Genomic DNA, 72,089 nt, shown 5'->3' with positions numbered 1-72,089 from the left:
ACCTTTCAAGAAATTTTAGTGTTTTTCTTAGAGCTAAAAATAGATATCGTTACCATTTCAAGTCTGTGAGAGTCAACATGGTAGCACTTCACAATTCATCTCCCCCTCAGACTTTCTTCTAATTTTCACTTCACACTCCAACCTCACACTTTTCACATTTATTTCCTACCTCACAAATATAATATTCCAATATAGCATAAGTCAGCTTTACCTACTCACCACCTTGGTGCTATTTTTGTTGAACTTTTGCATCTGCCTGTGTCCGAAGCTCTTCAATGTCATTTTTTCTTCAAATATTCTGTTATCTGGTGAGGAAACTATGTTAAGAAAAAAGTCATTTTAATATACAATTACTTACTTATTTGCCATTTAGATTGTTCTTCTTTCCTTCCTGTTGTGCTCCCATCATTTCCCTTTTGCCTGAAGAACCTTCTCTTCCATCTCCTGTGCTGTAAGTGCTTCTCCCAGGTCTTCTGACATTTTGTGTTTGACAGGACAAATCTGGAGTCCATCTTGATTTCTTTTTTTTTTTTCTTTTTCATCTTCACTATTTCAGGTAACTTTTGTTTTAGAGAGATGTTCAACTTTTACAGAATTTTTTTTTTAATTTCACTGTCATCTTTATTTATTCAATTGCTAATTTATTTTTGTAGTGCTGTAGGTGGAACCCAGGGCCTGTGCATGTTAAGCAAGCACTCTATCACTGAGCTATACTCCAGCCCCCACTCTACCTTTTGAAGAGTATTTTTCTGCATAAAGGAATAAATAGTAGCTGCACAATATTTGTGTAAAGGAAGAAAGCAAATGAGTTATTTCTGTGACCTATCTGCAAGTCACTTTAGAACACTGCAGAATGCAATAAATTTGAAAATGTATTAGTGTTTTAATAGATCTTTAATCTTTGAACAGTTTTAGAGTCACAAAAAAATGGATAGTTCAAAGTTCCCATGTGTTCCATACTCAATGTTGTCTGTTACACTGACATGATATATTTAATGAGCTAATTAATTGTAATGATACAATTAATGAACCAATATTGATTGATTATTATCAAAGTGTAGAATTTATTCAAACTTCCTTAGCTTTTACATAAGGTCATTTCTTCTGTCCCAGGACCTCACCCAGTATGCCACATTACATTTTGACATTGTATCATCGTGGGCTCCTCTTGGCTATAACAGTTTCTCAAACTTTTCATATTTTTCATGGTCTTGATCATTTTACATACTGATCCAGGAGTTCTAAAAAATGGACTTCTGTGGGGAATTTTCTGCTTTTATCATGATTATGCTGGGTTATGTGTTTGGGGAAGAAGCACAGAGAGATAAGGTGACATTTCATCCCATTGTATTGGCCTGACTCGTCACTACCAGTGCTGACTTGGACACTTGACTGAAGCGTCTGAAAGGTTTCTTACTATAAGTTTACTTCTTTCTCCTTTCCCATATCATACTTTTCAGAAGGAAGACATTGCGTACAGTTCACACTTAAGGAGCGGGGAGTTTTCTCCATCTTCCTGAGGGTATAGGAAATTGCTTGGAATTATTATGCATGCGGGATTTGTCTATTCAAGGATTAATCAGTATGGATTCGTGGACATTCATACTTCGTTACTCAAATTCTCCTAGTTTTGGCCATCAGAAGCTTTGACAGTTGGCTTCGATGTACCTTTAACATACCTCCATTGTGGAAGGTGCCAGATGCTTCAGAATCATCCAGTATATTTCATGCTCCAGTCCTAGAATCAGCCCTTTCACTAAGGAGCCCTGGTTCCTTCTACTGAGAATGGCATTAGAAACCAAAATGTGGGTGTTGGGTGTGCTCACTGTTACTAGGCTCTTTCAACTGATAGAACAAGGAAAGAGAGGTACATAAAAACATAAAACCTGTGTTATAAATACACGTTGCTATCTGTAACCATTTGTATATGATTAAAGCTAAGCATGATTTCAAATTGATATGTTAAACTCTAATGAATCACCTAAGCCTCATACCTTTATCTGTAACTTTCCACTACAAAGGTGAAAATCCTGGCTCCCACAATCCACTACTCATTTGTTCAGCTGCTCATCTCCAAAATACACGTATAGTAATATCAGAATTGTTAATCCTGTTAATCATGTCTTTTTAGCTTCCTTTTAAAAAGCTAAATTAATGTAATTAAAAACACAGGACCCAATTTTCCTTTTTGTAATACAGTATTCATTTCAATTGATTTTTATTGCACTCTTACCTTTTGAGCCACCCTGCCAGCCTTTTTGGCTTTGGTTTCTTTTAAGCTAGGGCTCACATTTATGCCTAGGCTGGCCTGGACCACACTTCTATTTACACTTCCCACCTGGCTCAGATGACAGGCATGAAGCGCCATGTCCAGCCATTTGCCTGAAGTGGCAATTCTCCCAATTTCTGACTTCTGAGTAGCTAGGATTACAGGTGTGAGCTACTGCCCCAGCCACCATGGTATTAAGTTTAGTAATTTACTATCTTTTCTTGATCCTAGTTGGTCTCATTTTTCTATAGGTAATACCACTTTTTTTCTTTAAGGTAGTAAATTTTAGATGGAACACTGGCCAGACTCCTCAGGACACTTGACTTGCATGAGGTACAGCAGCTCGTCCTCTGTTTGGGGCATCCGTGTGGAGAGGAGCTGTGTTGTCTGCTTATTCTCTCGGTGGATGTTTCTGGCCATGTACTGACATTTATATACCTGTTTGAGTTTGATTGCAATTTAACCCATAACGTACAGATGATTCCCATACATCTTGATCTCTTAATAGCATATATGTTTTTTCTAACACCCTCATGTAAATGTTTTCCTATTTTCATTGTTTTTGGAGATACCAGTGGGAATTCAAGATGGAGAAAAGGAGAAAATTACAAGGAGTAAAAGTCACACTTTGGAGTGAGTGTCTAGGAATGATTGATCTCTAACTTCTTGCCTGTAGCCCCAGCTCTTGAGATGGCAGCACACACAGCAGTTGGCCAGAGGTAATTCATGTTACAGAAATTTCTGCTGAGTTGGGAATATTTTTTGATACATTCCAGGTATTTACTGCAAAAAGCACTCTAGCTGACAGACAAATGAAACAAATGAAGAATTAATTTGTGAATGAGGACATGGCATCAGAAATGGTGAGAAATGGTGGATTCAGTAAAGCTTGAATTATGTCTAATGGCTACAATTTTTTTTATCAGTTTCCACAGTCTGTTCTGACACTGTTGTTAGGATTTCATAGACCTACTTCCTCCATCTTTCTCACTGTATCTTTCACTGTTTTTATCTCTTCAACCTTTTCTTATGAGTGTTGAATAACTTTCCAGAATTTTTCGTCTACTTGATTCAGTTTTCTACAAAATCCTGTCTTCTGTTTGTAGTGACCACAGTGATTTTTTGGTTCAGTAACCATGGCTTTTAGAATGTCTTGCTCAGAGATGACTTTCTTTTCAGAAATTCTTTATGAGGATTCATAAATTTCATAAACTGCTAAATCTACAGATTAGCAATTTCCTAAAGCCTTCTGTTATTTCTTTATAGCAAATTGATTTACAAAAAACACATTTTTCTCTTATTTTCAGTGGGGTGCCCTTGTTGGAATAGCAGTATTTTTTCTAAATTCTGAGACATTTCTCTTTTAGGCTCATTCTTTTAGAAGGAATTCTTTGCTTGTTTAAACAATAAGAATGACAATATCTTTTGCCCAAAATTGGAGGGGTTCCTTGCCCAAATTCTGCATCTCCAGATGATAGGAAAACAGAAAGTTTATACTTTATTATGCATTTATTTTAGGGATTCAGTGGCTTAAGGGTATGAATGGGTGGTGAGAGATGGAGTTTAGACAATCACAACTAGGAAAGTCTACATTAGATTATTTTGGCTGAAACTAAAATATTGTCATGATGGATGGGGCCAGGGTGGGGTGGGGGCAGTGGCCAGCATTTTGGGGTTGAGATTCCTTACTCTACTGCCTGTCTTCCCCACTCTGAGTTAAGGGGAGCTAATGAAGTTTTGATGGGTTCTTCTCTACTTCAAAGGGCATTTTACTTTTTGATGGTGAGTTATGAATCCAAAAAAAAAAAAAAGCATTTCCTAAAATCAGATTCTTTGTTATACCAAATCTGGGAGCAATTTTTCCTAATTTTGTCCACTTTTCAATGAAGGTGTTTGCATGGGTCATTTCCAATATTGGAGTCACCTGGAGGCTAGATTTATTTGTTAGTGTTTTTTTCCCATTTTGCACAGGTGTACCAAAGCTCACATTAAAAAAAAATTTTTTTTTTAAAGAAAGTCCTTTTTCACACCACCTAGACTGGTTTGCAAGACTGTTTATGGGAGGTTAGAGACAATTGAAGGTATAAACTTCTCAGGGATAGAACTCTTGACAGACATAGTATATCTGGATATACTGTAGAAAGGCAGAAACCACAACTCTGACAACATTTTGATCTTATACTTGGTTGATTTGAACATAACTAAAACTGTAAAACAGTTTGTCGGACCATCTCTCTGAATTATAGATTTTGTGCACAATGTTAGATCAGCTATTACATTTCCATAGTCAGGAAACTCAAGTGAACTGATCAATTCTGTTGTCAATTAGCTTGCTAGAAATTTTGGCAGAACAAACCACTACAGCAGAACTTGCTTGATAAGACTTACCATTCATAGACTTACCATTTATGGACTTCAATTTCTTCATCTATAAAGAGAAGGAATAAATCTTTAAAAATCTAAGAATCTTACACACACATACGTACATGCATGTGCACATGCACACACACATTTTACATATAATCCTAAGAAAAATTTGAAGTAAAATTTTTTTTTTAGTACTGGAGTTTGAATTCAGAGCCTACCCTTGAGCTACTCTGTCAGCCCTTTTTTGTGGTTGGTTTTTTTTTAGATAGGGTCTTGTGGAACTATTTGCCTTGGCTGACTTCAAACCTCAATCCCCCTGATCTCTGCCTTCTGAGTAGTTAAGATTACAGGCTTGGGCTGCTGGCGCCCTGCTAAAATAAAATTCTTAAAGTAGTGGTTACATGATTGGAGCAACAGAAATGATATTCCTTTGGTTGTGTAAGTTCTGGTATATTTATTTAAAAAGTAATCACTTTATCTTGCATAATTAGCTACTTTCACATCTTTGGCACCTAGCATAGTTCATGGAACATTGTAAAAAAGTAAAAATGTACTTGATGAATAAATTAATGAATATATATAAAATAATTTATAATGTCACCTCCAGTATTGCCCTCAGAATTGGGCACAGGGGACTTTACCCTGATCCTGAGATGTCCCTTCTTTTGCAGAGACCCTCCTCAAGGAGGAGTCTCTCCTCAAGGAGAGTCCCTAGGGACTCTTCACCTAGAACACTTTCCCCGAGCTCTGCCTCAAGAAATTCCAGGTACCTGAGGTTGAGAACTTGCCTATCCAAGGGCTTGCATCTGTCTTGTTCCTGAATTTTCCTCACAAATGTGTGCTGTGCTCCAGGTGTGTCCACCCCTTAGCTGAAGAAATGGCCAAAAATGGGCAGCTCACAGGAGTGGAGGTGGAAAGAGTAGGGAGGCAAGGTCCAGGGGTCCACACCTCACTCTTGCTCCACGTCTGGTAAATATTAGCTGGGTTATTACGGCCATTTACTGTCCACATTCCCATGTTCTAACTACACTCACACATTTTTTTTTATTGTAGTTAGAAAGATTCAGTGCTCATTACAACACACACACACACACACACAACATCACAAGGGATAGTTTTACAATCATAAAGACACATGCAATGAAGACACAATGTCTTATTTTCTTAATTATTCTTATAAAAAGGTTTTAAAATGGATGATACAATAAACAACTAAAAATGCCACAAGTTCCCAGTCTTCCTCAGTTTAATCCTTCTATATTCCACCCCAACACTTTGTCTTTTCAGCCAACACCATGCAAAATTCTAAGACAACATGAATAAATAGAATATGCAGGGGAAAATATGCAGCTGCTACTGAGAATCTTCAAGTACATTGCTTCGTCCTGGATTGCTGTCCGAGGCAGAGGGCACGGTGCTTAAGTGCGAGTTGTGTGGGATCCAATACAGAGCTGTTCTGACAGTAGTGTGATAGCCTTGAGTTTTCTCCATCCACCTCTCCAAATCTCACTTAAAAAGAAGCTTTGTTTGCGAGGTTTCCCTGGTGTGGATTTAAAATATTTCCATTTTGCATGGATATGTTAACATTTGATCATCCATGTGATGTGCTCATTCGTATTTTGCCCTTCAAAGGTTGCATCACCACCCACCTTTAGAATTTCCCTCACAAAGCCCAAGGAAATCCCTCCGAAGGCACAGTGAACCTTCTATAGACTTCATAATTAGCTTCTGTGATAAAGCACTTAATCAGAATAGAAGCCCTTACTAATTACAGCCGGAAGCTGAGGCAGGCGGTTTAACCACAGCTGGGGTGAAGCCGAGGCAGAGGAGTCTGGGAACATGCACTTACAAGGATCCAGGCCTGCACAAGAGCCCCAGCAATTAAAAATGAAACAATCCTCCATTTTCTTATTATTCTCCCCCTCCCCGCCACATTATTCTGAATGATGATTTTGCCCTAGCAAAGACTGCTGGTTCTCCTGAGCTGCAAGACCCCAGTCACCCCTTTGCTTGCTAAATTTCAGGCACCCAGAATAATGGGAGATGGATTAGGGTTAATAGACTTATTTTTACAGGTCAACTCACAAAACACTTTGGGTTGTGGGCGCTCTTGCACAATATCGCAAGCTATAAATCAAATTGCTTAAAGGAAACACAGAGCTTTCTGTGTCTCAACTGTTGGTAACAATTGCCTTTCCTTCTCCCTGGCTACTGTCTACTTGACATTGCTCTGTTTGTTCTTGTACCCACAGGCTGGGTATCAGCCTGATAAGTGGGGATTGGGCTTGCGAATTTATTTACTCTACTATTTTTCAGAAACCTAGTGGTGAGGAGTGTCCCCGAATGGTCTCTTGGAACTTCTCCGTTTGTTTTCCTTCCATTTCTAAGATAACCAGAGCCTAACGGCAGCTGTAACAACTGTCAATCTCACTTAGACTTGACAGTCTAAATTAGTACAGCTGGATGAAGAGATATCAGGATTTTAAATGAAAGAAAACTGACCCCCAGAACAGATTGTGAGTATTTAGTGACTGGGATGTAGGGCAGGCTAGAGGTCACTGACTGCTTTTGGACTGTGGCTGACACATGGCTAAAACCATGTGAAGCAGAAGCCTTTCAGAGGTTGCTTGTTCAAGTTATTTCAGAAAGAATAGCTGAAAGGAAATGAACTGAGTGGAAGGAAATGTCAGAAATGCTGTCTTAGAAAACTTGAGAAAACAGGAAGTTATCTGGCTATGAAAGTTAAGAATATTTCAGAAATTTACACCTAGTCAACAGTGCTCCTTGCTTCATTTCTCTTGGTAAAGCATGACCTTAACCTCAGGATAATTTAATTCCATCTAATCAGAGGACAACAAAGCTGATTTGGAGATACAAATTGGTTTCTTCATCAATTTGGTTGGATCTCCAAAAATCAATTTCACAGAGTCACTGTAAATTAAGATGCTTTCTTAGTTGCTAAAATGTAATTGAGAAGAATCACTGAGGACTTGCCAAAAACACATTTGATGACATCAACCACTTTTCCTGAAGAGATGATTCCCATCTCCCTTTTTAGCCTGGTTTCTGCCTCCCCCCACCTTGCCTCCCTTCTAATTTGGAGCTACATCAAATCAGGAAATAGGCAAGTGTTCTTAGAGACTTAAAAGTGCTGCTGCTCCACTGAGCTTCTAAGAGATAACCTGGGGGTAGAGAGAATGAAATCAAGAGTGAGAAGGAAGGTAGGACGAGAGGAAAGAGGATAGGCTGGAAAGTGAACCTCGAGTCTGGTTGTTATCTTAGGTCAGTCAGCTAAGGCAGATTATCCTCCCTTTTTAGACAATGGGCAATGCTTAAAGGAAATCTACATATGGAGTTCAAGGAGGGAAGTAAATGGAAGCTCCGTTTATGCCAGAAATAATAAGAAGCCAAGTCACAGTACCCCACTTGCTCTCAGCAGCCTTTGGCATCTTTGCTGAAGGGTCAGGTCATCAGAGCTGGCACAGGCTATGAGCTAGGTCTAAGGCTTTATCGTCCCAATTGAGCTGGGAGAAAGAATGTGTGACTCTGGTTCTGTCTGGGTTGATAAGCTGTAACTGAGATCCCCTTTATACTGCTGGGCTCCTCAAAGGCCTTCCAAGTTTATGAAAATGAAAAGCTCCTTATCTTTGGTTGGAGTCAAAATGTCTATATTAGCTCTCAGGAGATTCTTAAGAATCAGAACATGTTCTTTGAGAAATTTCAGCATTGTCTGCATTAAGCGTGGCTATAAATTCTGAATTTATATGCATGGTATGATGATCTCAAATTGAGAAATGAGCAGAAAGTAGTCCAGAATTCATTGACTCCTGGAAGAGACACATAGAGCACTGTTCTGTAGGACCACCCCAGCTGTATAGAACATCTGCAGCAATCACAGCCCTACCACGGAATAACGCACAAGAAAGAATCACAATCCACACAAGGCAGCAGACAGGAAAACAAGCAGCCCCATGATAGAAATATAACAATAAAACCATTATAGAGTAAAATCTAATGTCACTGTATTGTTTAGAGAAAGCAAAGATGCTGACAAACTATGTTGGGTATCTTAGCTAAAAATATAAGGATAATCAAAGAATAACAGAAGACTACATAAATTGTAAACAAATTGAAGAAAGACAGGAAAATGTATACCATTTAACAGAAAGCAAGAAAGGAGGAAAATAAGTAGAAAATGGTAATTTTGAAACTAGTTCATATATACCAGTAGTTCCAATAAGTATAAATGTATTAAACACCCTTATTAAGAGACAGAGATTCTCAGACGGGAATAAAACAATCATATAAATAAGATTCATTTATAAGTTATTTCCAAGAGCTGCATCCAAAATAGAGTGTTGTAGAAAGCTTCAAAGCAGTGTTGTAGAAAAAGACATACAGCTGAAAAGAAGGCTGATATAGCTACTTGAACATCAGACAAAATTATTTCATTAGAGATAAAGAGAGTTTGTCTCTGTAGACAACCACAAGTCACTTGGAAGATCTAACAATTTTGACTCAAAGTATTAAATAAAAAAAATGTCTGACTACAAGAAGAATTTATCATTATATTGGAAGTTTAACACATCCTTATTGATTATTGAAAAACAGAGACCCAAATTTCCCAAGAATATAGATGTTTTAAATAATTATTTATAAATCTCAATTATAATGAATATATTTAGAATGTTAACCCTCCAAAAATAATCTACACCCAATTAAAAAGACTTCACTAAAGTGGATATTATACTATTGCAAACATTGTTCACTAGTCTAAGAAAATACTGAAGAAACACAGTAACCCAATCTATATCCTTCAGTGAATATGAAGATTATAAATTAATGACCAAAAGATAATTTAAACAATTATATTCGTTAAGAAACCAAAAATACTTCTAAATAATTGTGTCAAAAAAAGAAATCAAAATTATAATCATTAATTATTAACTAAAATATTCGCTGCCATGCAGTGGAAGTGTTACTTACAGGGCCATTTATAATGCTAAATGTCCAAAATTAATGAGTTCAACATTTGTTCCAAAAAGTGAGAAAAAAGTTAATAGCATATACCCTCTGAAAGGAAGAGAGAGACCGTAAAAAAAAAAAAGTAAAAATTAATCAACTAAAAAAGCCCATAGAGGTTAATAAAACAAAATAAATGGTATCAGTAAATGTGAAAATTTAGAGAAATGACCATATTCTTTATGAAATTACTATAATTCTCTAATAATAGTAGCAGTAATATAGTCCAATAACATGCTATGCTACTCTTAATATTATTTACAAGCTGTGCATATATGAACATATATGATATACACACTTATGTTCTCAAGCAAATAAAAGAAAGCCGGTAAAAAAAAGTATACTAATGCCATAGTCTATTAAAAATAGCAAACATCCAATGAAAACAAAGAGCCCAAAATAAGCAAGCCATCTTTAAAGAGTAATAAAGAAAAGTCTGTCTTGAAAGATAATAAGATACAGTTTAAATCTACAGTAGTAAAAGCTCTGTGTTTGTGTGTGTGTGTGTGTGTATGTGTGTGTGTGTGAGAGAGAGAGAGAGAGAGAGAAATACAAATACACAAATACTGGGAGAAGGAGAGACAGAGACAACCAGAGACTGATCCATGAAATAGAATCACAGACTCCTGAGTTGATGGAGGACACAGAAAACACCACAACTCACCAAAAGATGCTGGACCAGTTGACTTTGCTGGTGGAAAAAAGTAAAGATAAATTCTACCTGACAGCATCTTCCTGTTTTCAGGGCTTTCCTTTATATCTGTAAATGATGTATTTCTTTAAAACAGCACCTAAAATTGTATAAATAAATATGAGACAATGGTAATGTTTGTTAAATTTGTGTCAGTGTGCATTTGTTTCCTTTGTTCTTAACTGAGTGTGGGACTGCAGTCGCAGTTGCATTTGTATGTGAAGTATGCTCTGTAATAAATGCGTGTGTGGTGTAGTTTTTGATACCAGCAATGGTAAGTAGGAGGCAAACAATGGGGAGTCTTTCATGTCAGGCTGGGTTTGGATTTTACCCTGGGGGCAATGGGGAGGTAGAAGGGCTCTCAGACAGGAAAGAAACAGGACTGTGCTCTTCTCAGAAAGCTCACTCTGGCTTCAGTGAGGCAAATGGATTAGATGTGGCCAAGGCTGGAGTCGCAGCCACCATGAAGTGGCTATTTAAGCATCTCAGGACAGAGATCACTGTGGCTGGGACAGAAGGAAGGAGCGGTGATGATGGGAGAGGTGGATGGGACAGAGAGGGCTGGAGCAGGCAGGATTTCTAGCCTCTGCAACTTCTTGAACATGAACGTGTGTGGGGAGAGGTGGGGAAAAGTCTGGTGTGTTCCCTGGATTTGGGATTCAGCCAGCGAACACCACTCCCTGAGAGAAGCCATAGGAGCAGGAAGAGCTCAGTGAGGGCAGACTTTGGAAGTGACATCTGAACAGCAGATGCTGTAACAGTGACCTAGAGGCAGATGTAAGGTCTCTGGGAAGCAGTTTGTTTATGGACCACTGTTTGCTTGTTTGTTTTGTGACACTGGGGTTTGAACTCAGGGCTTCATGCTGGCTGGACAGGTGACCTACCATTTGAGCCATGCCCCCAGCCTATTTTGCTTTAGTTATTTTTCAGATTGGGTCTTGCATTTTTGCCCACCTGGCTTTGGACTGCCATTCTCCTACCTTCTCCTCCCGAGTAGCTAGGATTATAGGAATGACCACCACATGAAGCTTATATTTTGAGACAGGATCTCACTAACTTTTGTCTAGGCTGGCTTTGAACCACACAATCCACCAACCTCTCAAGTAGCTGGGATTACAACCACGAGCCACCATGTCTGGCCTGGACCAGCATTTTAATGACAACTGTTCTCAGAAGTTTAGAAATCAGCATGACTTGAGTTTTTATCAGTCATTTAGAAATTCTTTATTTGTAGTTTACTACTGCCAAGTAATAAACTCTCTTTTTTAATATTATATTATTATTGTACTGGGGGTACATTGTGACATTTACAAAAGTTCTTCTGATATATCATAGTTAAATTCACCCTCTCCATCATTCTCCTTTATCCCCTGTCCCCCCATCCTGGGATAGCTTCAACATGTTTCATTTTTTTCATTTTTTTACATGAGTACATAATATTTCTACTACATTCACTCTCTTTTTAACCAGCTTAGGTCTCTTTTTTTATACAGGATCTCTGTGTAGCCCAGGCTGGCCTCAAATTTGTATCCTCCTGCATAAGCCTCCAGAGTCATGGGAGCTTAGGCCTTTTGAAGAAATAGAAAAAATCAGAAATTAACTTTTGTTAATATATAGTACAGTTTTAGTATAACAGAAGGAGTGGATTTGACCAAAGTACATTGTACATATTTATGGAAATATCACAAGTAAAACCCTTTGTACATTTAATTAATGCTAATAAAAATATAGCCATAGGCATTCATTTAACATATTTCATGTCTCATCCATTCCTGTTGTCTCAGTCATTATTCTAGTGATGTTACATAAATCAAATGTTGTGTAAACATAAAAAATTTTTTCTAATAATATTATTATTAAAATTTTGACTCAATCAATGGTAAGTGCATGTTAATTCATTGGGTCATAGCAGGTTTCATGCTTCTAATATTAATATAATGATTGCTTAGGACAGCCAAGATTTTAATTTTTTTCTTAGTTGTTTCTCTGATGTTAAGGAAACAATACAATTTTAGACCAAGAGAAACTTTAAAGACATGTAATTCATCATTGCTCAAACTACTCTTGGTGGACATATTCAAGATATTCATAGATGTTTCATGAAAAAAAGAAAAGAAAAGGATTAAGAGATAAGTCTTATTCTCATCTCCCTGAAAAGCCTGTGTGTGAAGAGATGTCATAGCAATCTCTCTATCTATCCTGTAGCACTTCTTTTTTTTCATGGAGTATCAGAGTAATGTTTTGTGGAAGGCAGGGTCCTGGGATCCACAGCGTGAGAAGTGGTGGTGAAGTTCATCTCAGGATGTGGAAATGAGGGTTAAGGACCTACACTATATGATTTGCCCCAGGTCACACAGATCCTCGAAACTAAGCCAACACCAAGCTTGGGATCTCTTGGTCCCTGGATTCAAGAACCTTCCACTATAAAAACAGTAGCACCATTTATTTGGACAAAGAGCAGGAGTAGTGTTGAAATCTGTTCTTGTACATTTTCGCCTTTCTGTCATTAAGAGAAAGGGATGTGGACTCAGGTTCCAAAGTGGCCAAGGCTCCCTTGATGCCCAGTTCATCTTGCTTTTCCACACTCATGGCCCATTGGTGAGTCTCCTCTGATTTCCCTGCTTGGAAATATCAGGTAGGAGCCTCCTGCGCCAACAAGTTCTAGGCACTCCTGGATGAGCCTCCCAGATCAGGTGAGTCTCCTGAGGGCCAAGACCTGGAGTTGGAAGAGGGCCAGGTAAAACCTAGATCTGACATTGAGACAAAACCCAGAACTACTATGGAGATTATGCATTGCTTTACACTACTTAGGAAGGCATGCAATGAGGAACTTGAGCTGCTTGTTTCTGGAATCTTCTATTTAATATTTTTTGACTGCAGTTGATTGTTGGCTAGTGAAACTGCAGAAAATGAAAACATGAATAAGGGAGGGCTACTGTATGGAGTTTGTGGGGGGTTGAAATCTAAATGTTTCATTTTTCTTTATTTTTTCCAATATTTAAATAATTTCCATTTAACTGAGGCCATTGCCAGCAGAAGCAACTGTTGGGGGTTGCTGTGTCTTTTCTTTGCATAGATATCTATCAGAAACATGGGACATGTGCCTGCTCAGAGCAAGACTATCAGTTATCTTAACCAGTAGGACTTGCTGGTACTGCCTGTGATACAGGTAGGAAATTGGCTGCTCTTTCTTTGCCTAATAAAGAAGAGATTTGTTTGGTTTTAAAAGTCCCTCTTCTCTGGCTTCTACCCATGTCTCCTCACTGCCTAAACTGTAAGACAGTTGCATAGAACTAACCCAAGAAGGTGTACTTTTCTGTCTTTGGGACTAGGATGGTTGTCCTGGTCCAACCACTAGTTCATCCATATAAAGATGGCATTTAATAGACAAAGCACTCTTTGTGTTCATTGTCTTAGGATATATTGTTATAGTTTCCACATATATCACAATATGGATATATGCCAATTTTCTAATCACATATTAAACTAATCCCCATGTCAACATCCCTCCCACTTTCACTTACCAATGGACCTGTTATCCCCTCCCCTTGGACCCTGTCATCCTGAGGCAGGCTAAGATAGAGAAAGTTTCGGACTCTTAAAACATATATGACTTAATACTGTATTTCAGGTTGAACATTTTTCCCTCTTTCTCTGAGACTTCTTTTCAATTGCAAATTTGTGTAGATTATTCACACCTTAACCCAGGGACAACCCAAACCTTCACCACCCTGGCCCAGGGACCACACATGCCCCTCCCCACTCATCAGTTATTGGTGATCAAAAATCGCATGGGTTTTCCCCTCCCATGGTTAGCACAGGTTTTAATAGCACCTGGAAACAGGAAGAGCTTTCTCTCTCTCTGCTTCTGCCTCATACCTGCCCCCATCATGGCAGTTTGTAACTCCTTTCCATTATCTTTAAAAAACTCAATTATGTCCCTTTCTACACCATGTGTTCCTCCTGGATGCTTCCATGTGGGACCCAAAGAATTTGGGAATCTTCTGATCAGAGACTATATGAGCCTACAACAATCCTACCCACTGAGGTTACTCATTAGAACCAATAATATATGATAAACATATTTCAAAGTAAAGTTGCAAATCTTGCAAACTACCCAGGACTTTGTCAAGTCAATGGAGGACTGTTGACATCAAGCAAAGCGTTTGACAAATGAAGCTATCAAAGATTTAAACGAGTTAAGAATCAAAGAAATGAAAGTAAACAAGGAAGCAAACAGGGAAGGACTTCACAGGAATGATTTAAATATTGATAAATTGGAAGAGGCAGGCATTGAGAAAATTGATGAAGTGCTTGAAAATTTTTGCAAAAATATGGACCATCTTTTTTTATAGTCAAGTGCAAAAGTGAAGCATGGAGTGAGAAATCTTAGCGTGCTCTTTTTCAGGGGAAATGATCTCCCTCAAGCCTCCAAATTGGAACTTTATTCATTTTTTGTTCCAAGAATTAGACCACTGCTGCAATTTTTAAACTATATTGTTAAATATAGAATCCAATTAATTCTTTTATTTTTCTATTTACTATATTATTTTAGTCTCTGTTAAGTGATTCCTGCTTAGTAGTCTGCTTGTGGCTCCAAACCTCCAAATAATGAGGATGTCAAAATGTGCTGGGGGCTGGGTGTATTGTCTTATACCTGTTATCCCAGCTTCCTGGGAGGCAGAGACCAGAAAGATTACAGTTAGAGGCCTGTTAGTAAGACTTGTTTCAACCAACAAGCCAGGTATGGTGGTGGTCGCCTGTAATCCAAGCTATGTGAGAGGCATAAGCAGGGAGATCATGGTCCAAGGCTGCTGCTGGGCAAAAATCACAAAAACCCTATCCAAGAAATAACTAAAGCTACAGAGGGCTGAGAGCAAGGCTTAAGTGGTAGAATGCATGCCTAGAAAGTGGGAGACCCTGAGTTAAAATCCCAGTACTGTCAAAGGAAAAAGAAGGGGGTTGGGGGAGGAGGAGGAGGAGAAAAAAAGAGGGTGAGGAGGAGAAGGGTTGAATGATTATATAAGTCATTATCCATGTGGTAGGGATGATAAACAAATCAAGAGAGAATATGTCTTCATAATTAGATACTAACAAAGCCAGTCACCCTTCTGATATCTCTGCTGTTTTAGAAAATTCATGGAAATTTAATTCTTCCCCGGTGCTTTTCCTGGTAACTGGTGAGGTGGCGAACTCAGAAATGTGTAGATCAAATTGACACATGCCACCCAGTATTGATGGGACACAGGACTGGCACACAGCAGAGGCGCTATTGATATCCTTGAATTCACCACAGCAGCACAGACTTCAGAAAATGGTATCAGTTATTTTGTGGGGAAAGACAAGAGAACTTTTTTGAGGAAGCCAGAATCCTATTTTTCTAAATATAGAAGCCAATTAAAAACATATTTCATTATTAAATGTATTCCATTATCAAACTGATAATCAAAGATATCACACAAAGGGTGCATTGGAATTTTCCCTTTTTTCCTCTCTTCCTCCCTCCTTCACTCTTTTTTCTCTCCCTCCCTCTTCCTTCTCCTCCTTCTCCTCCTCCTTTTTCTTCCTCTTTCTCTCTAACTCCCCTTCTCTGGATCAAATGATGTAATTGCCACAAAATGTAGTTAAGTTTTCCAAGAGTTTACAAAGAAGTGTTTTGAGCTTGACTTAACATCTATTTCAAAATATTTACCAAAGAATTAATGAGGAGTGCATTCACAGAGAATAAATGGACTGATCTTTTTCTTCAATGAAGATAAGAGCACAAGAAAATGAGCACCAGGGACATAAAGTTGCTGAAAAATAAATGTCACAATGACTCAACCTTCTTTGAGGAAAAAAATGAGGAATTACTAGTACTCCCTCTTTTGAATTCACAAATTGCTTCCACATTCACTTTTGTTGGAAAGTTAGCCTGATCCCATGAGGCCAGATAGGCAGATATGCTCAGCCTATTTCACACACAGGGACTGGAGCTGCTTGTGTGGAGCTGTGTGCTGGAATCCTTTTCAGGTTGTTCTTTGTACAAACCCCTGTCCTCCCAGAGGATCAGGGTTGCCTGATGTCACTTACTGCTGCCCAGTGTGTGCACTTCTGGAGCAGGGCCTCACTATCCTACAGGTTATTCCAAAGCATAAATACCTGGAGGAGCAGAAGCATCTTATAGCTCCTTTTGCTGAGCAGGAGAGAGAGTGAGGACTTGTGGGTCATTGAAAAGTGTGGAAGGGATCACCTCAAGCCAAGAAAATGCTGGAGGAACTATGTCCTGTCTCTCTGTTTGGGGAAACAGAGAGACTAAACTAGTCAAGGTCAGTCAGAGATTGCCCCTCTATACCCTCTCCCAGCAAAAAGACTATGGGTTTATTTCAGATTCATAAGATCAGTCAGCCTAAGCATAGTCATATTTCCTGTGGCATTTAAAGAACTAGTGGTTCTTTACCAAAATGGATGAAATGCATAAATTTGAAGATTCAAAACTCTTAGTAAACATCCACCAACATAAATATACTTACAGCAATGGTGCATCTATAATGTACTATACACATTCCTGAGAAGAAGAAAGAAAGAAAAGAAACTTTGAAGAGAGGATTACTATTGGGATAGTTTATGAAACTTAGAGAATAATAAGTCTCTCCCTCTCTCTCTTTCTGCCCTTTTCCTGTCTCTCTGCTTTCAAGAGCGGACAAGTGCCAGCACATTTATTGTATAGGATGCAGTGGTTGACACTGTGTAAGCCTGCAGTTGACATTGTGTCATTGGAACCATGGAGTTCCCCCTTCAGTTAAAGACTGTTGCTGCAGCTGCTGGATGTGCCTCCAGCTGTTAGATCCTCCTGGATGGCCTCAGCTGTAGAAAAAACCCTCACACAAACATATGTCCCTCCAGGGGAATTCATCCTTGCTATCTTAGCCTAACTAGGACAGGGACAGAGTTGCTACAGAGTTCCCTGAGCATCAGCAGGGGGCTGTCATTTGGTCTTTATTATAGTTCACCTCTGCCCAATCCTGTTTCCTTCCTCTCTCCTCCACAGAGCTTGATAACAAGGGCATTCTTTAGAAGTAATCCTGTATCCTAAACTGTATCTCAGACTGCTTTCTCAAAAACCATACTACAATGGTTGTCCTTAAATAGATGTGAATAAAATAATTATGTTCCCCATACCCTTGTGGAGGAAGTGAGACATAAACGCACGTTAAGATGGTATTAGGTAAAAGGGTGCGAAGGAGGGGATTTGGGGGTTTGGATTGCTCTGTGTGGGATGACCAGTGTGTTAGAGACTGCAATCTTCTTTAGCAAGTCAGATCTTTCCGCAGTCCTGGAAGGAGTGGTCAGAGGTGTCCAAGTAGCTTATTCCTCAACTGACTGGTCAGGAGCGAGCAGCAGACCCTGGGGAAGTCAACACACTGGCTCAACTTGGCCAATCAGCTTCTCTTTCTTGGGAATTTAGAAATTGGAGCAATGTTAAGAATTACTGTTTTCACTGGACCTTGGGATGGGACAGATAAGCCATCAAGCATACAAAAAATTACAGAGAGCTGGTATGGAGCGAGCAAGAGTGAGGTAGAGAGAGGCTTTAGGACCCCAGAAATGAAGAACACAATTTCCAGTTCTGATCTCTGGTTCCTTTGACTCCAGTCTCACTTGAGACCTGGCTGCCTTTCAAACTTTCAGTTGGTGGGTCAGTCTTATATTTCTATCCAACAAAATCAGCTTTTTTGGCTAAAGGGGTCTGTTTCTTATAATAATATTGGACTAAGACAATCATAAGGGAGAGAACTCTGAATTGGGATTTGGAGGAAATATGAGATTTCAATAGGGGAAGATAAAGGGACTGTGGAACTGAAGGCAAGGAGAGCATCACACAGAGGTGCTGAAACATGTTTAGCTGGACATATTTGGAGAATGAGGAATAGGCCAGTCGGAGGAACAGAAAGCAAAATAACTGCATGAACATTTGCAAGACTGGTGAGGAAACTGATTAATTGAAGGAGTTGGCTAGGATTAAGGGGTTTATTCATTCCTCCCAGGGATTCCCAGAGGCCACAGAAAACGTGAAATAAGGGTAGAAAGCAGTAAAGGTTGGCTGTTGGAAAGAGCAAGAAGATAAAAGTAGGGCAATGGTGTCTTGCTTGTGACAGAGTAATAAGGAGAGATTAATGAAAATGAGCAATGAAATAAAATAGGGGCTGAGAGGGAATTTTGGTTTCTTGCTGAATGATAGGGAATGGATAAAGTAGTTTCTTAGACACAGCTACATGTAGGGCTGTACTGGCTGTATACAGCCCAATGCCAAGGACTTCCCTCTTCACAGATTTCAACGTCAATGGTGCCCCCAGGGCTGTGCAAAATGGTGGCATCGCTCATAAGGCATAGCTCTATGTATCAACTAAAGCTCATAAATGTATCAGTTTGACCTAATTTTAAAACAGAGATGTGATTGGCTCATTCAACTGAAGACAGAAGAGGTACACAGGTTGCAAGGGGTTGGTTCAGAAGTCCACACCGTCAGGGCTCTGTCTCCAGATCTCTCTGAACCTGTCTGAGTGACTCCTTTTTGTGAGTGAATTTTTTTTTCTTTTATTATTCATATGTGCATACAAGGCTTGGGTCATTTCTCCCCCTTGCCCCCACCCCCTCCCTTACCACCCACTCCGCCCCCTCCCTCTCCCCCCCACCCCCTCAATACCCAGCAGAAACTATTGAGTGAATTTTACCCTCTGGTTCAGTCCTTCTATGAGGTCCAAATGGATTCTGAGCAGAGCTCTCATTCCCTTATAACCCTCTACTCAAAGAGACTCTTCAATAGTTTCCTCCAAAATTGGGTTAAGTATCTCCTTGTGGCTCAAGGACCTAATTTAGATCCTGTTCATCCAGTAGTGTCCAGGCAAATGTTTAACAGCTCTCTTTCCTCTTCTTCCTCTTCTCTCTTTTTCTTAAAGGAGAAGAATAAAAGCAAGCAAGTCAGCCCTGATTGTGACATTTCGTTTGCAGGGCATAAATTCTCTTACCTTGACTGATTACTGATAGGACGTCATTGAACTCACAGTGGAGAACAGGTGCACACAGGTGACTCTCTGAAGCCTATGGGAGTCAGAGTCTAGTGCCCACTGTACCTATCCCCAAGCCAATCATTTGAGTAGGTCGATACGTTATGCAGATTGGTTTAGGACACAGCAGGGCAATCCGTGAGGCCACTGGGATCAATTCCCTTCTCCCACATCAGTGTAAGGATGTTGATAAGAAATAGCAGTAGGGCAACTGTCAAAGGTCTAGTGCTGCTGAAGTGAATGGAGGAAAAGGAGGAAGACTTTGCAAAGTCTTGAGCAAAGAAGGCACCTACAGAATGCGGTGTGGGGAAAGAATCATACAGTGAGTAGCTGGCATACTCCGGACCGTGGGGTATGAGACCATGAGACGTGGACCTCCAGGATACTCTATGAGACCATGAGGCATGTGGAAAAATATGAAGAACACTGACATAAGAAATCATGACAGATTTACCAAAGAATTCATCCTTAGACTAAAAGTTTTCTACAGTTGTCCCCACTTAGTTTTCTAAGACTATTACAGGAAAGTAGCGTACTGGTACATAGCACCATGATCTTGGGCAAGTTACAGAAGCTCTTCTGAACCTCACTCCATCTCAGAATTTTATAGGGGGACAGTGAAGATGAATTCAGCCTGCAAGAGGGTGTAGGGCATACTGACTAACAGTATAGTTCTGGTGGCTGGGCTATCTCGCTTGAATCTCAGTTCTGTCAGTTATTGTTGATGGAAATTTGGACAAGTTAAAAAAAATTGGGACCAATCTGTGTCCCAGTTTTCCATCTGTAAATTGAGGACAACAATAGTATTTATCTTGTAAAGTTCTTAAGAGCAGTAGATGTGTTACAATAGGTAAAGTGTCTCAAACCTTACAAACACTATAGCAGTGGTAGGTATAATTGTTATTTATTTAAGAGCGTGTCAGGCACAGAAGGACTACTAGATTAACATTAGCTCCATGTATATCTTGAGCATCTGGTACTGCCTTACACAGATTTGTTACTCCAGTCAGTGGTGGCATTTCTTACTGTTTGCTTGAGAAATGCTTTCAAGAATGAGCGAGAAACAGACTGCACTCACACAATGCTTCTGTCTGCAAACACCCAAACTCTGCCTTTGCTCATAGCTCCATGGACACTTACTCTTTCTGCTGTGTATTTTTGTTTTCTGTAGGCTTTCCTCACTTTCTTATATTCTTCAAGTGAAACAGGAGCTTGCATCTTTCTTGTCACCAGGTTCCTCAGTACAGTGTCTCAAATCCTGCAGGGAGTGGTGAAATCATATTGAATGGATAGTGTAGCCTAGTGTGACACACATTCATTTGGATAGTGAAGAACATGGTGATTTGGGAGGATGTTGGGCTTTGAGCTTGCAAGGCAGGCATTCTACCACTTGAGCCATGCCCCCAGCTTAAACACGATGATTTTAATGCATCAAACTCATCTTAACTTAATATAAGATATTTTGTCTGCACGACCTGGATTTGGGGTTGTTCTGTTGTTATAAAGGAGAAAAAAAATCAAATCAGGGACCTGCTATCTACAAAATCTGAGTGACAGAGTTTTCAGAGCTCAGCCTTTTAGACCTGGCACATGGGACAGAACAGGGAAGGGCGGTGAATGGATGAAGTGAATCTTAAAAGTGTGTTTTGTATAATCAATGTATCCACGGTAAGTCTTGCAGTATAATAACTATGATGCTGATAGTGACTTTCAGTCTATTACTTTTATACCAAGTTTTCAAATCTAGTGAGTATTTTACATTCCCAGTGCATCTCAGCTTAGACCAGTCACATAACAAGGGCTCAATAGCCATATGTGCCCAGTGGCTGTCACATTGGAGAGTATAGCTCTAATCTGTTATTAGTATCACCAAACTTAAAACTAATCAATAGAAAACCTAACTAACAAAAATTAATAATTACAGTTGGCAATGCAATAAAATGACGCTGGTGAGGAATACTTATATGAGAATGTTCCAGTGGTGTTTTCAGGAGGTCCAAACACACATTATGGGATGTAGAGAGAACAGATCTGATGAATGACTAAAAACCCCTTTTTTCTCTTTCTAAAAACAGACTTTCTCTTCATGAAACAGGACAAAAAGAACTAGCTACGATTTGTTAAGATAACTTGACATGAAGATTATCCACAGGCTTATCAACTTTGAGGACCTGAGGCAACTGCAATTGCTCCATGTTGTTCGGTTATGTGTAAAAATTAGTCAATGACAAAAAGAAGATGTATCAAAATTGGATGTCTATTGTAGTGCTCTGATGCAAACTCTTATTGAATATCTAAAGAATGTGTTCCTTAGCCATCACTGCTAAAGGTCACTCTTTGTTATTCAGGATTTTCCTGTAGGGTAATAAAGCTGGAGAACACACTTTTTGGAAAGCCAGGTGACTAAGACTGCTTTTTCTATAAGGCCAGATTTTGTTGTGTTCTTTCCTGGTTTTGGAAAACTTCCATCTTGTGATAATGAGGCTAATATTCTTGCAATTTAGGACCATTAATAGCCTGTTTTGGTTTTCCTCAAGAAGTGGTTTTGCACATAAAAATTTTAAGTCAATCTTTACTTTTTCCTAAACTTATTCTCAGCTAGAGAAATTTCTTCTGTTACCTCCAAGTGTCCCCCCTTTCTCTTAATGAAAAGACAGAAAACATGTACACCTCAATGTGTGTTCTCTAAGGTGAGTGTCTTGCTGATGCTGTGCTGTGTGTGTATAATATAAGCTTCCCTGATGGCTTTACATTTTGGAAAGTGTAATGAAGTGAATTCAATGCCTGTAATCCTAGCTACTTGGGAGGCTGAGATCTGGAGGATCATGGTTTGAGGCCAGCCAGGCAAAAATGTTTGTGAGACCCCCATCTCAATGGAAAAAGCTGGGGGTGGTGGAGCACCTGTCATCCCAGCTAAGACAGGAGGCCCTAAAATAGGAGGATCGTGGCTCACACCAGCCTGGGCACAAAGCAAGACCCCATCTTCAAAATAACCAGAGCAAAATGGGCTGGAGGCGTGGTTCAAGCAATAGAGAACCTGCCTAGCAAACACAAATCCCTGAGTTCAAATCCCAATATTGCTAGGAGGAGAAGGAGGAGAAGGAAATCAGATTGTCTACTGCAATTAGAAAGTGGATTGAGAGAACCAGTGAGAAACTGTTGCAACCTGTTGACTATATGATGTACCTCTAACAGGCAAACCCAAGCCTATGTTAGATTACATTTAAAAAAAATCAGAATGATGCAGCTTCAGTTCTCCTGACCTCAGCCAGTCCTCCCTTCTAAGATGTCTGAAGTACAGAGCACAACATCCATCCACTTCTGAATGAGCCAAGGAACCGGCAGCTTTCATGTTTTTTTTTTTTTTTTCTGCCTGTTCTTTAAAAAGGCCTAGCAGCCAGAAAGAGTCTTCCAGAAGCATGTGGGGCTCATGTGGACATTCTAGGCTTCCAGAACTACATCTGTGACTTGGTGTTACTGCAACATCCTTGCTCACTTTGTGAGTACTTGGTGCAGAGTTCTCAGAGGAAAGTCCTGGCTCCAGATGGATGACCTGGGTTTATTCAAAGGCCAAATACTTTCCAGAAATTATGTCTTACCCTTGGCAATAATTTCCTTGTGAGATAGACAGTCAACCCCCACCTTTCACATAGACTATTCAGAAATACCATTTGAAGGTCAGTTATTTGGAATTCATGATTTCTTTCCACAGAAATAATACTATAAATGGCAATTAAGGAACCCTGCTAGCCCAAAAATTCTTACTTTACCCAAATCTTGGTTGCAATAGTATATAGAGAACAGTAAAAAAATTAAGGAAATAAGAGGCACTAGTACCCTGTGTGTGTGTGTGTGTCTACGATAGTGCTGAAGAAGTCGTATCTCATGTGCTGCTGGGACAGAATGGGCTTGAATCTCATTACTGGGTACATAGCTAAAAGAACTGAAGTAAGTATGCCAAAGACATCTTCACGTGTTATTTACAGGATTATTCACTATTCATTGATTCATTATTCCTGCATTATTCATAATAGTAAGGTATGGAAGCAGCCATGTGTCCATCAATGGATGACAGGTAAAGGGAATGTGGTATACACCCAATGGAGTACTATTCAGCCACAAAAAGAACACAGTCTTGTCACTTGTGACAACATTGATGGACCTGGAACACATTATGTTAAATGAAATAAGACAACTACTACATAATCTCACTCATATATAGAATTCCGTAAACCCATCTCATGGAAGAAGAAAGCAGAATAATGGTTATTGGGGGGGCTGGGAGAGCAGGGGGACAGGGATGAGCATTGTACAAAGTTAAGGTTACACAGGAGGAATAAGTTCTGGCACTCTATCATACAGAAGGTGACCCTAAATAATGTATGCTTCAAAATAACTAGAAGAGAAGATTCTGAATGTTCCCACCACAAAGAAATGATACTGTGCTAATTACCCTGAGTTGTTCATTACATAATGTGTATATGTATCAAAACATCACAGAGTGGAAAAGTGTTTGCCTGGCAAGTGCAAGCCTGAGTTCAAATCCCACAATACCCTAGAAATGTGTACAATTACTTTTTTGTCAACTAAAACTTAAAAAACGAATACAGGCTTGTATACAAAATGAGTAAATCACTTGCTCTGTGAATACAGGCTTGTATACAAAATGAGTAAATCACTTCCTCTGTGATTTTGAGCAGGCCACTTGTTTCTTCACCCATAAAAGAGGGGAAGTATTAAGATATATTCTGTTCAACTGTCATGTGAGAATTTAAACACACACACACACACACACACACACACACACACATGAACAGTTCCTGGGTTCTGTAAATACCACACCATTGTCTGCTCTCATCATTGTGTCATTCTAGTAACTGGCAAGTTTCTGATTCTATTTCAATCACATTTCAATGAACAGAGAACACTACTGGGGCAATATTAACAACAAAACAAAACAGAAAAAAGTAGCTGGTGTAGATGTTTTCTCTACAGGATTGCTTTTGGGGTGAATGAGGTAAGTTAGAGAAAAGAGGAAACAGATGGGCACTGATGTTGGATTCCAAAAGCTGGCTTTTTAAAAAAAATAAAAGTTTACATATCATCAACAATTTGGAAAACATGAAGAAGTACAAAAGAGGGAAAAAAAGACTTTCAAATCTGACCCTCCTCCCAGATGTTTATTGTCCATTTGAATTACTTTCAACTTTTTCTTCACATTTTTTGACCATATTTTACGGCTGTTCATTGTTTCAATTTTCTTTTCTATTTTCCTTAAGGAAAACCATTTTTCCTTTGTATTATTACAATGCAAAAATGTACCTAGAAAATTAAGAACTTGCTCCATGTGCTTCGATGGGACACTGTTATTAAAAAGCGAGGCTCTGTTTGCCAGCTTGCCCATGCTATAACAAATTACATTTAAAGCAACTTACAAAGAGGAAAGGAAGATTTTGGCTCACAGTTTTACAGTTTTCTGTTCAAGGCAATTGGTCCCATTGATTTTGGGCCTGTATGAGGCACACAGAATTAGTGGTAGAGGAAGCTGCTCACTTCATTTTAGCTGGGAAGCAAAGAGAGATACAGGAAAGGGCCAGGGTCCCAATATCCCCTTCCAATAGGTCCCACTTCTTTAACGTCTCATCACCTGACAACAGTGCCATGGGCTGGAGAACCAATATTTACACATGAACCTTTGGGGGCCATTTCATTTCCAAATGATAGCAGTGGTGAAGCCCCATAGGGACTGTCACTGCAGTATCACAAGACTGAGGGGTGAAACTGAAGGAGGTGACTCAGGGCAAGGAGGAATCAGATGCAGAGTCCAGTGGATTGGGTGTGAATACACCCCAAGAGTGAGCAGTATCTGATACTTAGAAAGGTTTTAATTTTTAGAGGCATAAAAATAATTAGAACATTAAAATAAGAAAAGGGGGAATTAATGTGTTGAGGATTTTGAAAGTACTGGACAAGTTGGATCAAGCAATTCTGCTTTCTTTCTGGATATCAGTTAGGTTGCCTTGCTGATGAGGAAATAATAAAAAATGTAGCCCAAAGATGCCTCCCCTACTTAGCAATGGAGTTGAAGAGCAAGTTGCAAATGATAAATACATAATTATTCTGTCCTGTACTACTATGTTTGATTTGAGAATATCAGGGCAAGATCCCAAGTAAATTTTTAAATTTTCAAAAAATTTAAATTGCACCTACTTAAGACCAAACACTAGAGAGTAGAGGTCCACCTCTGCAAACAAAGTAGAATTATGAAAAGAATAATTTGGCAAGAGTAGCTGAGTGTTTTAAAAAAAAGTTAGAAAGTCCTTGGTGTGCTAGTACATGTCTGTAATCCCAGCATGTGGATGGTTAAGGCAAGAGGATTGCGAGTTCAAGACCAGCCTGGGCTACCTAGCAAAACCCTGCTTCAAAAAAAAAAAAAAAAGCCAGAAAGTTTAATAGCAGAACAAAAAGAAAGTTGTATGCAAAGAGATTGCATGAATAACACAATGCAAAATAGAAGTGGGAAGGTAGTGCTGTAAAAAGATCTTTAAAAGGTGGTGGGGTAAGGGTAGATAGGTAAAAACAATATGAATTACATGTTATTGGTAACATTCACTATAAAGTTTAGAAGAATTAGGAAAAGCGACCTTTGAGATCCACATGCATAATGGTATGAAAATCATATAGCCATGAAATTATACTAATAAAAGAATAGTGCATTTATTCAGTGCAAAGGGAGACAAGGAACTGGATGCTAGATTAAAAACACCCAAGGGGTTGCTAAGAGCGTCAATGGGATGGTAGAAATTCACAGAGCTCTAAAAGGGTAGGAGAATAGGATGAAGAGGGCAAGGCACTGACCAGGCAGGGGAACATTCCCTGCAGCCGCAGCTGTGATGAGGACCAAGATGAGCCCTGAGTGGAGTTGGTGGACGGTGGAGAGAGGCGCAATGGAAGGAAAGACACCTGGCATGAGCAGGCAGGGATCTGACAGCACGGTGGATATGACAGGAGTAGTAGGGCACAAACAGGTACCCAGGAGGGGGTCTGGCAGGTGGGGAGGATATGCAGGGTCCCAGAGGAAGGCAATCATTACAGGGTATTAGAGTTGGATAGGGAAGGCTGGTAGCAAGGTTCTGGATGCTGAACGTGAATTTACCAAAAGGACTCTTTTCCTGTGGGAGCCTGGCAAAAGCAGGGCAGAGCCTACCTTTGCAGGATGCAGTCTTGGGAAGAGCCTCACTGACAGAGGAGACAGGGAGTCATGGATCTGGTCAGCGGTCCCTAGGCTGCAAGCTGGGTCTTGGCTCTGGAGAAAGCACGGTAGGTGGACTCCTGGAAGGTGGAGCCCCTGCATTTTGAACTAAAGCGTCTTTGGATCAAAACAAAACAAAACAGAAAAGAATTTCCAGAGGACAGAATATGGCAGTGCTGAAGACAGAGCAAGCTGGGGACAAATAACCCAAAAAATAAAAAAGGGAGGAAACCAAATGACAGGGAGAGAAAATGAGAGAGAAAACAAGGGAAATCTATGTTTATTCAAGTGTTTGCATTTGGAATGGAAGCTAGCATCTGTGAGAGAAAATTTCAGTGTTGGATAAATATAAATTTGATATGGTAATAAATCCTCTAAAGGTACTTTATTTATCTGGAACTCAGCAGGCAGTTCTTAACAGCCAAACCCAGTCCTTTTAACTCCGAGCTTAAAAAAATTGGGTTTAACTATTTCTAAAATCTATTATTTCATCCCTAACTTAAACAAGGCTCTATTGAGCCTTTGGCAAAGATCTGAGGCCCGTATTACAAACACGGAGCACAGCACTATGGAATTATAAAATGTGTTTGTGCTTAAGCTCTTGGGTGTTGGGCTGTCACCTGTCATTTCTCATCAAAGTGTCTCATCATGTAGAGATGCTTCTTTCCATTTTCTCTTAAATTTATGTCTTTGCTACTCCATGAAAGGTTGGATCTAGTCAGGATTAAACTCATTTGAAAGAGGGAAGAAAAATTTAGTGGCACACATGAGCAAACCCACCGGAGAGGTGGGGACCACTGGAACAAGGGAGTTAGATGCGGTCAGGAAACCACCTCAACTCTCTGCTTCCCTCTGCCCATGGCCACATCCTCATAATGAAACACAGGCTCATGGTGGGTAATATGGCTCTGGCACATTCAGATACTATAACACTCCCATGTCTCTTCCAATTTAATTGTGAAAAAACATCCTAGGAAGTACTCTGATTTGCCAGGCTTGACTTACATTGTTTCCTGGAACTGTGGCAGGGGACCAAGGGTGAAATACTGTGAGTGATTCACCTTGATTCACCTGTGTATTTGTCTGTTTTCCATTGCTACAACAAAATGCCTGAGTCTGGGTAATGTGTAAAGAAAAGAAGTTTATTTAGCTCATGGTTTTAGAGATTAAAAATCTAAGCAACACGGTGCCAACCTCACTGCAGATGGCTTCACATGGGTGGGAGTGAGTGTAGGAGGAAGAGAAAACATGGAAAGACAGGAAATCACAGAGACTGAGGTCTCTGGAGAACTATGTTAATCTCTTACAAGGGCATGCCCCCCACAGGCCCCATAGGCCCTGCCTGCTAAAGGCCCCACCACACTGAGGTATGCATAGTTGGAAGCTGTCTGGTTTGAGTGTGCAGAAATGGAGATAGCTAAGCAGGTATAAAAGGAAGGGCACAGATGGCGTTGGTACAGAATACGAGGGACCATAGCTCTCTTTCTGGCTAACATAATCTATGTCCACAACCAACAGGAAATGCAGTGTAGTCACTGCCCTAAGGTCATAGCTCACCTTTGATGGCCTTTGCTTCCTTTGGATGCCAAATTTGACTCCTCTGACCCACTTGTCTTCAGACACTGAGTTTAAACTATGAGAGCTGGAATCTGGTTTCTTGGCTTCCTGGTGACGTAATCTTTCCCTGTTCTTCTGACGCTTGCCCCAGCTGCTGCTGGGAAGAGCTAACTAACCATACATGACTGGCCGACCCAAATGGTGGCATGACTGCCTGCTGCGCCCCGGGGAAACTCAGTCTTTCTAAAAGGATAAGCTCCCTTGAATGGCTGGGCTAACAGCTTTTCTAGCAAGTAAGAACACAGCCACATTCTCCTATTTTCTTTTAATTAGCAATCTACATAAGAAAAAAAAGAAAGGTGCTTCTCTAAGAGGTGGAGATCTGTTTTAGAAAAGTTTGAGGTTTTTTTCTGAAGTAACATGAGCTAGAAAAACCAGATTGCACTGGAGGAGTAGCTCAAGTGGTAGAGTGCCTGCCTAGCAAGCATGAGACTCTGAGTTCAAACACCAGTACTGCCAAAAAAAAAAAAAAGAAAGAAAAAGAAAAACAAGATTGCATTTAGAATATGTGCCTATATGTGTGCGTGTGTATGTGTGTGTATGTGTGTGTGTGTAACAAAGAGAGAGGTAACAAAAGGCCAATGGAAAGTCAACAAAGCTCCTGATTTTTATTTTGGCAGTTTTACAACCAAGGAAAAGAGGGTCAAAGAGAAAGACTGAAATGTTTCCCCATTCCTACTCTGATTGAAACTTTAATTCTACAATAGTCTTTGGCTCAAAAGATTGAACTGCACCATCTTTCCATATAAATGGGAAGCAAGACACATTTTTATGTGTTGTTTTATGAGTTTGCTTCGCACCTTTAGTGGTTAACCATTTTATAGTGCTTGGCTTTGCGGGGCCCTAGAAATAACCTCCTAAGCAACACTGTGCTTTTATTTCTAACACAGGAATAGTTAAGAAAGTGCTCACCAATGACAAATTATTGCAATCTTAACTAGAAATAAGGCAGTAAAGATTCTCAGAATAAAATCTCAAAAGAAGGTTGGAATCAGAGAGGGAGAGAAATCTTCCAAACCGAATAATAAAGTTTAATTGGTACAAAAAATATACTTGAAGATTCATTGCATTTTGCCAACCCTTATTGTTCTCTTTTCTTCCCATCAATTTAGTGGCCATGTTTCTTTCTTTCTCTTTTTTTTTTTTAAAAAACAAATCCCTTGATTCTGAGAGTTTAGAGAATACCTTTGAAAGCATACATTTGAAGAATTATAGTCTTATTGTATGAGATTTTAGCTATGGAGCTGTCTGTTTATTTGGTGTAAAGTCTATTATCAGTGAGATCTAATTATTTGCACATCAGGAAAATGCAATGTTTTCCATGTGTTTTTTGTGTTAACTGCATGTGTTGGTGTTATGAGAATTCATTTCCTTACAGTGTTGAAAGATGGATTATGTTGAAAGCATTTTGAAGTTTTGTGTAAGAAACCAATTTGTTTTTCTACTTTTTCAGTCTTATTCCAATAATGATAGAATGGTTGGAAGAGGTAGGCTTTGGTTCAGATGGACATTGGTAGAGGTCTCCGGCCATTACTAATTGTGTTACCTAAGATAATTACTTAGCTTCACTCAGACATTGGATTCCTCACCTGCAAAGGGCAATATTGACAATGCTTACTTCCTAAGTCCAATATTATTGTAAAGTGTTAACATAATATGCAGTTAAATCACTTAATAGGCATATGATATAATACAACAGAATATGATGTAATGCAATAAAGTTTTGGAACCTTAAAGCACTTAAAATGTTAGATAGTATCGCCAATAGCAATAGCATTTCCACTGAGGGATTTGGTCAGGAGTCCAATTAGATCTGGCATTACCATAGTGAAGAAGCAGGTGAGAGAAGTTGCAAGGAATAGCCTAGTCTTTGATTCTGGGCTTAGTATTTGAATACCATTTGCATATTTAGTGGCAGTTCTATAAGAAAAAGTGATTTCCACCAAGATGCTTTGGTTTCTTGTAAGGGCCTCTAGGCAAAGTACAGTTGTCTTGGCAAGAATATTATAACCCAAATACTTTAGCTGTAAGACAGTGAAAGAAAATGTTTATAACATTTCTACAAAAGTTAGAACTCAGTGTTTTAACATCCTCTCTTGGTTTTCCTTTTTCATTAGAATAACTTTCTTGTCCCAGTGAGGAGATGGAGGGGGGGAGGAGGAGGGGCACTCAAAAGCCTCTCTTCTTAGGTAATAGGTACAAAAGCATGTTTGGCTCAAACCTCACCTCTAGATCTTATGCATTCGTTAAGACTTGTTCCCCGTACGTGGTGGAAACTTGGGCCTTGGAATGTGGAATTTATGTGAGAAGAGACTAGACATTGTCTAATTTATTGTTTCCCAAAGCAATTGCCCAGATGTTTCCCAAGAGAAGGCCCCCCCACCTATGTTTTCTAAGAACAATTGCATTTCCAATGGTCAAATAAACCTCCTTTTTCTTGAAATTTCACCATGAGTATTAGTGTTCTAAGAATTTTGTGGAGTCCTCACAATAAAGAATCTGGTTTTATTCTTTTTTGTATTTAATTCAATGTTCCCCCAAACTTCTGCATCTCTGGCAATCTTTCTTTCCAGTGATGGGTAGGTAACATTTATAGAATGAATGTTCCACACAAACAATTTGGGGTTACCTTAGACCAATTCCTCATGCCTTCGACTGTCAATTCAAGTGGTAGGAGGCAAGATCTAGGCCTTCTCTGGTTTCATGTTCTTTATGTCTGTCCAGGCACCACTCAGCCAGGTCTGCTCCTGCAGCTCCAGAGAACTGGGGATGTAGTCTGCCATTTGCAAGTCACAGCTGTTGGATTTAGGCCACTGGTGTCCCAACACTTATACATGGGTGATGGCTGCACATAAACAAGAGTTGGTGGCTCTTTTCTGTCCAGGAGTTTCCATGTGACTAAGTTGAGCCTTCATAAGGAGGTGATGGTGGAGGAGCTCAGCAGATTTCACAACTTTGTTCTAGCTACTATCCTTTCTTCTCTTGAGGTTGAGAAAAATTAGAGGCTGTGATATTTCCAAAAAGATTGTCTACTCAGATATTTATTAAAGAGTTTGAGTTGGACGTTGTATCACACACCTGCAATCTCAGCACTCAGGAGACTGAGGCAGGAAGATTTCGTGTTGAAGGCCAGCCTGGGCTACATACTAGGACCCAGTCTCAAAAAAAAGTGAATCCTCTCTAACTATTCCACTTACTTCTCCAAGGACTGTTTTTGTGACAAATATTGCATATTGGAAATCTAAGAAAAACCCATTTATTCCAATAAGGGATACAGAATAGGAAGCCAAAGGAATTCTACAGTTGTCCCTTCAATTTGATTTTGGGGATGGGCTTGAAGGATAGCAATGGAATTGGCGATTTTTCTTCCCACAAGTCTCATGGGTTTTCTTCAGGACTGGAAACCATTTGTGATCACAGGAAGAAATGTTCTTGCTGACAAATGGGCGTTCCTTGCTGTGTGGGTCCCAGGCTATTTAATGTCAGCCATGTAAAATCCAAGTTCCTAATGAGCATTTGTGTGCCCTCAGGCGACTGACCGAGTAGCTACAAGCACCTGGAGGGGAATAGATGACATCTTGTTGCTCTTTCTGGCCAGGGATGAGTGATGTTTCTCTGTGTTTGGCCAGGAAGTAGGAAGGCTTTCTACATGGCTGTGAAGAAACATCCCTCCTTATCACATAGAACTAACAAGACCAAGGGAGTGGGGAGAGGAACTCTCTCTAGAGCTTCTCAAAAGTGTGCTCAAAGTGCTTCTCAAAGTGTGCTCCCTGGACTGGTAGCAGCATCACAGAGGAATTCAGCATCGCAGAATACCAGGGCTCCATTCATCCTACAGAACCAGACACTCTTGGGGGAGAAGCCCAGCAGTCTGTTTTAGCAAGCCTTGGATCTTCAGGTGATTCTGACACTACTAAAGTGGAGAACCACTATTGCCAAGGAACACCATCTGTCCAGGTAGGAAAGAGCCTCACCACAGGCTCCTCAGATACACGCATGTGCTACCTACCAGGGCACATGTTCTAAGAACTGCATCCTTAAGTGAGTTTGTTGTCTGAGCCCCATAGCATGTACTTATGCAAACCTGGGAAGTAAAACCTACATACATCTAGAGGGATCGCTGTGCTCCATTATTGACTGAAACATTGTTTTGTGGTTCATGACTATATTATTTTTGTACTTCCTCTGTGGTTTTGATCCCTTTGCCACTACCTCCAGCTTAGAAGGTGTGGTTCCTAACATTCCCTACCCAAAAATGGCTAAGAAAGCTGCCCTGAGCACATGTGAGTCTGATTGACCTAACACAGTCATTTCTCAATTTTTGGCTACAGGTTGGAGTCACCTGAGGGAGGCTTTTAAAAACTCAAATGCCTAAAGCTACATTCAAGATCAATTGAATTGCAATTGGGGGTAGGACTGTTGCTAGTGGTAAAGGCTGGAGAAGTCTCATGGTTGGTTAAGAGATCAGATTGAGACCTGTACCTAGTGTTTCTTGGTTCTTATCTCTGGACAAGAGAATTCTTTCAGAAAAAAGAATTCAGAGACAAGACAAAGTAAGGAAATGGGAGGAAGTTTTATGACAGAGTGAAAGTACACACTTGAGAGTAGGTATGGGCTTCTCAAGAGAGAATCATGTCCTCATCACCCCCCAGGATTTTGGATTGCTCATCTTAGGGGCAAACTTTAATGGTGGGGAGCATTATAGACAAGGTAAGGTGGGGAAAACAAAGAGAATTCCAGTAACGAGTGTGGATTCTCCTTGTAATAGAGTTTACTTCCCTTTTCTGTTCTTGTATGGGGTTTTCTAGTTGCATCACAGTGTCAGGTGTGTGATGGAAACAGCCAATTTTGAAGGGCTAATGATACAGAGATGCTGTTATAATGAAGAAAAGATGGCTAGTGGTTGTCTTGGTCAGCCATGTTGGTCTTGCTGGTTTTTGGATTGTCTTGGTTTTTAACTGTTTGGGTAGTTTCCTGATGTCCTGATGTCCTGCATCACACAGCTCTGCAGTTGTGTCAGTCCCTAGCCACCACGCAGTTTGCCTCTTTTTGTTTTCCCAGCCTACCTCAGGACAGAGGAGACGGAAGTACCAGTATTTTTAAACCTCTTCCTGGAATGATTCTAAAGAACCGAGATAACGAGGCACAAGAAAACAAAAGGCCACCAATGCTGATGCAGACAAGCTGTGTAAGAGCAGGATTCCAAGGCTAATGTTTTTAGGGCTTATCCTGATTCTGAAGCATCTCCTCGGGCACCTTTCCTCACCCCTTCTCATTCTGTTATTTTACAGACCACAGCTTCTGGGAGTCATTGGATTCCCTGGCCTTAAAGAGCCAGATATTGAATTTTATACAAGACGTTACTTGTACCCTTTCTTTTGCTCCAAGACTCCTAGATGCCAAGTTCACAGAGGAAACCTTGATAGACCAGTTTCTTGGTCCACTGATCTCATGTTAATCTATCCCTATTCCCGCCATATCACCTACCTCCCTCCTTGCCCCAACTCCCAGGAGCAGTTGCATACAGTGCCATAGAGCACACTGCAGGTTCTTTGGATCCTGAGGTCCTTTGGGATACATGCAGATTTTGATCTTTTCTCAGGTTAGCTATATGCAATATCATACTATCTGGAGATGCTGAGGGCATATGGCACAAGTGGTAGACTGCCTGCCTCACAAGTGCAAGGTCCTGAGTTTAAACTCCAGTCTCACCAAAAAATAAAATCTTTGAGATGCTCCCAAATGGTAGGTTATATTTCATGCATTTTTGACTGACAATACTTTCAACTTATGATGAGTTTATTAGTACATAGTCTAATTGTAAATTAAGGCATACCTCTTTCTCTCTCTCTCTCTCTCTCTCTCTCTCTCTCTCTCTCGTGTGTGTGTGTGTGTGTGTGTAAAGAGATTTATTGACTTACATGTAGGGTAAGAAGCCTTACACAAGCTGCCCTCTGTAAGCTGTAGACCTAACCTGAAAGCTGCAGGGCCAAAGGTTTAGATTTCCATCTGAGACTCAAGAGTGCAGAGGGCAGGGGAGGTGGACATCCCAGCCCAGTCCATCAAAGAGCCAGAGCAGTCTCTTCCTCCATCTTTTCCTTCTGTTCCATTATGTCTCTCATGACCTGGACTCGGCCACCCACATGGGGAGGGCAGTCAGCTCTTCTCAGTTTGCTGATTCACATACTAATCTCTCTAGGAGACACCCTCACAGACACACCCAGATATAATAAACCAGATAGCTGAGCATCCTAGGATCAGCCAAGTTGACACATGAAATAACTCTCCTAATCTTTCTGGACAAAGGAAGTCTGGAACAATGGGATACATCTTCAGAAATATTGCCTAAGTTAAAGTTTAGAAACCTAAGGAACGGACAGTCTTTGCTCTAGGTAACAGAGGCAGTGAAGGCCATAGAACATCCTGATTTGGGGAATCACCTTTAATTTAGAAAGGTACAGGTGTGTCCAGGTATGCTCAGAGGTGTGCTGGGAATGAACCCACAGAGCCTGGGGAAAACTGACAATGCTGATTGTAGACAGGAGGTTGCATGGAATCTATTCATGACCAGGTTAGATAGTGGGGAAAATACAATGGTAGCTCTTGGCTTCTTACATGTGTCGTGGAGAACAATGATTACCTACTTTGTTGATATGTATTGACTTATGTGTGGTGGTCCAAACGTTCAGAAAGGCTTTACTGAAGAACATGTGTGAGCTGGTTCACACCTGAAATTTTAGCTCCTTGGGAAACTGAAATTGGAAAGATGGTGATTCAAAGCCATCCCAATGAAATTTTTTTTTTCAAGACCCCATCTTCAAATTAACTGGGATAAAAATGGACTGGAGGTATGGCTCAAGCGGTAGAGCACCTGATTTGTGAGAACCTGCTCTGCAAGTGTGAAGCTCTGAGTTCAAATCCCGGTCCCACAAAAGAATTTTCTAAAAAAAGGAGCCTGTGTGAGCTGGGTAAACCAACAAAAGACGGCAGGAGGCAGGGATGGCTGGCAGCATTAACACCTGCAGGCACAAAGGGATACCATGAGGGAGCTCTCACAGGGGAAGAGGCTTCCCTATAGCTTCATGACGCTGGGTAGAGGCAAACAGCCAAACCACTGCCTGGTGGGAACGAATACTGCAACTTCAGACGTCTTGGCTGCATGTTTAGTTATCAGGCTCAACTCCACTGGGGGCTCACCAACAACTTATTCTGGGTTCTTAGTGAATTTTTCACTGCCACCAAGTTTTTGCTTACAGCTGCCAGAATTTCCAATGACTGACTTGGAAGAGGAAGAAGACATTTAGTACAAAATTGAATTAACCCTTTTTTCCCCTCCCCGAACCATATCTGCAAGGCTTACAAATCAATGCATTGTATTTATACAGCCATTTGGCTCCTGACCCCTGACTCTCAATTTCACCCCTATTCAGAGCTTAAAGTAGAACCATGGCAAATTTCATTATCTCTGATTTATAGGTAGAGAAAGGCCTATTCAGGGAGGTGAGACCACATTTATTGCTAGTTCACAGGCTTGGTTAGGCTTCCTGTGAGGACTTTAAGAAGAACTAAGGAATTAATTTTTGTTATTAAAACAAGACCAGTCTCTCTCTCTCTCTCTCTCTCTCTCTCTCTCTCTCTCTCTCTCTCTCTCTCTCTCTCTCTCTTTCTCTCTCTGGCTGTCTAATTACAAAGTATACAATGTTAGGCCATCTTCATTTCACAAATTACCTAGGAACAATTTCTGTTGGAGTAGTTCCTTTAGGCTTGAGACATTTAGCTGTCACTAATCCAAGAAAGACATGCTTCTAGGATTCTAAGGTTAGAGACTGAGACTTTGTAGGAGACTGCAGACAAACAAGGTGTCTTTTTTTCTGTGAACACAGAACCTGAGTGAGAAGCAGCCACAAAGTTTTTCTGGCTCTATTGCATTTGTCTTCAGAGGATTCTTGTCCCAGTTTTGCTCAAATATACATGAAGAGCTAGGCAGGTTTGGGGCTTAAGGCTAAAAAGGTTCTCAATGTAGACACAGCTTTTTTTTTTTTTTTGGCAGTACTGAGGTTTGAACGCAGGGCCTCATGCTTGCTAGGCAGGTGCTCTTACAGCTTGAGCCACTCCACCAGCCCTCGATATAGATACAGGATGGAGGAAACCCAGTCAGACATCTCCAAGTACTCTCAATTTGCTTTGTGATGCAGCCATTTCCATAGGGATCTCACTGGAAGCATCTTTGCTTTTCTCTTACGGACGCCAGAAATCAGGAATTAATCACAGATAAAAGGTATTTTTACTAAAACTCATGCAGTCAGTGTTTCTTTTTATATCTTCTGTACATGAACAAATGTAAAGTGAGCAGTATAATCAGGCAATTAAGTTTAAAGAAGAAATTATATTTATGAACTTAAAGATGGTAATAGGTTATAAGATCATCAGGTTCCTAGGAAGGTAGTGGAGTAGAAGAGCTGAGAATTGACCCTGATTCACCCACTGGGTTTATACATGAGAACATCCAAACCATTCAAAATATAAGTGATTAGCCAAGAATACCACTGGTAGTCCGAAAGCCAGGGCTCCATCCCCGCTTTCCCGACTTCTTTCTATGAGCCTATTATTTTTTCTGAGTTACCAGGACATTTTTGTCTGATGGAGACATGATAAAGTCTCCATTTTCTGTTCACAAATGATGGCTTTTGATTTAATCACATATAAATTAAATCAGGGTGAATTTTCTGGCATGGCCAGGAAGAGGAGTTCAAACAGCGCTTTGAGGACCATGGTGCTCTCTGTCTGTAGCCTTCAGTATCCTTGGTGTCGGCTTTCCCCTCACAGACCTCCGTCACATGGTACCAAAGATGGACACGGGTAAATTGAGCTTCCCTTCCTATTGGCTCAGCATCCCTGGAAGAAACAACACATCCTCTTCAATAACTGTGTAAGTATTCAAGGGCGATTTTGATTGGGCAATAGGTTATATGTCCAAGCTGGAAGTAGAGGTATAGTGTTACTCCCCCAGGATCTTATGGATGAAGAGTGGAGGAGAGATAGCTGATGGTTCAAAGACAGCCTAGGCAGACTGAATCACATGTGCACCATAGGATAGGATGCTTGCTCTAGTTTGGATCTGGAATGTCCCCCAAAGGTCCATGTGTTACAGTCTTGGTCCCCAAGTTGGTACTACTGGGAGGTGATTGAAACTTTAAGAACTGGGGCCCAGTGGGAACGTCTTTACATCATTGGGGATGTGCCCTCGAGGGTGACGGTGGGTCCCTGGTCTCTCCTCTCTGTCTTTTTCATTCCCTGGCAGTGTGGCTTTGCTGTGCCATGCACTTCTGCTACGATGTGCACCTTACCCCAGGCCCGAAGCAACAGGGCCAAGTAACCATGAGCTGAAGCCCCTGAAACCTCTGAAACTGGGCCAAAAGCAACCCTTTCTCTTAGGAAGTTAATTATTCCAGATATGTCATGGTGATTGAAAGCGGATTAACACAATCCTCTGTACTTTTATGTCCTTTCTCAAACTCCAAATCATACAGAAGGCAAGAGCAATGAAACCACACTTTTAAAGGAATTTCTTCTTTGTTGTTTGTAGAATTCTTAGTTTCCATAAAACTCTCAGACCTCAGACTTTGCACACCCGGATTCATGTCAGTTTTCTGAAATAAGCTTTCCAATCACGGGATGACAATGTTAAGCCTTAGCAATTTCCTTCAGGAGAACATTTGTGTTGATTTAACACCATGGCACAGAATTTCTCCGCCTGACATCTGCTCCCCTCTGCTCCAGGTAGCAGTGGAGCTTGGGCTAAAGGCCTCTTTTATAAACACCTGTTGGGAGCTGCACACCTGCTTTCTGATGACCTCATTTCTGGCCACACAGGCATCCAAGGATGACGCTTACAGTTCATAAATCCACCCCACTCACCATTCCTCAGCTCTCGTAGTGGATCAGAGGCTCCTTCCCCATTTCTTTCCACCCACAGTTTCTGGCAAGGGAAAACTTTGATGTTTTCTGAGACTTTGGAAAACCTGGATCACATGCTCTTAGTGGCAGCATTTTATAGTTGTAAAGGCCATGGAGGACTTATTTCTAAGAGCTGAGAAACATTTTGTCACCCAAATATTAAACAAGGGCTGCACAGAGATGCTGTGAATCGAAACATAAAGGGAGAACCATAGGATAACGTAATAGTTGAATACGTTACTTGTGGGAATTAGTTAAAGCCAAAGAGACGAAAAGACAAAGTCGTTGGCTCTTGCAGAATATATTAAATTCCTCCATACTTAAGGTCAGAAGCCTCTCATTGAAGGGCAAGACATGAATCGTAATGTCAGGGGTAAGTTGGTGGCAGGCTAGAGACAATCCTTTTGGAATTTGCACACAGTGGGCCACAGGGTGTGGACATACAGCCCACGCCTGGAGGTGTGCTACATTCCCTAGTGGGACTTTGTAAAAACTAAGAGTTTTGGGGCTTACCCCAGTATTATTGAACCAAATGTCCAGGGAAAGAGTTTTAAACATTCCCAGATTTTAAGCAAGGGTTGGGTTGCCTGATTCATGGAGGGAGCAAAGCATTACCATTAGCTACAAACAGAGCAGATTTCTCCCTGGGGCCAGTGACTTCCTGAGGCAGGGTGTCACTATGTAGCCTAGGCTGGCCTGGAACTCATGATCACTCTGCCTCAGCCTCCTGAGTGGAGGGCTAGGGTTACGGGTGTGTGCCACTGTGCCTGACTAGGGGCCAGTAACTTTCAACTAGAACATTCTTGAGACCCAGCGGGTCCCACACACTGCTGAACACTTGTTCCAGCCTCACATAGTGCATGGACTCGAATGTCAAGTTGCAGAGGGTCAGGATCAAGGGTTTCTGATGTTTCTCAGGACCTGCCTGCTCTTATCTCTTTGCTGTTGGACTCCATAAGGGCTTGTGACTTGTCTCCAGCATCCCGCCACCCTTCCCGTAGCCCCTCACCCTGGAGTGGTCTGAGTCATTTAAATACCTTAATTAATTTGGATTGCATCTCACTAAAATGACTATTTACTGCTTATCATGTGCCCATTGTGGTAACTCTCCAAGGTGCTCTGTCTCAAAATAATCACTACTGCAGGATGAAGGCTGGTTTTTGGCTAGGGATGCACAGACCAATTCCCTAGGCATAGCTCACCAGGAGGCCAGATGCGTCCCCTTGTGTGCTCTGGGGAACTCAACGCTACTTGCAAAAAATCATAACAGATATTACAAGGACAAAAACTTCATTTGTCAAAAACGCTGAGAGAGCTCAGGTTAAAATCAAAATCTGACAGTTTTCTCTACCGAAAGGCTTCTCAAAGTCCCTACCACATGAGTGTGAAAGGTGAATCCAAGAGGGAATAAAGACTGTGGCAGGTTTTCAAACACTTTTAACTGGATTGTCCTCAAACTTCCTTCCCTTACAGATGATCGTGTTATACTTGTGCTCTGTGGAAATTAAATTAACAAGCAAAAAATAATGTATGGGTGCTCAAATTAGTTTACATGTAATTTATCTTTGCCCAAATGTCTGTTTATTTCAATTGATAGAGAACTAGTAGTCACAGAAGGCCTGGTGCATGTGGCTATGTTTTGATGATTTGTCTCCAACTAAGAGCTTCCCTTGCATGAGGTACAACTGCCCTCATTGAATTTCTTGCCTTTGGAAATTAGCATTGTGAAATTGCCTGCTGTTGTTCTAGAACTCATCTACTACGGGTCTAGTCTAACCATCTTCCTTCCTTATGTGATTTGTATACAACATTAAGATAAATACAACTATGTATTTTAAAGTGCTATGTTGCTGGGTGCTTGTGGGTCACACCTGCAGTCCTAGCTACTTGGGAGGCTGAGATTGGGAAGATTGTGGTTTGAGGCCAGCCTGGGCAAATAGTTCTTGAGACCCCATCTCCAAAATGACCAGAGCAAAACAGATTGGGAGTATGGTTCAAGATAGAAGAGCGCCTGCTTTGCAAATGTGAAGTCTTGAGTTCAAACCCCAGTTCCCTCAAAATAAATGAATAAATAAATATATGTAATGAGTTCGTCACAGAGGCAAATTCAAATATAGTCATTGAATAAATGAGATGGGAGGTAGTCTAATGATTTTTCAGCACTAATTATAGAACCGATTATAGCTATTCTGGTCTTTCTGAAATTTCAAGAGTTCATGTTAAATTATCAGAATGAAAAGAACAAAAAGAGAAGCATACTAAAACAACTCTGTCTAGGGTGAGTGTTTTATTTCAAACTCCATGTAAGTACTTAATTAAGGAAACCATTGATGAGATAAAATTCACTTAGGAAGTTCCAGTGCAGTTGAATTTTTAGTTTTCTTCTTCTCATCTTCTTTGGGTTTTTATCTTTGGAATTCAGGAACAAAACATATGCCTTTTGGTTAATAAGACTTGCCTTTAGTAAATGATAAGACCAGGTGATTAATAACCACAGGCTCTGATTGTTTTCATTAGAACGATAACATATGGTCGTTGCTCGACCTCTTCACAAAGCCCTGAAATGGTACCATAAAAGGGGAGATGTGAAATTCTGGTTTAGATTAAAGCAAATGGCTGAGGAATTGGCTCTGATGAGCTACGATTTACTGTTGTAAAAGCTCACAGAGATGAGCCCTGTGCAGTTTTCTTCTCTTGTGTTTGAGATTAGTTGGAAGGGATCATAATCTTTCTGTTTTTAGCAGTCCTGATTCCAGTGACGTAAGTTATAAATGAGATGGGCGTGTGGGTGGGCCTCTACCAAATTCCCAACAAGCACTTAACCGTAGCTTCAAATCCAATGCACATTTGTCATTATTAAACCCCACTGGAGTGGCAGAAGCATAAAGAGATGTGGGGGAGAGGGGAGTGAGGAAGGCAGGGGGAGGCGTGGGTGTACAAGGTGTGATCAGAGGGAAAGCAGTCACCCATGGCAGGACTGAAGCTTCAAGGCATCAACTGTGATAATAAAGAAGCTGGGAGAGGGAGAGCCTGCTTAGTAAATCCTCATCCTGGATGTGGTTTTAGACAGGGTCAGCGACCATGGAGGACAGGTTGCTACATGGATGGAGGAAGAAAATTTGTATTTGTTGAGCACCTATGCATGCTAGATGCTTGGCTCAGCTCTCAGAGATGTTGTCTGATTTATACTTTACAACGAAAAGCAGTAGACATAATCACTAACCAAACAGATCTGGGTTCAAATTCTAAGGTTAACAAAAGTAGTATGTACCCCATGGGCTGTTGTCAGAAAATAAGACGACGTGTATTTAAAAAAAAAAAAAAAACCAAGAAACAAAAAATGGAGTGCCTGATGCATAGTAAACATTTAATAAATGCCAGTCTCTCTCAACCTTCACCCATTCCAAGTCACCTACAAAACCAAACAACAATGACATTAGGAAAATCATGCCAACAACTTAAGTTTCTCCGACTCCTTTCACAGAAAGGAAGTGAAGTGCTTTCTGGGGTTCTGTCTTTCTCCATCTGTGGTCTATCTGTATGGATGTGAATTGCCACCCTGCCTTGTCAGATCAGCTGTGTCTCTTGACTTCTATGAGTTAAACCACATTTTTCTTATTCTCAGACTCAAAACTATTCAGTTGTATTTGTGTTTTGTGTGTACTTAAGCCCCCACTCAACAGACATAATTAATGTCCTATTAACGCAACTATCACATAGCAGATCCCTGAGTGTATCTCTTCCTTTCCCTTAGTTCAAGTCCTCAACCTATCTTTGCTGTACGCCTAATCCTTAAGACTGGTTCTCACAGTTCTCTGCCATCCTGCCTTTCTTGAGGTTGATCGCCAACCCAACCCCCAAATGCCTTATGCCGGACAATGTCCACTCCACCATTACTCACTCTGGTCTCTAACTGGATTCCTTGACCCAATGCTTTCACTGCTCTTCACCTGGTGTGTTCAAGTCTGAGGCATCGTTTCTTTGGTTAGAGCCTTATTGAGATTTCACTTACCATCTGACCCACTTGACAGGCTGTTCACAGAGTTGTATAGTCAGCACGACCATCAATTCAGAATCATTTCCATCACATCAAAAGGCAACCTCCTACTTTCCATATCACTCAACTCCACATCCTCCCAGCTCTAGAAAATCACCAGTCTACTTACTGTCTTTATAGATTTGCTGAATTTGCACATCATATAAATGGAATTACATGATGGATGTTTTTCGATTGGTTTCTTTCATTTTTCATGCTATCCAAGTACAGCCATATTAGGACATGGAATAGTACTGCATTCTTTTTTTGTAGCTGAATTATGCACACACACGCCCATGTACATATGTATGTACAGTCTGGTGGTACTGGGGTGAACTCAGGGCCTTGCACTTGCTAGGCAGGGTCTCTACCACTTCAGCCACTCCACTAACCCTTTTTGCTTTAATTATTATTTGAATAAGGTCCCATGTTTATACCTGGGCAACCTGGATCACAGTCTTCCTATTTACACGTTCCACATAGATGGGATAACAGGTACACACCACTCTGCTCAGCTTTTTAAAAAATTATTATTATTGAGAGGAATCTCTCAAACCTTTTGCCCAAGTTGACCTCAAACTATGATATTCCTGATATCTGCCTCCTGAGTGGCTAGGATTACAGGTGTGAGCCACTGAGCCTGTCTTGTAGCTGAATAATATTTAATTGTATGGTTAGACCACATTTTGTTTGTCTGTCAGTTGATGGACATATGGTTGCTTCCACCCTTTGGCTACATGAATAGCTATGAACATTCATGTACAACTCTTTATTTGAAGACCTGTTTTAATTCTTTTGAATATATCCCTACCAATAGAATTGTTAGGTCATATGGTAACTCTGTTGAATTGTGCCAGTCAGTTTCCCAAAAGCTCTGCAGTTTGTTTGTTTTAATCTTTTTGCCTTTACTTTTAGGGACTCCAATTTCTTCACTTGTTCTTATGTCACTTTTTTGTTTTCATGGTGCTGGGATAGAACTTGAGCAGCAGGCCAGGTAAGCGCTCTACCGCTGTCTCCCTCCCTAGCTGCATCATCTCACTTTTTGGTTATAATCATCCCAGGAGATGTGAAGTGGTATCTCATTGTGGCTTTGATTTGCATTTCCCTGAAGGCTAATGACAAAAAACATCTTTTCATGAGCTTGTTGGTCATTTGTAGGTCTTCTTTGGAGAAATGTTTATTTAGATACTCTGCCCGTTTTTATATGGCTGGATAATTGACTTATAAAATTTATATATTCTAAGTACAAGTTCCTTATATATGACTTGCAAATATTTTCTTCCATTCTGTGTGCTATGTTCTCATTTTTTTTTCCCGGTGTTGGGGATTGAACCCAGAGCCTTGAGTAAGCTGTACCTCTTGAGCCATACCCCAAGCCATTTTGTGTGTATTTTGGTTTTTGAGATACGGTCTTAAAAACTTTGGCTGGCTGACTTTGAATTCACAATCCTCTGCTGTGCTTCCTGAGTAGCTGGGATTACAGATATGTGCTTCTACATCTGACTATGTGTTTTTTCACTTTCTTTTTTATTATTATTAGCATATATTAATTGTACAAAAAGGTTTCATTGTGATATTTCTATACATCCATACAATGTACTTTGCTCAAATTCACATCCTCTTACTGCTCCCTTTTAAAAACAATTTCAGCAAGTTTGTTATTCTATTTTCATACATGCATATAAAGCACTTCCATCATATTCACCCCCAACCCTCTCTGTTCTCGATAGTGTCCTTTGAAGGACAAAAGTTTGCAGTTTTGAAGTTCAGTATATCTAATTTGTGTTTTGTTGTTTGTGATTTTGGTGTGATAGCTAAGAACCCATTACCAAATCTAAGGTTACAATGATTTACAAAGGACACAAAGGTTGTGTTTTCTTCTAAGACATTTATAGTTTGACCTCGCACAGTAAGGCCATTGGTTGATTTTTGCATAGGGTGTGAGGAAATAAAATTTTTAAAGTCTCATCTCACGTGTTATTTCTCATTTAATTTTTTCTGATTCCATTGAGTAAATAATGGTGACAGTGGCACTGTTGATGACAATGATACCTGCTTCCACGAAAAAAAGCATCTTCTATGATATAACTGCTAGTTTCTTTTCCCTATTTTATTGACTTCTCAAGATCCTGTCACGTAGTTGCTCAAAAATTTAAAACCAGTTAATTGTGTTTTCCCCTATATTATACAAATATGGAAGGCTGAATAAGCTGTCCAGATGTCAGGTGAGTGATAGTCTGGGATCCAGACTAAGTCTGCTTATTTCTTGTCTGGCCCCTGGCTGTCTCCTGAAGGACTCATCTCTCCCTCTCTTTGAGCTCGTGTGACTTTATTTGTACCTTTTATGCTTGGCACCCATTACATTCTTTCTTGAATTATATCATCTTTTCATTTGGGTTATCTTTTCTCCTGAACTAAAGGGTCCTTGGGAGCAGGACTTCACTTATTCCGTAAGCCCCACAGTCTATCACAGTACATAAAAGATAGTTGATAAATACTGGCTTAGTTGAATAAGAACTCAATTGAATGCTAAACTCAGCAGCTTAGAGATAGAGATTCCCCATGATGATCACAGGAGATTAATGGGAACAAAAACAAGTTGTCTCCATCTTCAATAACAACCTGGGATGATATTGCTCTTAGAGCAATAAACAGCATAAAAATAAAGAGCAGAAATATTGGTTGAATAATTGCTCCCAGTCAGTATGGTTTCATTTTAACCTGAAAGAAGCCATTCCATTGTCTAAAGAAGTGAAGAGATGGAAGGCAGGGGGAGAGGCTGGCCTGGGGCCTGCAGTCGACATGGTAGTGGGATGGATGAGCAGCCCTGACGTACAGGTCATATGCACCTTGGCTATGACTAGTGTTGTATTGCTCACTGGTGTTTTAAGAAAGCCAGATATCTGGAACCTGGGGTTTGCTTTAGGAGCTGCCTTCATTATACCAACTGTTCTTTCTGGAATGAATACTTACATTTTTCTAGCACCAAGTTAAATCCATCAAATTATGCAATACTTCTCCATAATATTTTCTCCTTGAAACTCCCAGAGCTTTTAGTATCTTCAGAATATATTCCATTTTCCTTAAGACTCAAAAGCAATATCAGCTCTAAAAAATCTGCTAATAAGCCGGCAGAAAAGGAGAAGAAGAAGACTCTGATGAACAGAGCAGTCATAACAAGAGAAATGAGCAGGAAGAGGAACCCAAGCATGACTCTGCTATGGCCAATGGCTATTTTGATGCTACCCCAAAGACAGGCCTCAGTATTGGGAGAAAGAAAGTAGAAGGTTCATTCCACAAAGGTGGACTCAGACTGTAAAGGAAGGAAATTACAGAAGAAAGGCAGAACCATGAAAGTGGGAGATACCTTGGCTCTTCTCCTAGGAAAGGACAAAAAGGCAGAAACAGAGGCACTGATGCAGATTCTCCTGAAAAAAGTGTTCAAGGAGAAGACTTTTGAAAGTCTTCACCACATGGGTAGTGTTGTGATGGTGGAAAAATTAAAGTTGTCTAAATAAATGGATTGATTTTTATCCATGATGCTGCTTTCTGGTGGTGGGAAAGTAGCCAGTATAAAAAGAAAACATTACTAAAATAAAGTTCTCCTATGCTTTGTGAAAAAAAGAAATAAATAGTGCCTACATCTGTATGAAAACATAAGGAAACCTGTTAAAATTGTTTTAAAAATGAGAAAAGGGGGATAAGAAAGAGTCATAGCGGGGGTAGATTTGATCAAAGTATGTTATATGCACATATAGAAACACTACAATGAAATTCCTTTGTGCAATTAATACATGGTAACTTAAAAATGTGAGAGACAAAAGAGTGCATGCATCTCTCAGAGGGGCATTTCTTTGGGTTATTGAAGCAGAGATTATTCTGGTTATCTATTGCTGTATAAAAAACTACCCAAAACTCAGTGGTATAAAGAAATTTATTATTATTCCCCACAGCTCTGTTCATTGACCAGGTTAAGTTGGGTTTTGCATTTGCTGCATCTTACAAGTTTTAGACAGGTATTGGATGAGGTCAAGTGAGAAACCAGTTGAGCCAAATGACCAAGAAGACCAAATTCAAGGCTGGCAGTTGACGCCAGCTGAAAGCTCAGCTATAGTTGATGACAGAAACACTGACACATGGCTTTTCCGTGTGCTGTGGGCTTCTTATAATATGGTGGGCAGTTTACAAGAGTGAGCAAATGAAGAGACTGAAGTGGAAACTGCAAGATTTCTTAATTCAGCCTAGGAAGTCAAAAGTCATAGAACATCGCTTCTACCATATTCTGTTGGGTAAGCAAGTCACATAGGCACACCTAGAACAGCGGGAGTTAGAATGGACCTCTTCGTTAGAGATGCAGCACGGGCTGGGAGGACCGATGGAAGGTATCTTGAGGTGGGCTACCCCAAAATGAAGAGTAGAAGATGTCAAATTGGCAGTGTCTATCTAAGGAAGAGTGTTTCCTGGCTTGGAATATGGCTATTTATTCCAGTGGCTGGTGACTATTTTCTTGTTCTTTTGAGAAATTTTTTTTCCTTTTTTTTTTTTTTTCTTGGTGGGCTAGGGTTTGAACTCAGGGTTTCACACTTGCAAAGCAGGCACTCTACTGCTTGAGCCACACCTCCAGCCTCTGACAAATTTTTACTTGCAACTTTTCTAGGTTCAAGTTTACCCACCAGCAAGGAATTTATCCTAAGGTCTTGCAGGCTACCAAGCAATAATGAAAACACAAGGAAACGTGAAAAGCATACAGTTTAATTGGACACAGTATGCAACCTCAATTCTTATAAAAGCTGCAGGTGACAAAAGGCCTATCACATGGTGAAAGTTGTCCTCCTGGTCATCATGATTCACTGGACGCTCATACTGGCCTGCTCCTTTAGCCTTATATGCTGAGGCTGGTCTGACCATTACCCTTGACTCTCACATGCTTCAATTTCTTCCCTTGTTCTGCCTCCACCCAGGCCCTGCGTTTGAAGTGTAAACTGATTTCCCTTCCAAGAAATCCATCTGATTTTTATTACTCACCCTTTCAACATCTTGCACTACAGCAATTACTTCCCTGATGTCACTTCATTCTTAGTATATTGAGTATTGAAACCTTAAAAAAAAAGTACCTATTTTAATCATGGGTTTCAGACACTGTAAGAGTAACTGATGGGAAAAAGGTGTGTTTCTGGATATTACACTATAGGGCATGTGTTACCTCTAAGCTGGGAAGATGAGGGCTGGATGATTTCTAACCAATATCTTGTAAAGTCGGCAGCAAGATGTATAGTGTGATGAAGACAAAGGGAAAAGAAAGACAAGAAAGACAAGGAGTAAAGAGCCTAATGTAGCAGTATTTTAAACCTACATCAAAACGTTAGGGATTAGGGCTGGTAAAGTGCCTGCCCAGCCAGTTGCAAGGCCTTGAGTTCAAACTCTAGAACCGCCCCCCAAAATATGCAGATATTGTCTACCACATCAGACAAGGTAGCAGGTACTTTTGGATTTTAAAAAGCCACTAAGTGCATAAAATATCAAAATATGAGATGTAGTCAAGGCAGTAATCACAGGGAAATGTATAGCTTTAAATGAATTAATTAGATAAGGGAAATGATTGTGGTAAATACTCACTTCAAGATGTTGCAAACAAATGAGATAAAAGGCAGGCAGGTAGAAATGAGTATATTTAAGGTAGGAGAACTGTGCATGGATGAGAAATAATTCTAAGAAATAGCTTCTTTGAAAACACTACCCTAATGAGGTAGAAAAAACTCTAGAAGGTTTAATTTTAAAAGAACTGATGCAAATTAAAAATGAGAATAGCATTCTTATAGAGAGATTTAGAAAACAAACCTGGTTCTGTCTATGTTAATAATGTCAAAAAGCTTGGTGAATTGGGCAAATTATATACAATGTAAATCTTATCAAGGAAAAAAATAAGATAAATTATAAAAGTAAAAATTGGCAAGTTGTCAACAAACCATTTCACCACCAAAGGCTGGGCCTAGGCAATTTCAAGGATAAATTCTTTTCAAGACTCAATAAAATTCCTTTGCTATTTAAATTGTTCCTGGGCAGAGAGAAAGAAGGAAAACTACTGAGTCTGTTTTTAAAAGCTAGGATCACATTAAATGCAAACTGGAAAGAGAATATCTCTCAAGAGAAAACTGTTTATCAGTTTCTCTTACTAAAGTATGTAACAAGCCAGGTGCGGTGGCACTCACCTGAAGGGCTAGGGCTCAGGTGGCAGGGGTTGGAGGATCCCTTGAGCCCAGGAGTTTGAGGCAGACTGGGCAACATACCAATGTGCTCTCTCTCTCTCTCTCTGTGTGTGTGTGTGTGATACAAAAAATCTTTCCTATCATCAAATAAAATATACCTCATGATCAAATGCATTTTTCCTTCTAGATTTTCAAGGAATATATTTTGACATATTAATAATCAAAAGTGAGGAAAAAAAGTCATCTCAATACCTTTTGAAAAGATATTTTTATAGAATTTAATTCCATTCCTCACTTCAAATGAAAGCAAAGAACTCTGAGCAAGGCTGGATTTAATGAATGTATCCTTCACTCACAGAATGAACAGAATTATCTAAAATGGGAAACCACCCTCACCCTCCACTTTGTAAAAAATAGGACTTCCCATTAAAGTTAAGAGTGAGATAAGGATTCCTGTCCTGGAAATGGCCTCTGATGAGTCTCCCTGCTTCTCACATGCCTTCTTTCCATTTCCTGAAATAGGAGCGCAGTGTGTCTTCAGTGTGTGCCTCCACATTACCGTCCTTCAGGCTGCCTTTGGCTCATAGAACGAGAGTGAAACTTCATAGAGCTCCAGTATCAAGCAGTGTGTGGCTCCTCTTCAGCTCTTCCTCTCATCTTAATGAGCTGGTACCTACGCTTGGGGCACAGACATCTCACACCAGTGAGGAGAAGGAGCAAGAACAGGAGGAAGGCACTCTCCATGGGGCTCTAGGCTTGGGACATTCTAGCATCTTTCAGTCTGTCTTTTGTGACACGTGCCCTCCTGTCACGTCACAGCCCACTCTTGTCTCCTTGTTAGAACACCTCTCCATTCTTCAGCTAGGTCAGATCCTTTGGGACTCACCTCTTATGTTCCCTGACACTGTCCTTCAGTTCACGTATTGCAGTTCTTAATCAGGTCTAAGTGTGACTGTTTTTGCAAATGTCTGGGAAAGAGGTTCTCATTCATATAACCTGCATCAGGCATCTCTTCTTAGTGTAACACCCTGTGTTCAGAGGCAATGATTCCTGCAGGGACACTGTGGCTGTCGGGATGCTCCCTGTTTTCTCTGGATGGTGGGGAGAGAGGTGAGGTTTCTAGAGACAGAGAGGATTGGGTAGGGCACCCACCATGACCACTGGTGTTTGAAGTAGTTCTGGAAGTCCTAGCCAAGCAATGCAAAACATAACACACACACACACACACACACACACACACACACAAATACACACCTCCCCACATACACCATACAAGGGTGTGCATGTGTGTATACATGTTTATCACCAGAATGCTAAAATAATTCAACAGAAAAAAATCTTTAAATTCTAATAGGGCATTTGTTAAGGGGTCACTTAGAATGAATGTATATGATTATGATTTAAGATGGGAGAATGAGCACATGCTTTTGTCCTTTCCTTCTTGTCTCAATCCATATACACTATAGAAAAAGGGCACTAAAGAATTCCTTAACCATTTGGAAAACACAACCAAATTCAGCACTCTTTTTTTTTTCATTTTTCTTTTATTATTCATATGTGCATACAAGGCTTGGTTCATTTCTCCCCCTGCCCCCACCCCCTCCCTTACTACCCACTGCGACCCCTCCCTCTCCCCCCCCAATACCCAGCAGAAACTATTTTGCCCTTATTTCTAATTTTGTTGTAGAGAGAGTATAAGCAATAATAGGAAGGAACAAGGGTTTTTGCTGGTTGAGATAAGGATAGCTATACAGGGCATTGACTCACATTGATTTCCTGTGCGTGGGTGTTACCTTCTAGGTTAATTCTTTTTGATCTAACCTTTTCTCTAGTACCTGTTCCCCTTTTCCTATTGGCCTCAGTTGCTTTAAGGTATCTGCTTTAGTTTCTCTGCGTTAAGACCAACAAATGCTAGCTAGTTTTTTAGGTGTCTTACCTATCCTCACCCCTCCCTTGTGTGCTCTCGCTTTTATCATGTGCTCATAGTCCAATCCCCTTGTTGTGTTTGCCCTTGATCTAATGTCCACATATGAGGGAGAACATACGATTTTTGGTCTTTTGAGCCAGGCTAACCTCACTCAGAATGATGTTCTCCAATTCCATCCATTTACCAGCGAATGATAACATTTCGTTCTTCATCATGGCTGCATAAAATTCCATTGTGTATAGATACTACATTTTCTTAATCCATTCGTCAGTGGTGGGGCATCTTGGCTGTTTCCATAACTTGGCTATTGTGAATAGTGCCGCAATAAACATGGGTGTGCAGGTGCCTCTGGAGTAACCTGTGTCACAGTCTTTTGGGTATATCCCCAAGAGTGGTATTGCTGGATCAAATGGTCCAGCTTTTTAAGTAGCCTCCAAATTTTTTTCCAGAGTGGTTGTACTAGTCTACATTCCCACCAACAGTGTAAGAGAGTTCCTTTTTCCCCACATCCTCGCCAACACCTGTTGTTGGTGGTGTTGCTGATGATGGCTATTCTAACAGGGGTGAGGTGGAATCTTAGCGTGGTTTTAATTTGCATTTCCTTTATTGCTAGAGATGGTGAGCATTTTTTCATGTGTTTTCTGGCCATTTGAATTTCTTCTTTTGAGAAAGTTCTGTTTAGTTCACGTGCCCATTTCTTTATTGGTTCATTAGTTTTGGGAGAATTTAGTTTTTTAAGTTCCCTGTATATTCTGGTTATCAGTCCTTTGTCTGATGTATAGTTGGCAAATATTTTCTCCCACTCTGTGGGTGTTCTCTTCAGTTTAGAGACCATTTCTTTTGATGAACAGAAGCTTTTTAGCTTTATGAGGTCCCATTTATCTATGCTATCTCTTAGTTGCTGTGATGCTGGGGTTCCATTGAGAAAGTTCTTACCTATACCTACTAACTCCAGAGTATTTCCTACTCTTTCTTGTATCAACTTAAGAGTTTGGGGTCTGATATTAAGATCCTTGATCCATTTTGAGTTAATCTTGGTATAGGGTGATATACATGGATCTAGTTTCAGTTTTTTGCAGACTGCTAACCAGTTTTCCCAGCAGGTTTTGTTGAAGAGGCTGCTATTTCTCCATCATATATTTTTAGCTCCTTTGTCAAAGATAAGTTGCTCATAGTTGTGTGGCTTCATATCTGGATCCTCTATTCTGTTCCACTGGTCTTCATGTCTGTTTTTGTGCCAGTACCATGCTGTTTTTATTGTTATTGCTTTGTAATATAGTTTGAAGTCAGGTATTGTGATACCTCCTGCATTGTTCTTTTGACTGAGTATTGCCTTGGCTCTTCGTGGCCTCTTGTGTTTCCATGTAAATTTCACAGTAGATTTTTCAATCTCTTTAATGAATGTCATTGGAATTTTGATGGGAATTGCATTAAACATGTAGATTACTTTGGGGAGTATCGACATTTTTACTATGTTGATTCTACCAATCCATGAGCATGGGAGATCTCTCCACTTTCTATAGTCTTCCTCAATCTCTTTCTTCAGAAGTGTATAGTTTTCCTTGTAGAGGTCTTTCACATATTTTGTTAGGTTTACACCTAGGTATTTGATTTTGTTTGAGGCTATTGTAAATGGAATTGTTTTCATACATTCTTTTTCCGTTTGCTCATTGTTAGTGTATAGAAATGCTAATGATTTTTCTATGTTGATTTTATATCCTGCTACCTTGCTATAGCTATTGATGATGTCTAGAAGCTTCTGAGTAGAGTTTTTTGGGTCTTTAAGGTATAGGATCATGTCATCTGCAAATAGGGATATTTTGACAGTTTCTTTACCTATTTGTATTCCTTTTATTCCTTCTTCTTGCCTAATTGCTCTGGCTAGGAATTCCAGTACTATGTTGAATAGGAGTGGAGATAGTGGGCATCCTTGTCTGGTTCCTCATTTTAGAGGGAATGGTTTCAGTTTTTCTCTGTTAAGTATAATGCTGGCTGTAGGTTTGTCATATATAGCTTTTATAATGTTGAGGAACTTTCCTTCTATTCCTAGTTTTCTTAGAGCTTTTATCATGAAATGATGTTGGAGCTTATCAAAGGCTTTTTCTGCATCTATTGAGATGATCAAGTGGTTTTTGTCTTTGCTTCTGTTAATGTGGTTTATTACGTTTATTGATTTTTGTATGTTGAACCACCCCTGCATCCCTGGGATGAAGCCTACTTGGTCGTGGTGAATAATCTTTTTGATGTGTTGCTGAATTCGGTTTGCCATTATTTTGTTGAGGATTTTTGCATCAATGTTCATTAAGGAGATTGGCCTATAGTTCTCCTTTTTGGAGGTGTCTTTGCCTGGTTTTGGGATAAGTGTAATACTGGCTTCATAAAATGTGTTTGGCAGTTTTCCTTCCCTTTCTATTTCGTGGAACAGTTTAAGGAGGGTTGGTATCAGTTCTTCTTTAAAGGTCTGATAGAATTCAGCAGAGAATCCATCAGGTCCTGGACTTTTCTTTTTGGGGAGACTCTTGATTGCTGCTTCAATTTCATTTTGTGTTATAGGTCTATTCAGGTGATTAATTTCCTCTTGGTTCAGTTTTGGATGATCATATGTATCTAGAAATCTGTCCATTTCTTTTAGATTTTCAAATTTATTTGAATATAGGTTCTCAAAGTAGTCTCTGATGATTTCCTGGACTTCCATGATGTTTGTTGTTATCTCCCCTTTTGCATTCCTAATTCTACTAATTTGGGTTTTTTCTCTCCTCATTTTAGTCAGGTTTGCCAGGGGTCTGTCGATCTAGTTTATTTTTTGAAAGAACCAACTTTTTGTTTCATTAATTCTTTGTATGGTTTTTTTGGTTTCTATTTCGTTGATTTCAGCTCTTATTTTTATTATTTCTCTCCTTCTATTTGTTTTGGGATTTGCTTGTTCTTGTTTTTCTAGGAGTTTGAGATGTATCATTAGGTCATTGATTTGGGATCTTTCAATCTTTTTAATATATGCACTCATGGCTATAAACTTTCCTCTCAAGACTGCCTTAGCTGTGTCCCATAGGTTCCGGTAGGTTGTGTTTTCATTTTCATTGACTTCCAGGAACTTTTTAATTTCCTCTTTTATTGCATCGATGATCCATTCTTCATTAAGTAATGAGTTATTTAGCTTCCAGCTGTTTGCATGTTTTTTGTCTTTACTTTTGTTGTTGAGTTCTACTTTTACTGCATTGTGGTCAGATAGTGTGCACGGTATTATTTCTATTTTCTTATATTTGCTGAGGCTTGCTTTGTGCCCTAGGATATGATCTATTTTGGAGAAGGTTCCATGGGCTGCTGAGAAGAATGTATATTGTGTAGAGGTTGGATGAAATGTTCTGTAGACATCTACTAGGTCCACTTGATCTATTGCATATTTTAGATCTTGGATTTCTTTATTGAGTTTTTGTTTGGATGACCTATCTATTGATGATAATGGGTGTTAAAGTCTCCCACAACCACTGTGTTGGCGTTTATATATGCTTTTAGGTCTTTCAGGGTATGTTTGATGAAATTGGGTGCGTTGACATTGGGTGCGTACAGATTGATGATTATTATTTCCTTTTGGTCTATTTCCCCTTTTATTAGTATGGAATGTCCTTCTTTATCTCGTTTGATCAATGTAGGTTTGAAGTCTACTTTGTCAGAGATAAGTATTGCTACTCCTGCTTGTTTTTGGGGGCCATTGGCTTGGTAAATCTTCTTCCAGCCTTTCATCCTAAGCATATGCTTATTTCTGTCGGTGAGATGAGTCTCCTGTAAGCAACAAATTGTTGGATCTTCTTTTTTAATCCATTTTGTCAAATGGTGTCTTTTGATGGGTGAATTAAGTCCATTAACATTAAGCGTTAGTACTGATAGGTATGTGGTGATTCCTGCCATTTAGTTGTCTTAGTTGTTTGAAGGTTTGATTGTGTGTACCTAACTTGATGTTACTCTCTACTGTCTTGCTTTTTCTTATCCTGTGGTTTGGTGCTGCCTGCCTTTTCATGGTTAAGTTGGGTGTCACTTTCTGTGTGCAGGATCCCTTGCAGAATCTTTTGTAATGGTGGCTTTGTGGTCACATATTGTTTTAGTTTCTGCTTATCATGGAAGACTTTTATTGCTCCATCTATTTTGAATGATAGCTTTGCTGGGTAGAGTATCCTGGGGTTGAAGTTATTTTCATTCAGTGCCCGGAAGATCTCACCCCACGTTCTTCTTGCTTTTAATGTTTCTGTTGAGAAGTCTGCTGTGATTTTGATGGGTTTACCTTTGTATGTTACTTGTTTTTTCTCTCTTACAGCCTTCAATATTCTTTCCTTAGTTTCTGAACTTGTTGTTTTAATGATGATATGTCGTGGAGTAGTTCTATTTTGATCTGGTCTGTTTGGTGTCCTGGAGGCCTCTTGCATTTGTATGGGAATGTCTTTCTCTAGATTTGGGAAATTTTCTGTTATTATTTTGTTGAATATATTACGCATTCCCTTCGCTTGCACCTCTTCTCCTTCTTCGATGCCCATGATTCTCAAGTTTGGTCTTTTGATGGAGTCAGTGAGTTCTTGCATTTTCTTTTCACAGGTCTTGAGTTGTTTAATTAATAGTTCTTCGGTTTTTCCTTTAATTACTATTTCATCTTCAAGTTCTGAGATTCTGTCTTCTGTTTGTTCTATTCTGCTGGATTGGCCTTCCGTTTTGTTTTGCAGTTCTGTTTCGTTCTTTTTTCTGAGGTTTTCCATATCCTGGCAGTTTTCTTCTTTAATGTTGTCTATTTTTGTCCTGAGTTCATTTATCCATTTATTCATTGTGTTCTCTCTTTCACTTTGGTGTTTATACAGTGCTTCTATGGTTTCCTTTATTTCTTCTTTTGCTTTTTCAAATTCTCTATTTTTATTGTCTTGGAATGTCTTGAGTGTCTGTTGTACATTTTGGTTGACCCTATCCAGTATCATCTCTATAAAATTCTCATTGAGTACTTGTAGTATGTCTTCTTTTAAATTATTCTTGTGGGCTTCATTGGGTCCTTTGGCATAGTTTATCTTCATTTTGTTGGAGTCTGGGTCTGAGTTTCTGTTCTCTTCATTCCCAACTGGTTCCTGTACTAATTTTTTGCTGTGGGGAAACTGGTTTCCCTGTTTTTTCTGTCTTCCCATCATTGTCCTTGGTGTCGTTACTCTCCCTGTACTGTGTGCAATTAAGTATTTTCTAGCTTGTAATAATAACAATGGTAATATTTAGAATGGAGGAGTGAGCTGAGATGGAAAGCAAGAAGTTAAAGAAAATGGGAAAACAAATATACAGACAAGAGGGAGAAAGCAGAACAAGGTATCAGACAAGAGAGTTTCAAAGGTATAAACAGGGAGTGTTAGTGCACTAATCGACAGTAAGCTGAACAGACATTAGAGAGACAGAGAGTGGATTGAAAATCAAAGATAAAAAAAATAAAAAATAAGTATATGAAAGTAATATCTATATATAAAAATGAATTAAAATAAAATGGAAAATAGAAAATTAAAAAAAAAAAAAACCAAAAAACTTCCAAGTTTATATGCAATGCAGTTTCAGTCTTAATAATTTGGATGTCCGTCTCAATCTCCAGTCCTGGAGTTGGTGCCTCAGATGTTGTTCTGTAGTTGTCTCATCAAAGGGGATGCATAAAGTGGAACAAAACTACACACTCACACACACACACACACACAAAGCCCCACCAAGTGTCCCAAGTTCAAATGCAATACAGTTTCAGTAAGTTTTTCAGCTTGCAGGTGTAATTCGGTTGTTCTCTCATCAAAGGTAGGGAGAAAAAGAAAATAAAAGCATCTGGAGACAGTTCTGAGGGTGGTATCTGCAACTGTGGCTTGCCTGCCTGCTGCTCTCAGCCTGTAGCTGGCGGCGTTATTTATGCAGATCTCTGGGGTGAGCTAGCACTCACCTGGTCCCACAGGCTTTGTTTGCTCAGAGTTCTCCTGTGCGGGAGCCTCTGCTACAGGCTTTCCCCTTTCCAAGCACTGGGAAAGGTGACACTGCCCCTGCGTTGTCAGGCCTGCATGTTTATTTACAGTTCATGTGGGAGGTGAGTCTTCCCCCCTCTCCTCTGAAGTTTTCCTCCCACCGCCACTTTCAGAAGCTTTCCTGCTCCTGCTTACTGGGCGGTGCTACTGCTCCTGCCAGCCACCATGTTTGTTTACAGTTCATGTGGGAAGTAGGTCTTCCCTCCTCTCACAAGCTTCCCCGCTCCTGGTTGCTGGGCGCGTGCCCCGCTCCCACCAGAGGCTCTCTGGCCCGCCTGGCTTGTTTATTTACAGTCCCGGGAAGGATTCCCTTCCCCCAATTTTCAGCGCTCAGGGCACCCCACCCTCTTTCCAGCGTGTCTTAATTGTTCTTATTGCTTATTACTCAGTTTCTCTTTTTTCCCCAGGTGGAGGTCAGTCTGTCCAGGGGGCTATGCTGCTCTGGCCCAGGCTTGTCTGTGGGGGTACCGCGGTACCGCAAAGCTCACCTGGTCAGCGTCTTCCCAAGCCTTATGGGCGCCGGCCACTGGCAGCCCGGAGGCCCTCCTCGTTTCTCCGTTTAACGTGAGGTGGAGATTCTTTGCGCCGGCTGGAGGTGTGGAGGGTTCAAAGTTATGCCTCTTCTCAGTGATTATGCCTGCAAAGAGTGTCTCCAGCGTCTCTCCAAGATTTCACTATAGGAGGGTCGCTTTCTGCTTCCTACCTCTAGCTGCCATCTTGGAATCTCCTCAGCACTCTTTTTATTTTAAACCATGAGGAATCTCTGAAATATGGAAAAAAGTAGATGGGATGGATAAGAAAGCCATATCCCAAAACACGAGGAAGTGTTTATATGCAAAAGGGGCACTCCATGCTGCGGACGTCAGAAGCAAGAGGGGCCCTGGGGTTGAATGGAGCAGTAGATGGGGTGGCTTTCTAGCATCTGGCATCCCAGGCACAGAATTTGGGGTCACATGGTGAGTATAGGATAGTCTTCTCTGGGAGTGCCTAGGAGAGAGAGAGCACCCGGTGTACAGATTAGCACCCATGACAATCAGAGCTGTCTGCCATGTGGAAGTACTATTGCCTCCTACTGAGAAGCAGCACCCCAGTCCACTTCCTCCAAAAAGAATGTTAATATCAGTCAGGGATTTGCAGCTGGTCTCAGCAAACACATGGGGATCATCACACACAGAAGGAAAACTAACACCTTGGGAGAGAGCAGCCAAGTGCAGATAGCCTGAGAAAATGGGTGAAGAGAAAATGAACAGAGCATGGGCTTCGTAGAAATGCAAGAGGATATTCTGTTCATCAAAGAATGAAATAGAGATTTCGGAATTGAAAAGCTTGATGGTCAAAATTAAAACAAAATACATCAAAACAAAGAAAAACCCCCTCAACTCCACTAGAGTGGCTGCAAAGCAGAATTAGCAAAAAATGAGGAATAGATTCAAAGATTACTCACAGAACAGAGGCCAAAGGCATGGAATGTCCAGAAAACAGGCAAAGAAAGGGAAGGTCAATCTAGATATCCAATGTCAACCCAACAGACGTTTTAGAAGGAGAGTAGTGAGAATTCAGGGAAGGATATTCTTAAGCAATAATAGGGTATCAGTGTTTTTCAAATTAAAGAGAGACACAGCTTCAAATTTAATGGTAGAATAACATGAAAAAAGACTCCCATCTGTACAAATGGAATTTTAGAACCCCAAGAACAGTGAGAAAAATTCCCCAGTTGGAGAAAGAGGAATAAACACACATAACATACATGCAGAGGAAGAATCTAAAATGAATTAAAATTAAATCACATGTATTATTGGTATCACTGGATAGAGAGAGAATTGAACAATATATTCAATCATCTGAAGAAAATAACTTGAAAATATGATTTTGTACTCAGAAAGAAAAAAATCTGTTTATAGACAATACAGAATCATTCAGACATGTAAGAAAAGAGAAAGCTTGTGCTCACAGACTCTTTTTGAAAGAATTACAAAAGAACATAGTTCAGCAAGAAAAAGAGAAACCCAAAAGAAGAAAAGGGATATAAGACACAACTAAAGATGCCAGGGACAACATTAAGTATGTTAAGATATTATACACACAATACCATATCATGTATCACTGTGTCATTTATGAACACAGTATATATAGCTAAAATAAAAGCATACATGTATATATATATAGGAATGATGCATACCAAATTCAGAATACAGGTCAGTCACCTCCACGGAATGAAGGGATAATAGGATTGGGAAGGAATCCAAAGAGGGATTCAATTATACAGGTAATGTTTTATTTCTTAAAAAAATAAAGATCTTGAGCAAATACAGCTAAGTGTTAACATCTGCTAAGTCTAGGAGTTTGTTATATTATTTTATCACATTCTTGACAGTGGAAAATTTTCAGAATTATTTTACAAGGTAGATTAGAAGTGAGAAGGGAAGAAAGCTTTGAGCTGATACATAAGATATTTTGTTGTGAAGGAGAAGAGGGATGGGGTAGAAATTGGGGTGGTGTGTGGCAGTGAAGGGGACTGCTGTGTTTTTGTGCTGCTAGAAATGAGCTGGTGGAGGAGAGTATGAAGAGGGTTGGGGGCTCAATGAAGGAGCCAAGATCAAAAGTATTCAGTGATGGTGTTCAGGACATGTCGCTCCCAAATATGGCACCTCAGAGTTTGATAAAATAGGAGAAACAGGAAGGTCATGCTCACCTTCCTCTCAGCCTTCTCCTCTGAAATAGATCCTAAAAGATCTTCATTCTAGAGGTGTTCTCCCTATACCTGGAGGACAGGAACATTTGTATCTCTCAAAACACTGGGTCACAGAGAAGAATCTGAGCAAACAAGTTTTGTTAAGCTCTGTCTCATACGATCATTAAGTCCCACCCCTATTGCTCAATGGTAGTCTCCACTTCTTCATTAAACTGCATAAAAATCCATAAGCTTCTCTCTTTCCTTGGTCTTCATTTCTGAAGGCTCTGTGTCATGGAGAGCTCATATTAAATCAATTTGATGGGCCAGGCACAGTATGGTTTGAGGCCTGCCCAGCAAAACATTAGTGAGACCCTATTCAAAAACAAGCAGGCTGTTGTGACTCATGGGTATAGCCCCAGGTGGAGGTAGGAGGGGCTTGGTGGAGGCCAGCCCGGGCAAAAACGTTTGAGATCCTATCTGAAAAATGATTTTAAGAAGAAAAAAAGGGAGGTGGGAGGCTTGGCTCAAGTGGTTAAGAGCTTTCCTGGCATACATGAGGCCTAAGTTCAAATCTAATACCTAAATAAATAAATAAATTTGGATGTCCTTCTCATGTTAATCTGTCCTTTGTTATAGGATTCCCATAAAGTGAAAGGAGACAGCACAAAATCCCCATCTAGGAATGGGAGGTTCTTTAATCTTTATTTGCACCCCTATGCCCATCTCCACCCTTTGCCCTGCTCTGTGTCCTGGAACCTACCCCATACTTACTGTGTCACCTGATTTTCTTGTTGGCTGGCTCTTGGGATTTGCCAAGGAAAGACCCACTCAGGTAACTGGGGGGCAGGACAGAGAAAAGCCTTAGTTTTTCTGGCCTGTTTCCTCCATGTCGGTGACCGTATCCCTCCCAAACTGATGCTTCTGCCAGGTGGTCCCTTGACCATGGCTCTCCAAGATCAGAATACCGCTCTCTTCTCCTCCTGCCCTTTCAGGTTTAGGGATGAGACAGCTGCCCATGCTCACTCATCTCTGGTGTATTAGCATTCATCCCCGAGCTCTTGCTTTAAATGTGTCCACACTTCTCAGATGGCCTTTTTGTTACAGTACTCGGAGCCATTTGTGTCATGCCTATGACCTGCTGGGACCCTGGGTTGTTGAATGAGTGAGTGAGCATGTGCCCTAAGAGTAGGATATTCTAGGGAGCCTTGCATTGCATCTCCCCTCTGACATTTGCATTCACATTTAAGGTGAGGCCAGGCACTCTGAAGACAGGATTTTATCCAGGGAATGTTAACTGTGTTGTTGTAGGTGTGGAGAACAGATTAGGCTCAGCCAAAATGGAGACTGACGATGTGAGCAGGTGACAGGTGAGGAGACCATGCTTTTCCATATCCTTCAGTTCTCAGGACAGAGGGCAATGTCTCTACAGAGGCTCCCTCCCTCCCTCCATTTTCGCAGCTGGCTGTTTCCTTCAATGCATTATCACAGCCTGTAATGACAGTGCCCATTCACCTGCTCAGTCTGCCTCCCCCGTGAAAATGAAGACCCACCTTCACAGGACTGTGTGTCGCACTCATTGCTCAGCCCCTGGGCTGAGGGCAGGGAGTGACATAAAGCATGGGCTGGGTGCACTAGGCAACATTTCCCACCCTTCACCCTGTTAGCCCTCTAAGAAAACAATGTGTTATTGCACAGTCATGTCACCTGAGTCAGAATCAGTTGTTTAGAGATTAGAAGTCTGGGATATTAATACAGGCTGCCTGGATATTCACTAAAAAGATGATCATGAAAGTCTGAACAAGTTTAGATGATGTCACATACGGACACAGAAACACCCACCCATGAAGGCTTGGCAAGACCAGATTTTATGAGGCTGTTTCTTGAACTTGAAGGCTGGGCACATGAAATTGGTAGAAACAGATTTAAACTAGAGATTAGTTTATCCAAGGAACAGGAGTGGGGAAAGTTCTTTTTCCTCATCAAGAAACAAAGTCAAGTGACACATGTGTAAGGTGTGCCATGAATGTGACAAATGGTCAGTTATTTCACAGACCTACATGGATGATCTTTCATACAAAGAACCAAAGTATAGCAGCAAGGTAATAAGACTTATTTAAAAACTAGAATTAATAGAGAATTCAATCTATAATAATTTATGAAGTACTATTGATGATATTTTTCTAGGGGGTGAAATTACTGGAGCCTTTTATATTTTCCATTACCTTTACATTAAGTCTTTTATATTTGAATATTTTCACAAGTCCCATGTGTTACTCTGACATGCAGAAAAAGACAAATATTTAATGTTAATAATTCTAGTTCAGTTATTCTAGAACCAGAAAGTAAGAATAGTTTTTGTTTTTTTCTTAAATTTATGCAGCAGGAGCTCTCGGAGAACAAAGGCTTTTGAGTTAAGGGACTTAGTATAGAATCCACCCTTCCCCTTGTGGATCTGGCAGAATGAGCTTGATTGAGTTACATTCTGGTCTCAAGATTCCTGACCTGTAAAATGGGATAATTCCTCTGGTTGTTGTGAGAATATTTGATAATTTATTTTAGGAGGTCACGTAAATATATTCACGAATGTTAGTTCTCTAGAAGTATAATTTCATAGGAGTGAGTGCTCATTTTCTCTGGAATGACTGGAAAACACAATCAGTCCTCTTCATACATAATGGTCTATCTTTGCATCTTTTATTTTTCTGTTGATTGTGTCAATATTTTCTCAAGCTCCAAAAAACTCTAATTCTGGCCAATGCATCACTCTGCTTTAATTCCCTTTATAGTCAGTTACAAAAATCAGTCTTCTTTTTCATATAAAATGATTTATAGTCTCCTTGTCTCTATGACCACCAGTACACTGTAAGCTCCATCCTCCCTCTGTCCCCGACTTCAGTCCCTCCCACTGTGTGACCCACAGACTCCATGCAGCCTCCCACCCTCACAATTCCCATCTCTTTGCTCCACTCACAGCTTCTGGTAGCCTTTGCCTCATGTCCCAGCAGTGTCCTCATGGTCCAGCACAGTGTCTGTTGCATATCAGGTTGCCAACCACTGTTTGGTGAATGGATATTGGATGTCTTCTCAAGACTATCAAAATCCAACCCTGAGCAGGGCCTAGTGGTACATGCCTATAATCTCAGTACTTGGGAGGCTGAGGCAGGGGGATGGAGAGAGTTGGAGGCCAACCTGAGATACATAGCCAGACCCCATCTCAACAAACAAACAAACAACAACAAAACCCCAAACCTACCAATAACCCTTCCCAGGAGAAACCATCTCAATAGGACTACTTCTTCCCTTGTTTCCAACTACACCAGGCCCGATTCATTGACCATGAACACATGAACACGTGATTATCAGCCTCCTCTGCTAAAACCTACCTGTGCAGGTGCAACCAAGGTGGCTGAAGATGCAGGGAGGTGTCCTGCCTCTTGGCTCCTTTGGGGCACATTCACCTTTGACTCACACTGAGGGATGTGTCAATTCCTGTGGGCAGAATCCTCCAGAATATAAGCCAATAACTGTAAATGAGACAACACAGAAAGAGTTATATTTTCTATAAACTTGTTTATTGGTTTTCTGAAAGATAGCCAGATGGGAATAATTTGCTGAGTTAAATAGATTCAAGCTTGATGAAATACCCAGTCTCTTCCCTTCATCTTTCCTGCCCTCTTGGAGCACCCTTGTGGTTTCCTCTTGCCCCTTTCTGCTTTATTTTTCTCCCTGGTGTTTATCCTCAGATGACAGACCATATATTTCACTTGTCTTCCATGATGACAAGGTCTTGTCTATTGTGCTCACTGCTGTGTCCCCAGTGCCCTATGGTGCCGGATACATAGCCAACATTAAAACAGAACTAAGGAAGGAATGAAGGAATGAGTGCCTGTGTCAAGAGCACCACAAATGAAGCGGCTTGGTGATCAATGCCTGCCTTAGAATGGGAGCCAAGTTCATGTGCTCCAATGCTCTTTAGAGCACACATTGGATTGGGTGGGGTACATCCGCCACTCAACTCTGATGTCAGTCAAGCTGCAGTGGACAGAGTTCCATACAACCTTAGACTTCCTATCTCAAGTACACCAAGGAGGGCCCTTCCCGTTCTGTCCTAGGTTTTCTGATTGTTACAGCAGGGAAGGCTTGGGCAGGCACAGCCAAGAGACACCTAAGCAACTCCCTGGAGGTAGTCAGCCCTCCATCATGGTGGACAGGAGCGCATACAGGCTCCACTTGCCATCCTCCTGGTGGGATATTCTAGAATAATTTTGTATGTGTCTCAGAAGTCCTAGTGCAACTTGTCTCTCCCTGCTGAACTTATCTCGTTGGTTGTATTTTTTTTTTTCTTCCTCCTTCCGAGTCATTCTTCCTTCTCTCTTCCTCATGCCTACTGGAATCACTTCTCACATGAACTACTTGAGACAAGCAGGGTACTACCGAGATGGTGAGTTGCAGGTGCAATCTCCAGCGGTCTTGCCTACCCAAAATTACTCGATTAAGAGTCAATTTAGATTCTTATTTTGGTTGTACCAATGCATTTAAAGAATTAACTTTTCTCTAAAAGTTTTGGCCATGACCTTCCTCCTTCCCTTCCTTCCTACTCCCTCCCTCTCTCCCTTTCCCTTTTCTCTTCCCTTCTTTCCTCTTTCCCTCCCTCCCGTCCATCCCTATGAGTGGGAAAGCTTAGATATTGGTAAATCCACGGTGCTCCTCTTTTCGCCTGGCTCCTGGCACATCTTTGATTAGTTCTAATCCACAGCACATCTCAGGTCAGTGTGCAGAGCTGGGAGGGGAGAAGAATGCTGATTATACCATGCTAGATGGGCCTCCAGCCCCAGCCCCTGAGACACTGGCCTTGGAATATTAACTCTGTCACCAAACTCCTCCTGCTAGAGGCGCTTCCTACTGAGTTTTATGGAGCCTGTTTTTTAAGTGCATGACTTGGCTTTCAGTTTTTGATGATTTAACTATTTTCAAGACAACTGAAAAAACATTCCAAAAACAAAAAGCAAAAATCCTGTTCACCAGCTCAAAACTCTTACACCAGATTCAACAAAATGGAGACGGGCATTAATCTGTACTTCTGTGTCTCTGAGTTACTTTGCATGAGGCAGCTCCTCCCACCTCTCTGTTACATGTGGCCATGTGTAGGTGTGTCTTTGATGAGGTTCCTTGTGCTTGGGATTGAGTTTTGAAAGAGCCAAAATCACCCAGTCCCACCCATAAGATTGCAGAAACGGGCACGCTCTGATATGCTGCCCTGCCATGCTGCCTGTTTTAACCACTGCCCTCTGCCCAGTGTGGTTAACAGGTCCCATAAAGGCAGGACTGTATCACTGAGTTTTTGTGGGTATTTTCAGATGCTTTTCATTTAAATTACTTTAAAAAAAAAGGAACATAAGGAGATATTAATATTGTTAGTTATTTGCCTGACTCTTTGAAGACTACCTAAAGATTGTGGGTCCAGAATGTCAAAAACAAACCAGCCAATCTACTATTTACAATGACACAGTCACACAACTTTAAAAAAAATTGGGATTTTAAAAAACTTTTTTAGAAATAATAAGGTTTCCTAGAGGATATTTTGTTTGAGTAGTAATGAATTTTTGTTTTTTTTATTTTGGACAGGGTCTTGCTGTGTAGCCTAGGCTGGCCTTGAACTTGGGATCCTCCTGTTTCAGTCTTCTGAAGGCTGGATTACAGTTATGTGCCACAGTGCCTGGATAATGCATTTTTGAAAATAATTATTTTGATTAATATGTATTAATCATACATATTAATGGGGTTCAGTGTGATGTTTCCACACTTGCATGTAGTGTGGGCTGATCAAATCCACACTCTCTTTATCACCTCTCTCCACACTCCCTTCCCAGCCTCTAGTAACCACAATTCTACATTCAGCCAACTTTTTTCAGCTTCCACTTATGAGAGAAAACATGTGTTTTTCTATACAGGTAGCCAAAATATGGAGACAAATTGCTAAAACTGATATGTGGTTGCTACTCTTGACCTTAGGACTCTGATTTTAAATACAGTAAGCCCACCTTACTTGGGGGTATATTATACGGGTTTTGACCATGCGTGGTTAAAAACAACCCAAATAAATAAATAAAAGAAATTTCAAAAACAAAAGTCACGCATTCCACGCTCGGTGGAGGTGGGGAAGCTCAGTCAGTCCTATGTTATCATCAGTTTTGTTTAAATTGTTTTGTGACCTGCCTGCTCTTCATTTTGTGAAAATCTGCCCCCCAAAAGCAAACGATGCCTCAAAAGCCAGGTAAAAGTGAATTGTTTAACCGAAATGATAAAGTGATAATTTGAGATGTGTTGAAAAGCAGCATGTCTTTAGCAGAGGTTGGACAGAAGGATGGAAAAACTGAATTCCGCATCCACGGTACCGCACTGTGCGCCAGGCGTCCTGTGAATGCGTGGTTTTCCTCACTTGTGGTCTCCTTGGAATCACAGACCTTGGATGACAAGGCTCTGCTGTGTTTCTGTTTGTCAATAGAGTCTCATTCTCTTATTAGTTCGTGGTATAAACGTGAACTTATAATGCATAATGGTGAATGCTGCTTTTTTCTTATTATCCAATAGGGATTGGTGTAAAAATCCAATTTTAAAGAGCTTTTACTCCTAAGCAAAGTTCTGAAGACCATCATGTCTCACTGGTGCTGAGACAACCCAGAGAGGAGGGAACTCCTTCCTGCTCATGAGTGAGCAGCATCTTTTCAGAGCCCAAGCCTAACTAAACATTCTTTTCACCTCTGCTCTCTCCCCATTATCCCGGTTGTCTCCTCTTCAAAGTCTCTGACTTCGTACTTGTTTCTGTTGTTGCTAGGTAGAAAGGAAAGTGAATCTGGCACAGATAAAATGGAAAGGTTCTGAGCAGGACATTATGGGGGGTGCACTGCTTTGTTGATGAATACTTTCTGGAAGCCAGATCTTTTCTCGTATTCTGTGTAAATGGTTAAGAACCTAAGTATGAAAGTGGTGCTGTGCAAAGAAAGTAAGGAATACAAGATATTCTCTGTAAATGCCTCTTTATCTTCTGCATTCTACCTTAAAGCTATGTGTTATCCTCTATAGTTTTACAACAAGGCCTGTGATCTAACCTGCATGTTTAGTCAGAAGCCCAACTTTCTTTATAATTTAACAATCAATTCCAGCACTTAGAGCATTGTCACCCTCACCCTAAACCATAATCTAAATAAATATTGTTCAGGTGCTCACGAGGCAGAAAGTACACATACGGATGTGTAATTTTATTTTCATTTAAGCTATAGAAAAATATTGTATATGTGAGCTAGTCTCGAAAAAAAATGAAGTTTAATGAAAATATCTGCAGTGACATTTGAGCTATGATTGATTGTTCAGCCCCATTGAGTAAATAAATTCTTTTTCTGACCACAAGGGCATCATGAAGAGGACTCTTACTCAGCCTCAGCTATGTGGGTCCCAGATCTGTCTGGAGTATTTGGAGATGTGGAAAGAGACATGGAGCTGGGTGGAGCGTGATGGTATCCTAGAAAGGAGCCAGAATTGTGATGTGGTAGGCACTTGTGCTTAACTGGATTCCCATATATAGAGATCTCCAGCCATGGCACTAATGGCAATGGTTTGTCCCAAAGCCAGTGATTTGGAGCTTGGACTTTAGAGCAATGCTATAAATGGTGCTTCGGCTCGCTTTCACGATAACTACGTTATCAAACGTAGTTGTGATGATGCTGAGCCCATTGTCACTCCCAAAGGAGTCTATTCTCTGTTTCCTGGGTAAAAGGAAATGGGGAGCATTAAAGCAGTAAAACAAATGAAATACAATAAAAAAGCATACGGGACAACAATAATATAGCATGGAAGTGTTTATTCAAAGAAAATCTGAGAAGGTAGAAAGCCCAGGATCTCCCACTAACTGTGCCTGGGAGCACAGTTAGTGCTTCACTCCTCCCAGTGAAGATGCTTCTGAAACTAAGAGAATATCATTCCTGCACTACACTTAAGAACAAATGATGTCATGTCTGCCTTTATGCAAACCAGCACAGGTAGAGAAAACACAGAGTAGTACTCACTCAGTTCACTTTAAATGAAGAATCACAAACATCAAATTTATTCTAGTATTCAATCTCCAGCACAAATCTTCAACATCTCCTACTTTTTAGGGAAGAGAAGCAATCGAATGCGATGCCCAGTGCTTCCACCACCCCTTCTGCCAACCCACCTGCACCTCCACCCGTGCACGTGCTCCCCTGGCTTCTGGTGGGTGAACTATGTCTGATTAAAGGTTTTCCCCTCCATCTGTGCACTGACTCTCAGGTCCTCTTGTCTGCTTAAGAGCTTTGCTTGTATAACCTTCCCTCTTCCCTCTCCTTAATCACCATTTTCCTACCTACTGGCTCATTCCCTTCATCACGGAAACATGCTCTGCTGTCTCTTACCTTATCGAAGGCTCTCTGGACCACAAGGGATGTGTCTAGCTGCTTCTCTGCTCCCCTACCAGCCTCAGCAGCTGAATTCCTTCAGAGAGTTTTGTGTAGTTCTGTATCCCTGGCCCCTCTTCCCATTCTCTCTGGAATCCACTCCAGTCAGACCTCCTCCACTGAATTTCTCTTGCCAGGCCACTGTTAACATTTACATTGTGAATCCTATGACCATTTTTCTGTTTTCATCTTATTTAAATGTATCTGTAGGCTTCTACACAATTAATCACTCCCTTCCCATCTGAGATACAAACTTCCCTTGGCTTCAAGCCTCTTGGGATTCTGTTCTTGCCAGTTTCCTTTGATTGCCCCCTTTTCCTTGATAGTGCTTCAAGCCTCTGTTCCTGGGCTTCTGGTCAGTCATCCCCGGGTGACTTCATTTATTCCCATGAATATAACTTCCAAGTTCATATCTCAAGCCTAGCCTCTTCCCTCAACTTGACATGGGTGTTTCCACTTGTCTTTGGACATCCCCATTTGGATGTAAATAGAAATGTCAAGCTGGATAGACCTACAACTTCACTCGTGATTTCTGTTTCTATATGTTGATATGGGAAGTTAAACAAAAACAAAAGTAAATGAACACAAACACACAGCTAGTTCCTTTCCTAGTCTCTAAGATCTCAACAAACTTTAGTTGCTTGGACTCCAAACCCATAATCATTCTCTCTCTCCCTCTCTCTCCTTTCCTCTCTCTCTCTCTTAATGACAAGAGCATGTTCTGAGAAGTGCATTGTTATGCAATTTCAGCACTGTGTGAACATCACAGACTGTACTTACAGAAAGCTAGATGTTGTAGGTCAATCACACGACATGACCATCAAGAGACAGGGTAAACACAGGATGTAGGAGGTGGTGGAGGATGTATGAGGATGTATGCAGCACACTGTTGTATAGTGAACTTGTTTTATGAGTAGGAGTGCACTCTAAGATAACAACAGAAAGTACAGTATATGAAACACACACTGGTGACCATCATTTGTTAGCATTGTCAAGCACCATGTATTATACATAATCGTATGTGCTCTGCTTCAGTATGAGTGGCAGGACAGTAGGATTGTGTACATCGTCATTGCTAAGACCTTATGATGGCTATGATTTCACTAGGTGGTATAAATTTGTCATCTCCAAATGGGGCTCAAGTTTGACTAAAACAACATAGTGCAGCACATAACTCTGTGTGGGTGCTTTTGTATTTTTTTCCGTATGCGACCCATTACCAAATTCCACTGACTCTCTTGAAAGTACATCCAGTGTGCTCACTTCTCACTCCCTGCACTGTGGCCATATGGCTCTCACCTGAACTATTTCAACAGTCTTCCAAATATTCCTTTTCCTCCCAGCTTAGTCTCTGTTCAGAAGGCAGAGTGTTATTGCTTGCTAGATGGCATCACTTCTCTGCTTCAAAAAGGCTCCCCACTATATTTAAAGTTCTAAATCTCTCAGTCTTGGTTATAAGGTCCCCCATAAGCCTGCTGCCAGCTCCCTCTGTGACCACATGTCCCACAACTTTCTCTCTGTTCCAGGCACATCCTCTGATTGTCCCTCCTTCTCCAGGAGGATCCCCATGGGCAGAGTTTCACCTCAGAGACCTTCACTTGTTTCCTTGGCCTGTGACCATCTTCTGTCTGGTCCTTACAGAGCTGACCTTCTAGCATGTGTAGTGGCAATGGTGGAATGGGGACTGTTAGGCAATACAATCAATGAGTAATAAGAAATGTATTTTTGTGTCAAGCATTGATATTTGTTATGCAGGAAAATAACAAAGTAGGGCAAGAGGCTGGAAAGTGCTGGAGGTAGAGGATGCTATTTTAGATGTGGCAATCCAAGGAGGACTCTCTGGTAAGGTGACATTTGAATGACAGCTTTAAAGAAGTGGGAAAGAGTATTCCCTATTTTACAAACGTTTGACTGACAGATTGGGTGAAGGCCTGAGGCATGCAGCTGCCCTGGCTTTTCTGCACTTGTCTCAGTCTTCTCTCTTTCAGTTAATTTTCCAATTTCTCTCAAGTTATTGAACCTTTTAGGAAATGATACACCGTATATAATGCTCAAAAGACAAGAGATGAAATTGCCCTTCTCTTAAGTGGAATCTTTAACTATATACAAAAAGAAGAGTGTTACCAGGAAATATAATTTTTGATTCCAAATTTTATTTCTTTTTTTTTGTCTTACAGTACTTTCTCTTATTGCCAAAGTGATAAATCAGAGGTGACAGCAGGCATGTGTGATTTCTTGATTTAGCGGTAATACATCCAGGGTCTCACCAGCAGGTATGAACTCAGCCTGAGGTTTTATACAACCCTAGTTGTAGTGTGTTAATTAAGAGCATTCTTTTGTCCTACTGCTAATAGATTTTGTATTTCATCAAGTGTTGCTTCAGCCTCTGTGGAAATGGAATGTGCTCTTCTTCCTCTGATAATGGGATGGTTCATGTCACCATAGTCCCTAATAACTTTATGTCTTAGTCTATCTGGGCAAATGTAACCAAATGCCTGAGACCAGTGATGTATAAAGAATAGAAATGTAGAAAATAAATTTGAAGTTTGGAAAGTCTAGAAGCAAGGTGGTGTCATTAGTGTATTATGAGGAAATTTTCTCTTCTTACAGGATGGCACCTTTTTGCCATGTCCTCACGTGTCAGAAGATAGAAGGGCAAAAACAGCCTATCAAATTCCCTTGAATTGCTTTTTAAGGATATTAATTCCACCCTCGTGACCTAATCACCTCCTGAAAGTGGTACCTCATAATACTGTCACATTGGTGAGTGCTACAGTTTGGATACAGCCTTAAAGGCTCCGTGTTGAAGTCTTGGTCCCAGCATGGCACTATCAGGAGGCTGTAGAAACTTTAAGAGGTGGGACCTGGTAGGAAGTCTTTACTCATTGGAGGCAAGTCCTCGAAGGCACTTTTAGGACCCTGGTCTTTCTCTCATTTACTCCTTGGCCACGAGGTGAGTGGCTTTGCCCTGTGGTGTTCCCACCACAGTGACTCACCACAGGCCCCAAGGCAACACGACTAACTGGCTATTGACCAGAACCTCCAGAACTATGAGTAAAATAAAACTTTGCTCTTATAATTGTTTATTATAGGCATTTATCAAAGTGACAGCAAGCCGATTAAGACAGCATTTAAGCTTTGACACATGGATTTTGATGGGTGCACTCAGATCAGAGCAAGTTATAATCAGTATACTTGATAATGTCAACTTGATAATGTTTAATTTACAATGTTAGGTTTGTATTTGCAGGTGAGATTGCAAGCATTTTTTCTCTGCATTAGAAACTGTCAAATTAAAGTTACCACTGCTCCAGAAGAGAGCCAAGAATCCTTTTTTCTTATAATATTTTCTGGGAACAATTTAAGCCACATATAAATTTTCTGGTGCTGGAGTTTAGAAGAAAAATTTATCTCTACATTTAAAATTTTCATTCATGGTTACAGCTAGAGTTGGAGTTGTAATTTCATTTTGAGTTAATATTTAAAATCTATTTCTTACTGGAAAATAACCTGCCTTCACCGTGTATTTTTTTTTTAAAAACCAGGATAGAATTATATAAAGTATTCACTATTTCATTGAATTTTCTCTGCATTGCTTTCCTAACTTTGCATTTGTGTTTCCTTTTCAACTTTGTGGTTTTGTATTTTCTTCTTTGTGATTAAGCATGAATGTTTCACTACAATATATTGTAAGAACTTTTGTAGATGTCATAATGTACCCCCAGTACAACAATAAGATGATAAAAAGAGTGCTAGAGATAAAAACTTTGAGTATTACTGATATGTAGAATGATGATATGAAATTTCAATTATCATTACATAACCACCAAGAAAATGTAGAAATCTTGACCTAATATTTTCTCCTGAAGAGCTATTTTTATTTTCTTTCTATCTAAAATCTTTCTTATGCCTATTATCTAATACCTTTTTATTCTTTCTCAGGTACATTAACTATCTTCATTTAATAAAGCATATAAATGCAAACAAAAAAAGAAAAGAATGAACGATTCACTGTTTCATTAATTTGGGAAACAGTTACTGAATCAGTTGATTCCTGTCTTCCTGTCTTCTGTTCTTTAATTCAATTAAGGGATCTTATAATTATATTGTTTTTGTCTGCTCTTACCTTTGGGAGACATTATTCTATGTGAGAAGATTTATTACATTAATTAGATGTATTCATTATGTTCTGGCTTAATATTTATCTCTTATCTTCATCTACTCTCTGGAAGAATTTCATGAGTTGATAGCCTAATTCACTAATTTGAGTTTTCATACTCTTTTCTATTCTCTAATTGTTCCCTTATTTATCATGGCCTGATTCTGTTTTATCAACATAGAATTTGGGTCTCAGTAGAAATTAAAAAGAAAAGATTCTTTCAAAATGATAATGCCAAATGCTGAAGACAGTTGGACAGTTTCTATCTTATAAAGTTCAACATATGGTTACCATTCAGCCCATCAGTCCTACTCTTAAATATATACCTGCATGCAGTAAAAATCTCATAAAACACAAAAAAATCTGTGTGCAGATACTTTTAG

General features: G+C 40.3%; 1 long non-coding RNA gene and 1 pseudogene across 1 annotated transcript; one reads left to right on the top strand and one right to left on the bottom strand.

The window, feature by feature from the left end:
* Window positions 1-19,055: 19,055 nt before the first annotated feature.
* On the bottom strand, window positions 19,056-28,319 carry LOC141414069 (uncharacterized). The gene is made up of 3 exons (XR_012439167.1): window positions 28,206-28,319; window positions 20,537-20,654; window positions 19,056-19,281 (listed from the first exon to the last, which is right to left on the bottom strand). It is a non-coding gene; the product is annotated as an uncharacterized lncRNA (long non-coding RNA).
* Window positions 28,320-37,102: 8,783 nt separating this feature from the next.
* On the top strand, window positions 37,103-45,776 carry LOC109677721 (mitochondrial transcription rescue factor 1 pseudogene; annotated as a pseudogene).
* The last annotated feature ends 26,313 nt before the right edge of the window (window positions 45,777-72,089 follow it).

The sequence above is a fragment of the Castor canadensis genome, chromosome 11 (genome assembly GCF_047511655.1).
Source record: "Castor canadensis chromosome 11, mCasCan1.hap1v2, whole genome shotgun sequence".
Taxonomy (NCBI): Eukaryota; Metazoa; Chordata; class Mammalia; order Rodentia; family Castoridae; genus Castor; species Castor canadensis.
The sequence above is the reverse complement of the archived record's forward strand: the minus strand, read 5'-3'. Positions and strand labels throughout refer to the sequence as shown.